This window comes from Phocoena phocoena, chromosome 6 (genome assembly GCF_963924675.1).
Source record: "Phocoena phocoena chromosome 6, mPhoPho1.1, whole genome shotgun sequence".
Lineage (NCBI taxonomy): Eukaryota > Metazoa > Chordata > Mammalia > Artiodactyla > Phocoenidae > Phocoena > Phocoena phocoena.
In genome coordinates, this window is record NC_089224.1 from 110,420,007 (window position 1) to 110,479,057 (window position 59,051).

A 59,051-nucleotide genomic window follows, 5' to 3' on the forward strand; every position below is an offset into this window, starting at 1 on the left:
GTGCTCTGGCCACACGACCCCTTTCAGCAGCTACAGGCAAGGGCAGGTGCAGGGCCACGGCCTAGGTTGACCTTGACTTAGCAGCCGCGTCTCCACGTGAAGACAGGTTTGCAAGTCTGTGGGTAAGGACCCAGTCTAAACACTAACCCCTCTTGTCACACAGGTTTCTACTGTTTGCCAAAAAGCCAAGCTGCCCCCAAGTCCCAGCTGTACATCCAAGTCTCCTGCCCCTCCTCCACACAGGGCCCCAACCAGGGGGCACTTTGGGTGGGGACTGAGGTCCAGAGCTGTGGAGAACAGAGGATGCCATCTGTGAAGTGGCCCACCTCCTCCTGGGTTCCTCCAAGGCCCTTAGCACCAGAACCCCCAGGCTCCAGCCATATACCACCCCCCCCAGATACATTCACTCCCCAGGCCAGAGATCCAGAGCCGTCAGCCCCCAAATGAACCGCCACTTCGGAAGCATCCAGCTCCTAGCCAGGCCTACTTGAAAATTACATTTTATTTCTCTTTGTGAATATTTGTTGTTGTTTTAAAAAGGTTCATTTTACATTTTCTTCAAGGGTCTTGTGCCTCCTAGTAAGTGCATTGGTCTGTTTTCACAGTACTCTCCACGACCACAGACGGTCCTTATTGCTGGAGGAGTGTGTCCACGCCGGGGAGGGGGACACCAGAGGGATCGGGGACCCAGGTGAGAAGCCTGCGCTCTGCGTTCCTGACATGAGAAGCCGAGGGACCAGACCCAAGCTAAGCCGAGCTTCCTTAGCGGGACCTGGAGCCTCCCCAGGGCCCTCCCAGCTCTGTCTTCCGAAAGGCTAGGAGGGGCAGAGAGCAAGGGGCCGGGCAGTGAGGGGCGGGGTGGGGCGGGGCAGCAGGGCTCCTCCCAACGGGCCCAGCCGTGGGCCCCTGCCCAGGGCCTGCTCACACGCAGGAAGCGCGGGCTTGGGGGACTCTGCCCCCAGACAGCTCAGGACCACCACTTACTGTTGGTTCCTACGCCCACCCCTACCCTAGTAAGAACTCCTTAGCGATGACCCAGCCCAGAACCAGCACTCCGGTCCCTGACCCCTCGCCCAGGGCCCTTTCTCCTTTGTAGTGCAAGAAAGACCTGAGTGCAGAGAAGGGCCGTGCCATCAGGAGGCCAGGTCCCGTCCGCGGCAGCCAGCCACTGCCACCCTGACCCCTCCGCAGTCTGTGCCCGGGGGGGGGGGGGCAGCTGGGACCCATCATGCCCCTCACTTGAGGCTGTGGCCTCTCTGGGTGGCAGGCCTCCCTCCAAACACACCAGGGGGAACTGGCACTTTCCAGGGGGAAGGTCCCGTCCCGGTCCTGACAGGGGTTCCCGAAGCACCAGGCCGGCAGCCGGCCGCACGAAGCTGTTTCCCGTCCAGAGTTTCCAGGAGAGCCGCACGCGTCCCGTCAGGACGATGGCTGGACGTTAAGCACCCCTCGAATAACTACAGTAGCCCGTGGGTAAAGGAGCAGAGCAGGGACTCCGTGCACCACGCCCGCCCACGCTGTCCCTGGGGCTCCTACATACGGCTCAGCTGCAGTAAAGATGGATTATTTCTCTCATCTGACGGTCTTCTGGGCTTGATCGTTATCGGTCTGAATGAGGAACCCAGGCGATGTAGCTGTGGGTTTGTCAAGCTTGGAGGAAGGGGGCCTCCCTCAGCAGGGTGTCCCCCCTCAGCTCCTGCAAGCAGCCTTCAAGGCAGACATTGCTAGAAAAGCTTGGCGACACTCAGGACCAGGTCCTGGGGCTCCAGAGGGCCCAGGACCCGAAGGAGGGTGACCTCAAGGACCAGCCTCAACCCCAGGCCCACTTCATCACCCTGGCCGTGGGTGCTGGCTCGCTTCTGTGAGGGCCGGCAGCAGGGGGTCTACCCCTTGCCTCCCACCTCCCCAGCCTTACCAGGTCCAGGCATGCCCATCTGTGGGTGCCCTCACCTGCAGCACCGCGGTGCTTGGAGCCCATCCGCAGGCACCCCCCAGAGAGCCCGGGAATTCCCTGGGCTCCACCTATAACTCACGGGACCCTCCCTCTCTGCTCCTAGGCCCACCCAAGGCAAGTTCCGGCCGCAGAAGAGAGAGGAGAGAGGAGCCCCCCGCAGATCTACCCTGAGCCCGAGCTCACAGCTTGTCTCTGCAGGCACGGAGTAGGGTAAGGGTTCTACCTGGGGTGGAGAGAAGGGACTTTGGGGGCAGAATCTGCCTGTGGTTTCGGCTCGGCTAACGGAAGAACGAGCAGCCGTTTTAGATCTAAATCTGTAGCCCCGCCCCCTCCTCCCTCACCTCTGGCGGAAGATGCGAAGTCCAGCAGAAAAGACAAACTGCTCTCTTTGTTTCCGGTTTTTTCCTTTAAAATCGGCTTAAGGCAAAAGTTTGGCAAAGCAAGTCTACATAAGGCCGCGTGACAGAGGATGAGGGGAGCTGCCCGGGCGGGGCGGGGCGGGGCGGGGCCGCCGCGGATCAGCCCCGGTGGCATCAGGCCCGGTGGCATCAGTCCCGGTGGGATCAGCCCCGGTGCGGTGCGACCAGGCTCATCACCAGCTCCTCCTCGTCCCACCCCTGAACCTCTTAAAGAGGCGTTAAAAAAAAAAAAGGAACAGAAAAAGCAGTTGTTTCAGGGAGTCTGTTGCAAGTGAATGACGGAAATTGCGAGGAGAGGAAAGGAGACCCAAGGTGACACTGAGGGCGCACGTGGAGTGGTCGGTCCCGCCCGGGTCTCCCCCCCTCCGCCAGGGAAGCAGGTCCCAGGAGGGCGGGGGGCCATCCCCGCGCGTTCGCACAGTGAGATCCGCCCGCTGGAGAAGGTAGAAAGGTTGTATTTTGCTGACCGACCGCAGAGTCCGTGCGGGTTGTTTGCGTGGTGTTATTACTTGGGTGTCACCTCGCGGGTGCCCGGGCTGTTACCGGTGCTTGGGCGGGATCACCACCAGCGCCGGCCCGTACTTGGGCCGCCACATGAGGACCTGAGCGTCGTTGGCATTGGGCTTGACCAGGGCGCTGGGCGGGATGGGCTCATTCTTGCTCAGGATTTGGGGCTGGTCCTGGGCGATGGGCTCCCGCAGCCGGGCGCGCTGGCCCAGGGGCCGGCTGGGGTTCACCTCGATGCTGAGCTGCATGCGCCAGCGCAGTGTCTGCAGAATGACCGTGTCGTTGGTCGAGGTGTTGGTGGCCACCAGCCACGTGACGAAGCTCTGGTCCCGGTAGACGCTGGTCAGCTTGGCCACGTTGCTCTCGCTGACGGGCACGGCCCACGTGACGCTGGGGTAAAAGTTGTCATTCATGCTGATGATGAACTTGGAGTCTCTCTTGGTGGGGCCCACGATGGTGCAGGTCTCCGTGGTGTTGCCGTACCAGGGGTAGTTCACCCCGTCCGAATCGCTGATGGCCTCAATCTTGCCCTCCTGGAGGTCTGGGAGCTCCCAGCTAGACCTGAGGATGGGAAGGCCAGTTTACTCAGCCAGCCACGCACAGGCTCGTCTGCAGCCCCTTGTCCCTGGGGCTTACCTCCCCAGGGGGCCAGACAGTAAACAGACACCCAGCATCAGGTCAGGGAACCGGGGCTCCCCTAGACATGGCCCCCCTCAAAAGCCACGGCCTGTTGTCTTGCATCATCTCAAATTGGTCTCCCCCGGAAACCACTGTAGACAGGGCTGGATTCTGGCTGGGCTTCGGGAAGCCCTAACTGCCCCTGCCCTCAAGGGAGGGGCCTGGGGGCAGCACACAGTAATGGGGGGCCCTAACCTGCGCTGTGCCCCCCCCGTCCCATGTCCCAGCGGCTGGTGGGACGGCCACATGCAACCCTGTGACCTTGGTTAGGGCGGAGGCCACTGGCCCCGAGAGGCTGGGGAGGGGCTACTCTCCTGGCCACACAGCGCGTCAGGGCGGCCTGGGTAGGAGTGCACGTGGCAGGGAGTTTCTTTCTCTTGCTTTAGGGGCCCCCAGTGGCCGTGGGGCTGGCACATCTGGGAGTGATTTCAGCCCCTCATTGACCAGCGTGTGACCGGGGTCAAACGCCCGCCTGCCCCCGAGCTTTGGTGTCCAGCACCGGGGCCAGGGGCATGGGAACCAGCGCTCAGGGCCCTCGCCAAGGCTCTGGCCCCTCCCCTCCACATCTCCTCCACCACACGTGGGCCTGGGCTCCCTGGCCCTCCGCCCAGCAAGGCCAACACCGTGGGCGGTGCCCTCTTCTCCCCACCGCCCACCCTGCCCCCGCCTTGTTTCTGCTCGTGCCTGCCTAGAATAGGAAGCACAGCTCAGCCAGAATGGCTCCCACCTGGCTGGCCCCTGTCTTCGGAGCAGTAGAACCAAGAAAACCTAATCAGCCAGTCTCAAAACTCTGCTCTCAGTCCCAGCCTCGGGGCCAGCTTTACAATCAGTGCCTCCTGGACTTGCCGCAGCTGCCGGGGAACCTGCAGTTGCAGCTTTGGGCCGGGCTGAGAACCAGCAGCGCTTGGTCAGCCCGACCTGCCTGCAGGGGGCTCAGCCTCCTGGCAGCCGGGCTGTCCAGAGCTCGGACTCAGGAAACCTAGTGACCTTGCTGAAAGTCTCAGCCACCCTCTCACTGGTGTGAGACCCTGGGCAAAATCCCAGCCCTCCCTGGACCCCAGACTCATCACCCACTTCCCACCTGAGGTCATGGAAGGACACAGGCAGGAACATGCCAGTCCAGGGCAGGGCACAAGACAAATGCCAGTGATTGGTGCCTGCTAGCACCATTGCTGTCACTATTGTTACTATAATAATAACTCTGACAGAAGAGGACTGTCCTGAGTTGCTCTGAGGACACGTGGCTGGGGGCACAGCAGCGTCTGGGGAGCCCACCCCTTAGAAACTCATCAACAATCACATCCACCCCACCAGACAGATAAAGTAACGACAGCTGCGGGGGTGGGGGGGTCTTTTTCCCAAGTTGATTTAGCTAAGCAATCAGGCCTGGGCACCTGCCATTCCAAAGATCAGGACACTTTGCCCCCAGAATTCCACACACCTGTGTACACCAGCGGTGCTCTCCAGAATATACTCCTTTACAAAATGCATTCCTGTTCATAGCAGCCTTATTCACAATAGCCAAAAGGTGGAAACAACTGAAGTGTCTGTCAACGGACGATGGATAAAGTGGTCTATCCATGCAATGGAATATTATTATTCATCCTTAAAAAGGAAATTCTGACACATGCTACAACATGGATGAACCTTGAAGACATTATGCAAAGTGAAATAAGTCAGACACAAAAGGACAAATACTGTATGATTCCACATATATGAGGTCCCTAGAAGAGTCAAATTCATAGAAACAGAAAGTAGAATGGCGGTTGCCAGGGGCTGGGAGAGGGAAACGGGGGAGTCAGCGTTTCATGAGTGCGGAGTTTCAGTTGGGGCAGATGAAAATGTTCTGGAAATAGACACACAACAATGTGGATGTACTTAATGCTGCCAAACTTAAAAATGGTTAAGATGGTAAATTTTATGTGTATCTAATCACAATGTAAAAAATGCATCGTTTAATGTTAGCAGTTAGCAAATTTGGGGCCACTACAGGAGGGATGATCAGGGATGTGATTTTGCTAATTTTTCTGTTTATTTCATTAAAAAGGTCACAAAATTAGGGTAACACCTGCCTAGTAGGCCATCTCCTGCCCGGGGCCCTGAGCTCATCAAACGCCAAGGAGGAGATCACAGTCGTGAGCCGGCAGATTCGGCTGCCCCCGGGGGTGGCCGCTATGGACCAGAGAAGGGGGTCAGGGTCCCTGTCCCGAATTTCTCAGGAGCCTGTGCCCCACCCGTGCCCAGCCTCCTGTGGTGGAAGGCACCCCCTCTGTCTTCTCACAGTGGTTACACTTGCTTATAAAAGTGGTTTTTGTTTTGTTTTGTTTTTAAGGCAGAAAGCCATCTTGCCAAAAGACCTTTTCTCTTGCCTTTGCCCTCTTTCACTTCCTAAGAGCTGGCTTGCTGTGGGACGCGGGGTTGCCACCAGAATGGCCTCTCTCTCTCAGCCTCTGACCCCCAGCTTCAGGTTTCCTTTTCCGCCTCCCAGCCCCCAAGTGCCCAGGCGCTGGCTCAGTCACACATGGGTGACAGTCCCCATGAGCTGGCAGACAGCCGTGTCTCATGTGGGGTATTACTCAGAACCAGGGCCAAGGGCGTCTGTTTTCAAATCATCACAAACCAGCTGGGCTGGCTCTGGGCCCCGTGGTCCAGTCTCCCTGTCAAGGTGGTGGAGGGAGCATGGTTAAGGGCACAGCTTCTGAGGGATGTGGACCAGCCCGGGTCCAGTCTCCCCCCCCACCGGCTACTAGTCACAAATCTCTGAGCCCCACATTGGTTCACTGTGGATAACCGCACCCACCTTCAAGGTTTTTGAGATGATTAAATGCGTCAATATATATATTACCTGGTACATAGAAAACAGCAATACGTGGAAACTTCCGGAGACCATTGGAGTGACGCTTGCCTCTAACACTAATGGATTTGCCAGCCCTGATGTGACCTGAAGGCTTTTGACCTCATTTATGTTTTCAGATTATCCATGCTCTGAAAGGAATGATTCCATACAGCTCCTGCCTCTAAGACTTCCTGTTTGTTCTGGAATGACCTTGGGCTTCAAGGCAGACCCTCAGCTTTCCACCTTCTGGGCGGAGGGGTGAGTTTAGACCCTGGTCCTGCACACCCTGAGCCTTCTTGTTTGTACAGCAAGGACAATACAGGTGCACATGCCAACGAAAGGTGTAGGCAAGGCTCCCAGCTCCGTGCCCGGCACACGGATGCCCAACCGGCAGATTTAGGTGGAGGAGGGGCATTTTGTGAACACGAGCAAACGCCCATTTCTGCCCCAGCACCTTCTCTCCAGACCTCAGGGCAGGTCGTGTCAGGCCTCCTACAGGCCAGCAGGAGGCCCTGGTCTCCCCCGTGTCCTCCCCCTTTGCTCACTGGCCTGTGCTGGTCTTTAGGGCAACACTGGCTACAGAATTTGTGGGACCAGGGGGTGAAGCGAAAATAGGAAGCCCCTTGTTCAAAAATAAAGAATTGCCACACGGTGACAGCAGAGCATGGAACCACGCAAGGGGCCCTTCTGAGCACGGGGCCCAGTGGGACGGTGCAGTCCCCATGCCCGGGAAACTGGCCTGCTTCCGTGGGCCCTGTCACACTCCCACCCTCATCCCAGAGGTGTGGGAACCCAGAGGACAGCAGGCAAGTCCAGGCTTGAAGCTGGACCTCAGAACGCTTTCTGGGGCCCCCTTGCCGCACATCTGAGACAGACTCCTCAGCGTCCCTCAATGCCCATTCCTTCTGCAGCCCCATCCACCATGCACTCAACAGATGTTTGCAGGGACCTGCCATTGACGCTGGTCACGATGCTGTGAAAGGGAAACAGAGCTGCTGACCTGGTCATCGGTGATGCCAGGGGGGCCTGCACCCTCTGGGCACCCAGTACCATCCCTGACTCCCTCTCGCCTCCAGACTGCCCCCCTTCTGCTCTGCCTGCGCCCTGGCCACGACCCCTCACCTCTCCCAGCCTCCTCTTGCCACCTGCCATGCTCTCTTCCCTGAAGCCTGAGTGATCTTTAAAAACAGAGATCTGATGGAACTGTTCTCCCTCCAACCCTGTTAAGCCTGCCATGACTCCCCAAGGCCCTGAAAGCCAGATGCAGGTGAGGCCAAGGGTCTTGCACGCAAACACACACACACACACACACACACACACACCCTCCCTCCCTCCCTCTCTCCCTCCCTCCCTCCCTCTCTCCCTCCCCAGGCTCCAGACCCACCAGCCATCCCTCTAATGGGCTGTGCCCTCCGGACTCAGCGTCTTTGGCCACGAGCAGCGTCCCCCGCCCCCTTCCTGTCCTAGCCAGTGGTACCCACGGCTCATCTCTGGAGCCCCCAGGGAAGCTCACCTGGACCCTTCACACGAGGCCTGGTGCCCCCATATTCAACCTTTGTCCTGCTGCTTCCTGGGACACGCACGGGGGTGATTTAATAATCATGCCACCCTTTGTTGACGACCTCACTCCCAGACAGACCACAGGGGCCGAGAAGCAGGGGCCAGGCCTCCAGAATCTATCCTGGTGTCCGGCCTAGAGTCAGACACAATAGAGGCAGGTGGCCTGGATCAGTGGCGGTGGGCAGCCTGCCCCGTTTCTCCTTCAGGGCCTGAGCCCCACAAAGGGGTCCCAGTGATGAGTTTAGGGTGCCCAAAGCTGCCTCTGCTTGTGTACTTTCTCACCTGCAGCAGCTGCGGCTGGGACAGCCATGCCCAGCACAGGTCGTCCCCACTGCAACACTGGTGACAGTGGTCACGTTCCCTGAGCGCATCAGACGTGCTGGGCGCCCTGCGTACATACATCCACACAGGCTTCTCCTCAGTTACCCCAGGGCTGCAACTGAGGGTGTTTATAGAGGAGACTTGGGGACATCAGAGGCCTGACCCAGGGAAGCCACCAGGCAGGACCCACAGCCCGAGCGAGCTCTTACCCATGGCCTCCAACGGCCCCTCACCCAGCACGCACACATATGCACACACACACGTGCACGCACATACACGTAGACACACACATACGGGTTCTTACCCATCTGGCTTCCAACAGACCCTCACCTGAAATACACACACACGCACGCACACACACGGCTCTGAGCAACATGACCTAGAGTGTGAGTCTGAGGGCCCTGGGAGCACACCTTTCCCAGCTACTTTGTGCCAGGCAGGGTGGCAAGCCTGGGCCTGAGCTCTCTCCTAGGCACGGGTGGACCCTTGTGCCCCCATGGGCCCTCGTCTCTCCCAGCTCTCTGACTGCATTTTGAATTCTGGACAACAGAGCACCTGGTCTCAGAGCAGAGTTCCCAAACTTCACATCTCTTTCCTCATTTTGGTCCTGTTTACATATCTCCTGTGCTATTATTCACTTAATTTTTTTCCTTGAAATTAATCACTTTTTTAAAAAACTCAACTTAATTTAGCTTTTCCTATGGAACACCTTTGAAATAACAGGCCGAATATATTGGGTATATATATATATTTTTTTCTAATACACATTAGAATAAATAGGTGGCTTGAAATTACAGTCATACTTAAGCTGAAACGAGTTCTCCTAAATATTATTTCACTTCCCACAAGTGGCACCGTTGGGCACTCTAAGAAACACATTTACAGATGGCGACTTGGGGCTCGAGGGCAAGAGGGCTGCCCAGGGCACAAGGTTCTTCTGCCCAGTGCTGGTTTTAGTGCCCTCCTGGGGGCCAGATGGGCGCTTAGGGATTTTCTCACCTGGTCCCCAATTTGACAGAGCTTACTGTTTTTTTGCAATTTGCAAAAAGTTCCAATTTTGTAGAATGTTTGCAATTTTACGAGAAATGAGGCCCAAGAGCCCCCTTCCGAACCAGACTGGGACCCTGGTTTCCCGACTCCTGCCCTGGGCAGCCGCCCACTGTGCTGGCCCCTGCCCACCAGACAGGTCACCAGGAGCCCCTTCCCTGGGGGAGGAGCTGGAGGTGTCCCCTCCCCGCCTGCCCCTAGGGTCCCCCCAAACAACAAACACCACTTTTTCTTCCCACCTTACCCTTCTTCGCCCAGGCCACACTCCCAGGGCCTAACACGAGGGGGAAAGGGCCAACAGCGCTTTGCTTTTGTTTAAAAAAAAAAAAAGCAAGCCATCGAGAAGTACAAAATGTGAGAAACGATGGGGCTTCCCTGGTGGGGCAGTGGTTGAGAGTCCGCCTGCCAATGCAGGGGACACGGGTTCATGCCCCGGTCTGGGAAGATCCCACATGCCACAGAGTGGCTGGGCCCGTGAGCCATGGCCGCTGAGCCTGCGCGTCCGGAGCCTGTGCTCCAGCAGGCTCCAGCAGTTAGAGGCCCGCGTACCGCAAAAAAAAAAAAAAAAAAAAGTGAGAAACGAAAGTCCTGTCTTCCGTGCTTCCGCCTCCCTCGCTGAGGTTACTCACCACGCTACACTCTGATAAACATCCTTCTAGAGCATCCTCCCTGCACATACACACAGTAAATGTTCCCGTTTCTAGCGCTTTTAACAAAAATGGATTCCTACCCTACATCTTTTACAACTTCTTTTAATGCAACAATGATAATAGGATAGGGGATCTCTAGCTTCTCTTCCTCATGTGGAAGAGCCTCAGCCTATTCTGCCCTGGAGACAGACCATAGTTTCACCCCCCACTGATGGACACTTGGGGTGCTCGTGGCTCTTCAGTGATGGACAGGGCCGGAGTCTCTGTCCCCACACATACGTCCTTCTGCCCTGCTTCCTGCATTCACGTATTCGTTAATTCACTTGCTCGGGAGATTTCTGTGTGTGCCTGCCATACTCCAGGCACCAGGCCAGGGGCTCAGTTTCTCTAAGACAGACTCTAAAAGTAGGACAAGAGAGTTGAAGGGCACGTGTGCTTGAAATTGTCGTGGACAAAGCCAAGCTCACCTTCCGGAAGCTGCGTAAATTGTACCCCCAGGAGCAGCACCGCTCCTGTCTACTCCCCCCGCCCCCCAGCAGGCATTACTGATCTTTTGTATTTTCACCCAGATCCGATCAGCAGAAACGAAAAGCATCTCCGTATGTCATTGCCGGTTCCCTGATCGCTGTGCTGTCAGAGCCTCCTCACATGTCTCTGGAAGCTGCCAGCTTTTGTCTTCAGCCCTCAGAAGGTGAGGGTGGGTGCGATCGCTTGGCCGGGGCCGGTCCAGGGGGAGTTCTATTGGGGCCAGGCCGTCCCCCCAAACTTCCTCCCACCCCAAAGCCTGGAAACGAGAACTTCCCTCTCCTGCCTCCGCCAGGGCCCCGCAGATGGGGGAGGCTGTCTTCCGCTCGCAGAGAGGAAGCATCGTCCTCAATTGTTCTGCACGGGCCCAGGCTGCAGGAAGAGGCCACATGGTCACAAGGGCCATTCCTCCTGACCCGGCCCCTGACCACTGGAGCAGAGCAAGCCTCCTGGGGCAAGTGGCCTCAGGTCTCAGCGGCCCTGGCCTCACCATAAAATCGGGGCCTCGTGGGGTCCTTGGGAGACCAGAGAGTGAACGGGGAGCTGGGGCAGCCACACAGCATCACCCCAGCTCCAGCATCCCCTGGCCAGAGGCCTCAGGCCCCCCCGCCCCTGCCCAGCCCTTTCCCACCAGCCTCATAACCCTGTGACAGCAGATGTCACCACAGGTTCTGGCTGGAGAGACCCTCAGAGGTCTCGTCGCCCGAGATTCTCATACTGTAGGCGGGTATGTGAAACCCAACCCAGGAGAAGAAAGAACAGTAATGACTCCAACACGGCAATCTCTGTGCTGACTCTCTGCCAGGCACTGTGTAATTGATGATGAATTATTACTAGTTACGGTATGGAGAGCGACCACATATACTATCTCATTTAATCCCTCAAACAACCCTGCGATGAGGGACTGTTCTCCCCATTTCATAGAAGGAAACAGCGAGGCTCAGAAAGGTTGAGAGCCTGGCGCAAGCTCGCCACACCCGTGGACGGTGGAGCTGGAGCCATGCCTGGCTGGACAAGGGCACAGGCGGGTGGCACTGTCAACCCAGAGAGACCCCGTCTCCTGAGCTGCTCTCCTCCCCTCACCCCAAGCCTGACCTGTGGCAGAACCCTGAGCCAGAACCAACCCTGACCTTGGCCGTGGGCCAGATTCTCTGGGGGCTCCAGAAGAGGGCAAACTAGGGATAACGTGAAGCATCTCCCACACAGGGGAGAAACTGTGACTCGTCACCCGGAAGACTGCGTCAGCTGACAGGTGGCAGCTAAGGATTGTGGAGGGTGGGGTGGTGGATGCAGGCGGATTCCACAGTGTTCTGGGGGGGGGGGTGGCTTTGAAAGCTCTGTGGGTTGGACCCCAAACCATATAGAATCCTCTCAAGCTGGCACAAGACACTCGCCGTCTTCTAGCTCTCGTCTGTAAGTCGGGGTATTACTGGGGTGGCATGTGGCATTGTTCCACTGCAAATATTTCCAACCCACGACGTTCAAAAGGGTTCTCCTCCTGGATTAGAGATTAATTTCAAGCAGGGATAATGTTTGGGGGTATTATGGGTTTTGCTTAAGTATTTGGAATTAATATTTTTAATACAAGCCCATTTGGCAAGAACAGAAGCCCTAACCTAACTTTTGCCAAATTGCCGTTCCCTCCCCAGGCCATTAAAGCCCGGTGCCCATGTGGGTTTCGTTTTAAGCCTTCAAATTGTCTGGGTCTAGCCCAGTCGTTCTCAACCAGGGGTGACTTCACACCCCTCCCGGGGACATGGGGCAGTGTCTGGAGACATGTTTGGTGGTCAGAACAGGGGGAGGGAGGCTGCTGGCATTGAGTGGCTAGAGACCAGGGACACTGCCCAACATCCTGCAGTGCACGGGACAGCCTGGTCCCGGCAAAGTTAGGGGACGGTTCCGGGCAGCCTGAGGCCGCTGGTCATCCCAGCGCTCACCATCCCTCACTTTCTTTCACATCACGGGTCTTAAAAATATGAAGAAGCTTAGTTACCACAGGAGGTTTGGGGTAGGGGAGATGGGAAGGGTATTTTCATCACATCAAAATGCTTCCGTTTACATTCGAGCAGGTGCAGCTGTCCAGGCTTATTCCGGAGGGCGCCAGTTGAATACAGAGCCTCCCCATGGGCCGGAGGAACCGTGCTATTTGGTAATTCAGTTTCTTAATATAATTTTGTTGATTAATAATCAATCGAGCAGTTTCCAACTCAGCATTTCAGCCACGGGTGACCTACACCTGTCCTCTCCCCGAATCCTCCCAGCAGCCTAAGGGGGATTCTTACCCTGTTCACAGATGGCAAAAGCAAACCTCCAAGAGGTGACCTGCCGAGGCCCCAGAGCCAGTACTGGGCCGCAATTCTGACCCCGGGGCCTGAGCCCATTAACGACCAGTCCATCCTGCCCCTCCAGGGAGCCTCGAACTCTGCCCTTTCTCCAGGGCTGGTCCTATCCCAACCAGGAGTCCAGTGGACCCAGGAGAACGAGGTATGCGGGACACAGGGGTCCCTGCGCTGAAGGCGTGTCCCGAGAAGGGGAGGGAACAAAAGGAAACACATGGAACTCAAGGAAAACAGCCTTCAACCACTTGAAAACTCAAATCGTCCATGACTTACACTATTATTAAATTCTTAAAAGTCAGGGAGTGGGCCCTCTGTGAAAGAGGAAGACCTGGGCTGGGGAGAAAATTCCACACAAAGGGTAATTTACATCTGTCCAAATTCTGTCCTTTCGGCCCTGATTCTCAACTCGTTACATATCCCATCACCCACTTCCCATCCGACAGAAGAATCAGAACAGTAATAGCACTGTTAAGGACGACAGTCACTTGCAGTAACTGTTGACCGTGGGCTTGGCGGAGTGCCGGCTGCGTGACCAATGTCATCTCCCGTAATTCAATAAGCCGTGGCGCAAGGACTGTGACTGGGCCCAGTTTGCAGACGAGGAAACCGAGGGTCAGAGTGGCTCAGGTCACACCCTGGAAAGTGGCAGAACCTGGACTCAAGCCCAGGTCTGCTTGACTGCAGTCTAGATGTGCACTGGGTTCCTCTAACCGGGAACCAAGGACTGGCACAGACAGAGAAAGGTCACCTCAGGTTCTCCTGATGCACGCCTGTCTCCAGCCATGGCGCTCGGATGGACTCAGAGCCAACAAAGGGAGCACAGGGCCTTGAAGACTCTGTAAACATCCCCCACCCACCCACCCCTGTGCACAGATGGGGAAGCTGAGGCTCCAAGCCAGGCCCACTCCCTCCCCACCACACACCACGTCCGTCTCTGCAGAACTCAGTCCCTTTAGCTTTCCCCAACGTTCTTCCTCTTGGAGCTTGCATCTTTCCAAGTTCAGAAGGACCCTCTGGCTTCCTTACCCTTTCTAGGGAAGAAAACAAGCAGAGCCTAAAAGCCCTAGGAAAACCTATGTGTCTTGCCAGTTGCCCCAGAAGCCTTGCAAAGCCTGAGGAGGTTTTGGGCTTAAGGCTTCTTAGGGAAGGTCCACAGCAAATAACTAAGAATCACGTTTCCCTTCTTGGGATGGAGAGTCAGCCCCCAGCCTGGTTTAAGAGCCACTTGGAGAATTAGACTTGGATGTAGACGTCGGGTGGACCGAGGGGACCTGATGAGTGTCCAGATATGCGCCATGTGCACCTCTGGGGCGGTCATGGTTACACCTAGCTTTAAGTTTTTCCATGATCCTCCTGTTGGCCCCTGCAACTTCAGTCATCAAGTGGAGAAGCCACAAGATTTGGTGTCCCTTCCCCACCCTCTCTAATTTCAGCTGGCCCAGAATATTCTTTTTTTTTTTTTTTTTTTTTTTGCGGTACGCGGGCCTCTCACTGTTGTGGCCTCTCCCATTGAGGAGCACAGGCTCCGGACGCGCAGGCTCAGCGGCCATGGTTCACGGGCCCAGCCGCTCCGCGGCACGTGGGATCTTCCCGGACCGGGGCACGAACCCGTGTCCCCTGCATCGGCAGGCGGACTCTCAACCTCTGTGCCACCAGGGAAGCCCAGGATATTCTTAAATCAGTGAAGAGTTCCAAGTCCTGCGGAAAGTCTACTCCATTCCTCACCTGCGGGACCGGGGAGGGATGCTGCACAGGGTAGAGACCCCGAGAGACAGGCTGTGGGCGAGTGTCCATGGCCAGCCATGGGAGTCACAGGGGTCAAGTCGGGGGGCTGCCCTTGGGGCCTGCCTGGTGCTCTCAGAAGTGTCCTCGTGCTCAGAAACAGCTATTGTCACCACGCTGTTTTAGGCGGCCCTTCAAGTTAAGTCACCTCCCCGTCTGTCTGCAGCTGCTCTTGCCACACGCAGGATGACCATCTCTAGGGTCAGAGAACATGCCAGGGGCTCAGGGTGCCGCACCGAGAGGTACACCCTCCTGGGGACATTCTGGGGACTGGGCTGGACAGAAGAGGTCTGTGGGCTCCTCTCAGCTCTTAGGGGCCCACTGGAGCCTTCTGGACACAGACACTGGCTGTCCACATAAAGTGGCCTTCTGCTGCGGAGAGAGAAAACACTGCACTGAAAAGCACACCGGGTTTCTAAAACCCTCTCAAACAAAACGCCGTCCGGAACAGAGCAGGGTGTTCCCCCAGGTCCTGATGTGCCTCAGAAAACACCAGGGGACGAGTTCAGGTCCAACACAGGGCCCTGCACACTAAATCTGGAGGCTGCAGAGGCCCAGCTCTCCTTCCCTGAGTACCTGCCGCGTGTGCAGGTCTGAGCCGGGCCAAGCCGCCGCCTCTCTAGTGACCCGGGACAGCATGCGTGCTTTGCCAAAGAGGAACCTGGTGGAACGTCCTTCTGCTTTCTGGGCGTCTTGCAGGGAGGGTACGGGAACCGCAGGGGGCCAGGGACAGTGGAAGGGACGGTCCTAGAGCCGTGACCCCAATCTGAATCTGATTAACAGGCAAGCCCTCTAGGTCACCTGGCCAAGGAGGAATCAGAGGCCACTTCCATGTCTGCCTAACACTTCCCTCTGGCCCTGATGGGACCCCTCTCTAACCCCGCCGAGCTCACCCCCAGACCCCCAAGCTCCCCCATCCCAGGGGCCCCCCGAAGCTTGCTCCTGAGCAGTACTCACATGCCCTGCTCCCCATACTGGTTGTAGAACTCCATGTGGCTGCACGCCTGAATCCAGCCAACTATCCAGGTCTCCTTCTTGGGGATGGGCGGCATGACCACCTGGGCCGAGGCACGGAAGTGGGGTGTCCGGTAGCGGAGCACCACGCTGGAGGACTCATCGATGCTGGTGGGGACGGGATCGATAGAGGCCTTGACATCGATCACCGTGATGCCTTCCCGGAAGACTCTGGCTTTGCCCCCGATGCTCTGAATACAGCCCATGGCACACAGTATGAGTCTGATCTCCAGGGAAGGCCAGCAGTCCCAGAGAAAATCGGGCATTGAAAGGATGGAGGCTGCCGGACCCAGTGCAGACGGTACAGCTCTCCAATCTCAAATCTCAAGACTGATATCCATAGGATAGAAAATTCACTGAGTAGAGGGGGTTTGCATATCACTACCTCGGGCCTGATTATAAATAAGGATTTTGCTGCATTTCAAGGGCCCTGGGTTCTCTCTTCTGCTGCTAGCAGTGGACAAAAATCACCGATATTCTTTGGGTTAAAAAAAGAAAAGTTTGGAGGTTAATGTCTAATCATGTTGTTCAGACATCCAGCCCTTCCTTCTGTGCCTCACACGCGGGGAACGCAGCTCAGAGACGCTCCCTGAAGTCTTGAGGCGAAGAAGGCAAATGCCGGCAGGCACATAAATAAGGAAGGCTCCGTCGCCTGCGCGGTGCCGCCACCCTCGCTGCAGAAGACCGACTTCCTGCCCTTCTGCCTTCCGCACGCGCTCGGGGCACACGCACCCGGCCGCTCGCCCAGCGCGGCCGAATCAATGGAAGAGCAGTTTCTGTTCAATCCGCCGAGGTCTGGGCGCCCTCGGTGGCTTCCAGGAGGCGAGCGCCCGGCTCCCGCGGGGTCCCCGAGGAGCGCGGCGCGGATCCCCGTCGGCGACCACTCGCGGGCACGCCGCGTCCCCTCGCCGCTGTCACAGTCGCCGTGCGGGGCCCCAGGGCTGCGCTCGGGCCGCCGCCTGGTTCGCCGCGACCGCCGAGGACCTGGTGGGAGGTGGAAGGGACAGGGCGTCAAGGCCCGCCTCAAAGTTGAGCCGAACTTTGCTGCGGGGGGCGCGCGGGGCGGCGACGCGTCTGCGCGGGGCGCGGGCTGCGGAGCTGACGGCGCAGCTCTGTGAGGTCTGCCCGGAGGCGGCGGCCCGCCCCCGCCCCCCCGCGCCCAACCCGTCAGTGGCGGCCGCACGACCGCGCGCACCAGCGAATAATCGCCGCCGGTGACATCTCCGCTGACCCCTCCCGGCCCGTAGGCGGGGTGGGGCGGGGGGCGACTGGCTGGCACTGCAGTGGGCCTCGTGGAATTTCGGGTCCTGGCACTGCCCCCACCGCCTCGCCGCCGGCGCCCCTTCCCCGAACGGGTCCCTTCGGCCCCCGGGGGGCGCAGTGCCACCCCGCAGGCCGGTCTGATCGGGCGCACGCCCCTTCCCGGGCCGGGGTCCCCCGACTCCCGGAGGGCGCAATGCTCCAGCCCCGCCGCGTCCGGGGCCTCTGTGCCCCCCTCGCCAGCCCCAAGCGGCCCCCGATACCCGCGCGTCCGGCGCGCTCGCCGCTGCCGGGAACTTTGGCGCGCACACCCCCACCCGGGCGCCGCCGACTCACCTGCCCCTCGGGCCGCTCCGCGTGCCCGGGCTGCCGCCCTCCGGACGCCCTGAACCCGCCGCGGGCACGTCCTCGGGTCGCCCCCCCCACTTCCCCAAGCAGTGTCCTTTAGCTCTACTGGGGTCTGGCGCCGGAGTGGGCGCCCCCGGCCCCCACGTCCTCCTAGCTCGGGGCTGCTAGGGGGTGGCCGGGGGCGGAGGGGTGAGGCTCGGGGCTCTCTCGCCCCCACCCCGCGCGCCTGCTTTATTTTATGATCATTGTGAGCGTGCTGTAGCCGCTCAGCCCCGCCGCCGCGCCGCAGCCGCCTGGCGCGCCCCGCGTTGCCTCGCTCTGCTGCAGCATCGGAAAGGCAACCAGGTCAAACTTTGCAGAAACTCAGCCCCTGCGCCGGCCTGGCCCCGTGTCCGCCCGTAGCCGCCGGCCGGAGCGCAGCGCACGCTAAGACCGCCGCCCGCTCGCCGGCCCCGCGGGGATGCAGGTCCGCAGGCGGCGGCGGCGGCGGCGGCGGCGGCGGCGGCGGCGGCGGCGGCGGCGGCGGCGGCGGCGGCGGCGGCGGCGGCGGCGGCGGCGGCGGCGGCGGCGGCGGCGGCGGCGGCGGCGGCGGCGGCGGGCGGGCGCCGCCTCCTCCTCGCCGCCCGCCCTGCTCTCCACCCTCGCTCCCCGAACACAGCCCGCCTCCCCCTGGTAATCCTCTCTCCCTCTTCCCCCCCTCCCTCTCTCTCTCTGTCTCTGTCTCTCTGTCTCTCTGTCTCTCTGTCTCTCTCTCTGTCTCTCTCTCTTTTTGCAGCTGCGGGGGGGGGGGGGCGGGAGCTGAGCCTCTCCTCGCAGAAACGACATTTCCTTTTCGGCTAGCCGCGGGAATTCTGGGTAGTGTAGTTCGATTTCTGTCTCGGGTCCAGGTGGGCTGCTCCTCGTGCCCTTTGAACTCAGCTGGCTTTCCGGGGCTCAGGGTAGGCGGGAAAGGGTTGCTGTTCCCCTGGCATTCCTGGCCTGGCTGGGTGGAAACAATGCAGGGCTCTGGAGGCTCCAAGGCTGGGAAGTTTGGGGGTGGGGAGAGAAGTTCTAGGAAAAAGGTCCCCGTGTTTCTTGCTCTGTGCTGGGCTTCTGGGCGCCCTGACAGGTGGTCAGGCCAGTCGGGCCCCAACTGTGATAAGCACTGTGCAAGCTCGAGCACTTCATCCACCATCAACCACCCCTGGGTAGGAAGCCGATGGTGTGTATTTCACAGAGCAGGACTCCAGAGCTGGGAGATTCCCAAGACCTGCCCAAGGCCTCCCCCAGGCGGGTATCCCAGCTGAGACCCGGGAGATCTGTGTACAGAGGTTCAAAGGGGTTTGACCCTGGATGGGGGAGGAGAGGGGGAATCGCTGTTCACCTCTCTAAGCATCTTCAAACCAGTAGCCCCACCCACACCTGGTAACTACCCACCTCCACTCGCAAGCCAGAGCATCTTGAGTGCCAGTGAGGGCAGAGATTGGAGGAGCAGAAGGTTATGGCCACTTTGAGGTGTTTTCTTTGAGGGGTGATCAGCCAGCCAAATGATCCATCTATACCAGCACCAGTTCAGGCCACAGGCAGGAAGTGGCCTGTTGAGGTGGCCACTGCCTCTTGGCCAGCTGCACCCCTGCCCTCGCCCTGCTTACTGCCATGGGCCCTCAGCCTAATGAGGGGTCATCCCTTTCCAGGTCAGCTAGTAAGTAGTTTATTCCTAGCCCTGCTGACTGAGACCAAGGTGGGGTGGCCTCATGGTCTGCTTACAGCCAGAAGATGGGAAGAGCACGGGTCTCCGAAGGACCCCATGTAAATTTCCATTTCCAGGAAGAAGCTTTCCCTGGCCTCTAACCCACAGCGTCCTCTCCCTGCTGTGAACTCACGGCCTCCACAAAGCATTCTGCCCCTCTTTGACGCACTTCAGCCTTCACATAATTATTATGCTAATAACCTTGGGGGTGTCCATCTCATCGGCCCACACCATCACCCCCGGTTCCTGGAACTGAGAAGACCCCCCTGGCTGGGGTGCCCCCTGAGGGCAGGGACACTGTCCTGGCCACAAGGACGTGAGCGCCCCGTGCACATGTGCTGAGCCGCACTTGCTCATCTGACGTGACAAGAGCAGAGGCCAGAGCCCTACCTGCTCACTAAGCGGCCAGACCGGAGATGATTTCCTGGAGTCCTTGATGCCTGTTGGAAGTGAGGTGACACCCTGCAGCCCTGGGCTTGATTGGCCTGGGTTTGTGATGATGATGATAAAGCACTCACTATGTGGTCTGCACTGCTGCGTGAGTATTGTCTCCGCTATCCTCCTTGACCCCAGGAGGAGGGCCGGACAGACAGAGAGACCCAGGGGTCACGTGACAGTGGCTTTCCGGAGTCTTGGATGCACACTCAGATCTGGCCAAGTTCAAAGCCCACTTATTTCCTCCTCCAGGCACGCCGCCCTTGCCTGGGGGCCAGCCCCTCCGAGCCCGGATGGAAGTGACGTTAGAAAGCCCTGTGTCCGGTAAGTCCCACCAGAAGACTGCTTGGGTGCCCACGGGGTGAGCAAAATAGAAAACCCCTGTCCCTCGGCCCCAGAGCTGTCTCCTCTGCTACGTCACCTCCGATGCAGTACTTCGTCTTGGGCTGGTTCGAGGGCCAGTTCTGCAGAGGGAGGGCCCAGGCAGCGTCTTTTTGCCAGGCTCTGAGCTGAGGACGGGACCCCCCGGGGCCAGCCCTGACGGACGGAGGGTCTGAAAGGGCTTGGCCCACGCCAGCATCCCCTGTCCTGGCTCCCCACTGGCCCTCCAAGGTTCCAGCTGCTCCCCCAGCTCTCAGCCCCTCCAGCCCTCCTGCAGCCCTGCTTCCTGCTCAGCGTTTTCTGGAGTCTGTGGGTGTTGGGCACAGACCCACGGCTGTCTCAGCATATGTGAAGGCCCGTGATACAGCCACACGAGAGGGAAGCGCTGGCGTCTGCAGAACCAAGGAAGGGGACATCTGTTTGTGACGTGCCCAACACCACGGGGACACCCGCACGGCCCCCCAAACCTCTCCCCCTCCCTCAGACCTCAGTCTCCCCAGCCTCCTCTGCCTTGATGTCACCAGTGAATGGGAAGGAGCAGGGCTCTGGAGGCTCAGCCGCCACCCCTCCTCGGGGATGGTGAACCCCCTAGTGTGGCAACTTGGGAGCGCCAAGTGCTGTCGGTGGGAAGACAGGGTCACTCAGTTCCCAGCATGTAGGCCCGGAAAGGCCGTGAAAACCCGAAGTCACACAGCAAACCAGAGGAAGAAACAACCTGACCTCACCCAGCTGGGTTTTAACACGCAGCCCCAGTGAGTCCAGAGTCCTCCCAGGTCAGCAGAAAGAGCCGGATGCAGGGTCTCCTCACTGAGCATCGCTGCAGCCAGGGCCTTTGCATGCATCACCTTCGTGGCTCTCCACGATGACCCCGTGAGCCAGTCCCGTTACCATCCCATTCCACAGGTGAGGATACTGAGGCCTGGTGAAGAGGGAGGTGTGGATGGAACCCGCCCCCTGGCTCTGAGACCTGGAGGCCGGAGGATTTGATATAGCAGGCGCTCTCACCGGCATTCCCTGCAGTTGTAGGGACCAAGATCTCAGGGCCACAGCTGATCCTCCAAGAGCTCTCAGCCTCCAAGGGTGCAGTCATCATGAGACCGGAAAGGCATTTCTCAGGTGGGAAAATCCCTTTGTTCTGCAGATGGAAATGCTACGTGCTGGGATTCTGTTGCCCTGGGAGACAGGGTTATCTCCTTAACTGTTTAGGACCAGGCCGGAAGCCAATGGTGAGGCTTGAAATGTCCGCCTGGGAGACGTGGGGGCAGGGTTGGAGGGCCAGGTAGGTGGCTGGAGGGGATGATTCATCAAGAGGCAAGGAGGGGCTTCCCTGGTGGCGCAGTGGTTGAGAGTCCGCCTGCCGATGCAGGGGACGCGGGTTCGTTCCCCGGTCCGGGAAGATCCCACATGCCGCAGAGCGGCTAGGCCCGTGAGCCATGGCCGCTGAGCCTGCGCGTCCGGAGCCTGTGCTCCGCAACGGGAGAGGCCATGGCAGATGAGAGGCCCGCGTATGGCAAAAAAAAAAAAAAAAAAAAATGAGGCAAGGAGGCTGCAGGGCCCACCTGGCACCACTGAGGCACCTCACCTGTGCAGAGAGTGGGCTCAGCCTGGCCGAGCTAGCACATCCAGGATCTCCGAGAGGGCTGGTCCCACAGCCTCCCTACAGATGGGGAACACGGGCCGGCAAGGTCATACAGGGAGGGCTCCAGAACTAGATTCCAGGTCTCCTGGCCCCCAGGTCCGTGATAACCTCACTCTCCACAGAGGGGCAGAGGTGTGGTATGGGGCCCTGCGTAAAACCAGTGCCTGGGGTGGCCGCAAATCTTTCCAGCCAAAGGCTCAGGAGCACATTCTTGTAGGTCGTGTTAGGTTTGGGACTGACCAGCTGGCCTCCCCACCACCTCACGCCCGTGCATTCCTTCCCCAGTATTGACTGGGCACCTGGGCTGGCCGCTCAGAAGACACGAGGGAACACAGCCAGGGCCTGGACACATAGGCGGCATGGTCTCCTCAGCACTCACATCCCCGTGGGCCAGAGAGACGCCAAGGGATAACTCCGAGAATGATGAACGGAGATGTTAATTAACGTGAATAATAAATGGGTACAAATTCATGCTCAGAACGATTGCTATAAATCGGGACGTAGATGGGTAAGTTGTTTTGATGTGTGTGTGTCCAGTACTGAGCTTGGGGAGGGGAGCGGGAAGGACATGTGTTCCAGGGGTGTGAGGGGTGTGACGTTGTGTGAGGCAGTTAGAGTGTGTTGGTGAATGTGTGTGTAGATGAGTGTGTGATGATGTGTGTGTGACAGTGTGAGTTTGTGCGTGTCTGTGTGTGAGGGTACATGCGGCAGTTGTGTGTAACTGCTTGGGGGGGGTGGTGTCTATGTGTCTGGGAAGGTGTATGTACGTGTGTCCATGTGTGTGTGTGTATGAGGTGTGTAATGGTGTGAGTGACCACAAGTGGTGTGGGTGTGGATGAGGGGGTGTGTGTATATTGTGTATGGAGGGTGTATGTGAGAGTGTGTGTGAGTACAGAAGGACACGTTTGTGTTCTGGTTGTGTGAGTGCATGTCTGTGTGTGCCCGATGGTGCGTGTTCACGTGTGTCTGTGAGGGTGGATGCGAGCGTGTGTGTCTGTGGGTGAGAGTGTGTGTCCGTGCAGATGTACGGATGTGTGTGTGATTGTGAGTGGAGGTGAGCACGTTTGTGGGTGTGAGTGGGTGGGATGTAGGAGCGTGTGTGAGTGTGCATGTCTGTGCACGCGGGTGTGTTGGATGTTATTTTGGGGTTGGAGGGGATCGTTAATGTGCCTGGGGGATGGAGATCCAGGGCCAAATCGGGGTCAGGACGGGCGGGGGAGGGGTTGCTTCTCCCAGCCTGGCTCACAAGGGCGGTCCCTCTGGCCCCGCTTCCCCGTCGGAGCCACAGTTCTGAGCGAGAAACGCCTGCTCCTACCGGGACGGCCTCTTGAACGCACCACCGTCCCCCCAGGCGAGGAGCGGAGGCTCAGCGGCGCCTCGGGTCCGGCGGCGGGGGCAGTGAGAGCAGGTGCCCGCCCTCCCGCCGCCCACCCCGGTCACCTGGCGCCGCCCCTCCGCGGCCCCGCGCCGCCCGCAGCATCCTCGGGCCCCCCGTCACTGTCCCGCGCGCCGCAGATGCGGGAGGACGCGGGCGCCGCGCCCCGGAGGCTGCTCCGGCGGGGCCCCCCGCGCGCCCCGCCGCCCGGGCAGAACGGGGACGGAGGCGGCGTCAGCAGGCTGGGTGCGGCCCGGGATCGGGTGCGGCGCTGGGAGTTCTCCAAGGTGCTAAAATAAACCCGGAGAAGGATCAGGTTTCCCGACCGAAATAACCCAGGAGCGGCCTTAGAAATGCGAACTGACAAAGCGATCCGGGGCGGGAGCCGGCGGGGTGGAGAGGCGGTGACGAAAAATGCTTTTCTCAGGGCTGCTTCGCCGTCCAGGCAGGGACCCCCCGCCGCTGCCCCTCCCTGCTCTCCCCTCCAGCTGTGCGTCTCCCCAGAGTGGAGCTTCACACCCCTTCCCCTCCTGTTTTGGGGTCATTACCCCAAATAACCCGACTCCTCTTGGCCATCGCCTTTGATGGCAAGGTTTGTAGTAGATCAGAGTCCAGGCTTCAGAATCAGACAGCCATTCATTCAATACATATTTATTGAATGCCTGCTAGGTGCCACGCACTCCTTGGGCACCTTGCCCCACAAAGGAACAAATAGACAACAGACCCTGCCTCGTGGGCTGACACTCTGCTAGGAGGACTCAGACCCTGAGCACACACAGAATAAATAAGTGTATGGCATGTTAGAAAAGAAACCGGCCAAGGAAAAAGGAAAAGAGAGGGAGAGGGTAAGGGGAGTTGGGGTGATGTCTGAATCCCGGGGTACCTCGCTGGCTGACTCCATGGTCCAGAGAGAATCCCTTAACCTCTGAGCTTTGGTGTTCTCATGTGTACCACAGGGACTAAAAGCCTGTTTATGAAGTTGCAGTGACTGTTGAGACACACACGTATCTCTGAGTCTGGCAAGGAGCAGTGTTAAGTACGAGTTAACGATAAATGCGCTCAGTAGTGGTCGTCAGCCTATCTTAGACATTTAAAGACCACAAATAACAAGTGACTACAGTGTCCAAATGGCTCTAGGTCCCAGGATGCTGCCAGAAAACCTCTCCTGCTTTCAAGTGATAGGCAGTGTATCCAAATGCTTGGGGCAAGGCTTTAGACTGAGGCCTGAGTCACTTCACTGCATACCACACCCCTCTCTCAGCAATGGACAGTGCTACAGTAGGGAGGTGATGTGGACCTAGGGCCAGGTGGGGCAGTGATTCAGGGCAGGCCAGGTGGTCTGCACGCGTGGGGCCACCTCAGAGCCATCTTTGTACTTCCCACTGGTCCTTGCGTGCGGAGAGGGCCTGACACACAGCAGACCTCAAAAAGTATTCCAGGGACCTCCAGTGGTCCGGTGGTTAAGACTCAGTGCAGGGGGCGTGGGTTCGATCCCCGGTCGGGGAACTAAGACCCCACGTGCTGCGCGGCCAAAAATAAATAAATAGATAATGTTTTTAAAAAAGTGTTCCAGGAGTGAGTGAGCGAACGAGTGAGTGAAAGATGAGGTCAAGCAGACAGGAAACGGAGAAGCTGAGGGATACCTGGCCAGGAAGACAGCCCACAGGCTCAGAGTTACAGGGACCAGCCAGCCCACATCCTAACTCTGGCCTTGCCTGACCAGCTCTGGGGCCTCACAGGCGATGTCACCACTCTAGCCTTCTCTTCCTCGACTCTAACGAACCCAGGAAAAGTGTGGTTAGACTTGCCATGTTGGCTGGAAGTGTCTCCGACCCCGTGCTGCCCTTTCAGGTCTGGGCGCTGCTGTAGGTGGCTCAGGACGACCCACTGGACTTCATGGGGTTGCATCTGAACTCACTTTTATTTGGTACTTGCCACTTTAACCACTTATTTATATCCTGCTTTAGTGCACAGGGGTGTATATAGAAGGATAGCTAGGCCATAATAGTTTCAAATAGTCACAAAATGCAAACAACCTACATGTCTAATAATAGGGAATTGCTTACATAAAGGATGGCCCATCCACATGACAGCATGCCAAGCAGCCATCAAAAAATGATGGGTTGTCATGGAGACATTGCCAGGTTTATACATATTTTTTTTGTTTATTTATTTTTGGCGGCATTGGGTCTTTTTTTTTCTTTTTCATAAATTTATTTATTTTATTTATTTATTTTTGGCCGCGTTGCGTCTTCGTTGCTGCACGCAGGCTTTCTCTAGTTGCGGCAAGCGGGGGCTGCTCTTCGTCGCGGTGCGTGGGCTTCTCATTGTGGTGGCTTCTCTTGTTGCAGAGCATGGGCTCTAGGCACGTGGGCTTCAGTAGTTGTGACTCACGGGCTCAGGAGTCGTGGCTCACAGGCTCTAGAGAGCGGGCTCAGGAGTCGTGGCTCACAGGCTCTAGAGAGCAGGCTCAGTAGTTGTGGCGCACGGGCTTAGTTGCTCCACAGCACGTGGGATCTTCCAGGACCAGGAATCGGACCCATGTCCCCTGCATTGGCAGGCAGATTCTTAACCACTGCGCCACCAGGGAAGTCCCAGCAGGTTTATATTCTTAAGTGAAAAGGGGAGGTTATTTTTTAAAGGATATATAATACAATCATATTTTAAAAGCATATATCTTTATATATATAATATACATAGGTATAGTTTGTTTAATGGATATTCTTTCTGATTATTAAAGTAATACTTGGTTGTCATAAAACATTTCAATAATTGGAAATGAGACAAGTGAGAATCCCTTTATAACCTGACCACCCTCATGTTAACAGTGGTGGTCTCCAGACAGTAGGATTATATCAAGATCATCCATATTTATTGAATTTATTGCAGTAAGACCATAACATTTTGACAGTAAGAAAAAAATAAGGCTATCGGTAAAAGTATATTGTTTTATAAACTGGCTAGCTATTTCATGGGTGTTTATCCTATCTCCCCAACTAAACTGCAGGAAGAGATCAATGAAAGCATCAATTCAATGAATGAATGAATTCTAAGACTCTTGAGAAGTGGGACTGTGTGGGCTATGGTAGGTGCTCATAAAGGGATGGTGCCTGCTTCTCAGCTGTCTGAGGGTGTGAACAAGGTCACCCTAACTTACAGATGGAGGAGAAGGTCTCAGTCTGAGTGAGTGGCTCTCACCAGCCCCCTGAGGGGGAAACAGAGGCCAGGAGTGCTAGCAGGACTTGCCTGCGGTCACTAAGGTAGAGGTTGCTGAGGGGTTTGAACCCAGGGTTGTCCCAGCCCAGAGCCCACTTTTCACCACTCCTAGGCCAAAGTCCAGTCGGACTCCATGGCCCTCCCCAGCATGGAGCCCATTGTAGCCCTCAGGACCTGCCAGCAGCTCTTGCCAGGCCAAAGTGCTGACACAGGCCTCTGTGTATTAATAGCCCTTTTCTGGGCTGGGCTCCTCCTCCCCTCCTGAGGTCGGCCCAGGTCATGGGCCCCACCCAGGGAGAGTGGGGTGAGTGCCCTGGTGGACAGCTAAGTGGGCACATCCAGGTCCCTGTGGTCTGAGGCATCTGAGTCTGGAGGCCCTTATATCCCACCCCAGGGACTTCTTGGGAGTTGGGCCTCACCTCTTTTGGGTTTCACCCCTCTGAGCCTCAGCTTCCTTGTCTGTAAAGTGGGGATGATGTCTTGACTTCACAGGAAGGTTGGTTATATGGTGTCAATAAACTAAAGCAAATAGAGAGCACAGGACACTGCCCACTACCCATGCATTCTGTGCACATCTTCATGTGCATCTGTCCAGGGTCCAGGATGAGACAGCACAGGTCATTTCGGCCACACCCAAGAGGGAGGGATGTGACACAGTCTGGGACGTCCTTCTCTGTGGGTGCGTGTTCTGAGGGGAACACTCTGGAAGAGAAGTGCCAGGGAGTCCACAAGGAACCCCAGACTGAGGGTTCTTGGTGTCCGGCTTCACACCAGCCAGGTACGGAGTAGGGGCCAGACCTTGGGGGTGAGCCCTTCTGAAGGAGGCACTCAGAGGGAGAGAGGACTTTGCCTTGTTTGTTAAATAGGATCAATTCCTAACCCATAGGCTTGAAGGCTCATTATGTGGCAGGGACCCTTCTCAGCATTTTACAAACATCATCTCATTGACTTCACAACAGCTCTTGGAAGGTGGGCACTAGTGTTCCCATGTTACAAGAGGAGAAAACTAGGCCCAGAGAGGCCAAGTGACTTGCTTGAGTTCCCACAGCTGGTTGGTGGCAGAGGCCCAGGTTATTCCTCATCTGTCTGACTCTGGAGCCCCCAGGCTGGTGCCCTGTGACCACAGAGCACTCACTCCCACCCCAGGCAGCTTCCTGTCCTTGGGAGGCTCTGGCCCTGGTCCCTGGGAGGCTGTGGGGTGGGCCTGGGGCTTCACGGGGGTCTCCACGCTTGGAAGGACTCCCGCCTTCATCCCTGCTGGGCAGACAGGCCTTGGGTGCCGCAAATCATGAGACCAGGGCGTTCACCCCTGACTCTGCTGCTTGCCCTAAACCAGTGGCTTCCCTTTGAGCCCGGGCCCAGTCAGCCCTAAAAGGGCTGTGGAGACTTTGGGTTTCTGCAGTCAGGGAGGCCAGACTCATACCCCAAATCCTCGGCTGGGCCCTCGTGGTCTGCCCCTCTCTGGGTCTGCAGCCTCTCTTGCCCCCTCAGTCCATGTACTGCCACACGGGCCCCCAGACCTCGCAGGAGGGCAGGAGGTAGGCTCTCCCTCGCCCAGGGCCTCTCACCTGCCTTTCCTTCCGGGGGAAAGCCCTCCACGACTCCCAGGCCAGGCCCGGAGCCCTGTTCTATGATCCTGCAACACATCTGCACGCTCGCAATTATTCACACGTGCCATTCGTTTAATCCCCGCTGAACTGTGAGCTTCCCGGGGACGGGGACGCATGCGATGTGTTCCACTCGCTGCAGTGTTCCGGGCACCTAGCACAGGTCCGGGAGCTCGGGAACTAGTTACGGGTTGCCTGAAGCTGCTTTAAGTGATCCTGTCCTTCGCAAAGCTTCCGGGCGGTGGAGGCCACCTCCGAGGGGCAGATCCATTACCAACCAATTAATTACCCCTCCCTCGAATGGAAATCGAATCTTACAGATTGCCATTTGATTGAACGGTCATGCACTGAAGCCCCATTCAAGACTGATTGAAAATAAAAACGCCCAGCCTGCCAGCTTAATGAAATGCTGTCACAGAGGGGAGGGGCTGGGCCCAGCCCCAGTGGACCCAGGGTGATGCTTTCAGTGACGTCATTCACTCCATCTGGTGTCCGGAGAGGCCTTTGGCCTGGACTCCACCGTCTAGTCCATGGGACCAGGTCCAAGCTGTCCAGGCCAGTGGGTCAGGCGGGCCTGGCTCGCAGGGGTCTGGCCTGCTCAGAGGGAAGCTGGTCAAAGCAGGGCTGAGTCGGGGGCCCCCATCTAGGCCTCTGGCCTGGGGCACAGCCGAGGCCAGAGCAGCAGGAGGACTACATTTCCCAGAGTCCCCCAAGCCCCGGGAGCGAGCCATTGGAAGATTTAAATAGCCCAGGCCCGAGGCAGCCAGGCTGCAGCTGTGGACGCGTCCACCTCCTGGGTGGCTCCATTGGCGCTGGCCCGCACTGGGGGGCTCGATTGGCTGCCCAGCTGGCACTGACATTCCCTGGGAGCCTGGTGGCAGCCGGAGGTAAGCAGCCATGTGCAGTCCCGCACTCTATATTTAAACAGCTGCCGCAGAGCAGGAGGGGAGGCCGGGAGCGACGGAGGCTCCAGGCTTCCGTCTTTGGAGAGAAGGGCCTCACAGCCAGGCTGGCACCGGCCCTCGCTGGGTGACTGTCGCCATGCCTGCCTCCCAGAGCCGGGCCCGGGCCCGGGACCGCAACAACGTCCTCAACCGGGCCGAGTTCCTGTCCCTGAACCAGCCCCCGAAGGGGCCGGAGCCCCGCAGCTCGGGCAGGAAGGCCTCGGGCCCCTCGGCACAGCCCTCATGCCCTGGCGATGGGGCCCGCGAGCGGCGCCAGTCTCAGCAGCTGCCCGAGGAGGACTGCATGCAGCTGAACCCCTCCTTCAAGGGCATCGCCTTCAACTCCCTGCTGGCCATTGACATCTGCATGTCCAAGCGCCTGGGGGTGTGCGCCGGCCGGGCCGCGTCCTGGGCCAGCGCCCGCTCCATGGTCAAGCTCATTGGCATCACAGGCCACGGCATCCCCTGGATCGGGGGTACCATCCTCTGCCTGGTGAAAAGCAGCACGCTGGCCGGCCAGGAGGTGCTCATGAACCTGCTTCTGGGTGAGTGTGCCCGCCGCCCACCACCCACCCCGCCAGGCCCGGGGAGGGAGCCCACCCCAGCAGGACCAGCGGGGCCCTCAGAAACCGACTGGAACAATTTAATGAGGTTAGGCAGGGAGGGTGCCCCAGAAACAGGCAAGCCTCCGGCTTGGGGAAGAGAGAGCTGAGGATGCCCGGATGACAGCCCCCTGCAAAGTGAGGGCCTTGAGAATGCGGGGCCCCAGCGGGAACTTCTGAGGAAGGGCCCTGCTCTGGGGAAGGAGCAGCTTGAACCGCCGCCCCAGAAGCAGCTTAAACCGGGGTGCTGGAGGCCGTGACCTCGAGGGAAGTGGCCAGGAGTCCGGCGGGTGCTCTGCAGTGAGGTGTCTAACCCTGTAACACCCCATCCCATAGGCTGGGGTCCTTGAGTTCCTAGGCTGCTTGCAGGCAGCACTTGTGAGCTGCTCCCATCAACCCCCTGCTTGGCTCAGGGACCCTGCAAGCCACCCAGGATCCTCCCACAGGGCCTGGGGGTGCAGGGGTCCAGTCTGGGGCTCCCACCCACTCGTGGCCTCCTGGAGTCCTTACGTACCGCTTCCCTGGGTGAGTCGCTGGAGGAGAGGAGGGCCTGGTGAGCTTTGGTTTGTTTTTGCAGAGTCTTTGTCACCAGCGTCTTTCAGTTGAGCTCTGCCCTGTGCCAGGTGCCACGTGGGCGCCATGTGGAAAGCAGGCCTTCCCCTCTCTCCAGGAGGTGATACCCAGCCCCCATGCGGCCCACCCTCCAGCCACCTCCAGACCCCCCAGGTGCTCGGGGACCCAATGCTGCCACCCTCCACGGTGGGCCATGTTGATCTCCTGGCCCTTCCCAGCACAGCCACGATCTGGGGCACAAGTGGGGGGCGGGGGGAATGGCTCAGGCTAAGCAAGCACTGACAAGGGGTCCCACTTCCGAAGGGGTGTGTGTTGGGCCACTGAGAGCTGCCATCCCAGGGGAACTTGCAATACAAGACCCACTCAGGTCTCAGAGCATCTGGGGTGGACACTCTGTGGGTGGGACGTAGGGAGGGGAGAACAGCAGTTCCTCGTGCAGGAGATGGCTGGGTCTGGTACCATCAACGTTTCCTTGTTCTTATTCCTAAATGATTTACGTTACTTGTTACTATGCCAAATAGTCCCACGTGACTGGTGCTATTACCATTCCCACTTTACAGATTAGGAAACTGAGGCTCCTGTAAATAAAGCAACCTGGCCAAAGCTTCAGAGCGGGAGATTTGCACCAGGTCTGAAGATTTGCACCTGACATCCAGGCCTGTGCTCTTTTCAAGCAACGTGCCCTGGGCTTGGGACAGAGGGACAGAGCAAGGTGGCCCAGGTGCTGGGCCGGGTGTTTGCCGGGGGGGCAGAACCCTGGTCTCATTACCCACAGTTTCCCCGGTGCCCGCTGCAGCCTGACACAGAGCAGTAGCTCAAGAAAACTGTGTTGGGGGTCAGGTGTCCAAGGATGGGGGTGGGAAAGCATCCTTGAGCCTCCCCTCAAACCTGCTCCCTAGACCTTGTCTGCGCATTCCTTCCGCGTAATATGATGGAGGTGGTGAAGCTGTGTTCGTAACTTGCTCAGCGCTTACTACGTGCCCGTTTTTGCATAAACCACATCATCACTTCTACAGGGAGATGATTTGCCCACAGCCACGTAGCTAGTCATTGATGGGGCCAGGACTAGAGCTGGGAACAACTCTTAACATCTTAACATTTGTTAAGATGAGGCTTCTGGCTCTTTCCAGCAACCAGATTCTGGGGACACAAAGGAGTTTGCTTCATAGGGTGAAGAGCAAAGTTCGAGGTGCCTCCCTTCTTGAATAAGAAGGACAGTCATTTCTAAGTTTCTAAATCATCATTTATTGAGCTTCACTATGTACCAAGTACTATGCCATGAATGTCCTGTATTTCATGATTTTAAAATCTTTTTAATGACCATGTAATGTAAATATTAATATACCCACTTTACAGAGTTAACTGAGGCTCAGAGGGGTCAAGGGACTTGCCCACCCCCACATGCCCGTAAGTGGTAGATCTGGGAAGCAAATCCAAGTCCTCCAGGCTGCAAACCCCTTGCCCCCCCACCACTGTCCGTCTGCAGGTCGGGCTTACCACCCAATCCACGCTGAAGCTTGTGAGTAGCGAGGAGGCACCTGGGAAGAGTTTTCTCTTTTACCAGCACCTTTGCTGGCACATCCACGTACCGACATGACAGAGAGATAAGAGCCTGGCACAGAGCAGCTGCTCAGAACAGACAGGGTGGTCTGTGGGCCTGGGGCATTTCGTGGGGATGTGGACCCTGTAAACTGCAGCAAATAGCCAAGGCGGGTTAATCCCACAGCTCTGACCTGACCTGCCAAGAAGAGCTGCCCACACCACTCTCTGCCCGGGGAGGAAAGACCATCCGTGAAGCACAAACTGTGCACAGATCTGTCTTTTCTTTCGTCTTTGGGGGCCCGAGCGGCCTTTCAATCCTGGAGCTCTGAGGTTGGAATGGACTTTGTCTGGGTCCTCACTCTGACCCTTACTCGGTCTGGTCAAGTCAGTTCCCATCCCTGAGCTTCAGTTTCCTCATCTGTACATGGGGCTTCAGGACTGTGGTGGGGATTCAAGGGGAGCTGGTAAAGCACTTAGCACAGTGAGCCCTGAGGGATGAGGGGGCCCTGCCTGGTCCCACCCGCCCTGCTCTGAGCACCAGGGCACCCAGCAGAGTCCTGAAGGCAGAGCCCTTCCCCTATACAATTGGCACTTGGGCTCTCCTTGGCCCCAAAGCGGAAAACTCAGGAGCCTCGGGAGATGGAGCTGCAAACACTGGACCCGGGAAGAGTCCCAGCTGGGCCGGGAGGAAGTTCTCTGCTCTGGTCCCTGCGTTCCTCCCCAAGGGTGTGCTGTGCTGCCTAGACTCTGGAAACGTCAAAGCCAGAAGGGATCTTGGCAGCTGGCACAAGCTTGGCTCCAGAGTTGGCCGGACCGGGGTGCAAATCCTGGCCCAGCTGTGGGAACCGGGGCAAATGACTTTGCCTCTCTGAGCCTCATTTTCCTCATCTGTCTAGTGGGCTGCTGGGACACTTCCCTGAAGCATTACACGAAAGTGCATGGCTCATACGAATGCCAGTTGACGCTTGGGCATCAATGATCACCATCCTCATCGCCATTGCCAGCATCAAAAGAAGTCCGAGGTCCAGGGTCCCTCCAGATCCCCTCCAAGCTCTAGGCACCTGTGAGATGACCTGATCCCCTCCTTTGTCCTTCCCCTGCAACACCCGACTTGATGATCCCAAGGGGGGCCAGGTGACAGGGGACCCAGGCCATCCCCGTTCACCAAGCCCATCCTGGTTCCCCCATGGGCCTGTCCTTGGTGGAAAATGGCTTCCATGATCTATAAAAGAATCTTTATCGAAATGTCCCTGATTATAAAAACTATACATTCTTTTTTTTTCTGTCATTTTTAAAATTTTGGTTAAATAGACATAACATAAAACTTACCATTTTTAAGTGTATACTAGCATTAAGTACATTCACATTGCCAGAACTTTTCCATCCTCCCAAACTGAAACTCGGCTCCCATTAAACACTAAATCCCCATCCCTCTCCCCACGGCCCCCAGCACCCACCATTCTGCTTTCTGTTTCTATGAATCTGACGAGTCTAGGGACCTCATATCAATAGCATTATACAGTATTTGTCTTTTAATGTCTGACTTATTTCACTGAGCAGCCTGTCCTCAAGGTTCATCCATGTCGTAGCAGGCGTCAGCGTCTCCTTTTTTAAGGCTGCATAATACTCCATGGTATGGACAGACCACATTTTGTTTATCCATCATCTACCTTCTGGCTATTGTGAATGATGCTGCTATGAACATGGGTGTACAAATATCTGTTCAAGTCCCTGCTCTCACTTCTTTTGGGTATAGAAGCAGGATGGAATTGCTGGATCCTATGTTTAATTTTTTGAGGAACCCCCAGACTACAGCAGCTACACCATTTTACATTCCCACCAGCAGTGCAAAAGGGCTCCAATTTCTCCACAAGTGTTCTTTGCCAGCACTTTTCTTTTTATATAACAGCCATCCTGATGGGTGTGAAAAGTGGTATCTCATTGTGGTTTTGATCTGTGCTTCCTTAATGATGAGTGATGCTGAGTACCTTTTCGCTGTACATCCTCACGGTAAGGAAAATTCAGACGACGACAGGTGATGAAAAAAGTGAGTGTTTCCCTTAAGCCCTTTCCCCAGGAATAACCTCCGTTGCAGTTTGGGTCATGGGCCTCTGGATTTTTCTCTGCGCCCAAACTAGCATATCATATGCTTCTAAAATGACCTCCTGTGGCATTTTGCCCAGCTTGGCCTCATTCTCATGGCCCTACTGGGCCTTCTGGGCTATGAACCTCCCATCTCGGCCCCACCCCCCCCTTCACACCAAGCACGAGGGGTTCAGAAACCAGAACCTGCACCATTAGCCTGGCAGCGCCGCCCCCACCCGCCCCAAGCATCTCACAGCATCCCCTCCCCGCCCAGCCCCTGCTCACCCACCCTCCATATAATCTGTTGTGTCAGCTCTCCCATCCCAGCCCACCGGCCCCTGCTCTTGGGCACAGCTTAGGTGACAAGCCCTCCAGGAGGTCTGCATAGCCTGTCCCTAATTGAATGGATCTTTAGACTCTGATCCCAAACCTTCACGGTCAGGAGCCCTCCTGCTGGAGACACCAGCGCAGCTCCGCAGAGGTAGGACGTTCTCCACCCTTCCCCCAGCTTCACTTCTCATCATCTCAGCGGGGCTCAGTGAAATGGTCCCTCCAGGCTAAAATACACATGACATAAAATTCACCACTTTCACCATTTTTAAGTGTCCAGTTCAGTGGCATTAAGTACATTCACATCGTTGTGCAATTGTCCCCACCATCTATCTCCAGAATTTCTTTCATCTTCCCCAACTGAAACTCTGCACCCATTAAACACTAACTCCCCAGCCCCCCTGGCAACCTCTAATCTACTTTCTGTCTATGAATCTGCCTACTTTAGGGACCTCATAAAAGCAGAATCATGCAATACTTGTCTTTTTGTAAAAATAACTCTTTTTTTTTCTTTTAACTTTTTATTTATTTTTGGCTGTGTTGGGTCTTCGTTGCTGCGCCCGGGCTTTCTCTAGTTGCAGCGAGTGGGGACTACTCTTCGTTGCAGTGTGCGGGCTTCTCATTGAGGTGGCTTCTCTTGTGGCGGAGCACGGGCTCTAGGTGCGCGGGCTTCAGTAGCTGTGGCACGCGGGCTCAGTAGTTGTGGCTTGCGGGCTCTAGAGTGCAGGCTCCATAGTTGTGACGCACGGGCTTAGTTGCTCCGTGGCATGTGGGATCTTCCTGGACCAGGGCTCAAACCCGTGTCCCCTGCACTGGCAGGCGGATTCTTAACCACTGCACCACCAAGGAAGCCCAAAGTAGCTCTTTTTAAATGTGCACAAGTCATGCACTTTCATGGTAAGAAGAATTTTAATGCAGAATTACAGAAAGACACCAAAAATCGCCCTCATCAACCCACCCAGCTAGAAGCACTGTTAACATTTAGCGTGGTACCTTCCAGATGTTTTTCTCTGTATAAACACATTACATCTTATTTTACAAAAGCAGCATCCTACTGTAAATCCAGTTTGGTCGTTGGCCTTTTCCACTTAAACCCTGTAGCTATCCTTCGGTGGCTATAAATATACGTCAGCTTCATCATGCGCCCCAGAGTGGCCCCAGAGAGCTCCACCGCGGTTTCTCCCATCTGTCTCCGACTCAAGGGCATTGGGTTGGTTTGGGGTTTTCAGTGTTACAAAAAACGCTGCAGTGGACATCCTTGATGTGGGGCACATCCGTAATTACTTCCCAAGGAGATGGTCTTACAGATGGAAGGCCTGAGTCAAGGGAGGCCTGTTGGAAAGACTTCTGAGTCTGAAGCCAGATGCCCTTCAGAAAGTTTAGACCGATTTACAGCACCCCCACAGCACTACCGGGCTGGTTCCCCAGCTCCCGGAGAGGCCAGAATGAGGGATCAGAGGCCAGAAGAGCTGGGACACCCTCCTCCCAGCCCCAGCCAGTAAGAGGTATTGGATCTGTCTTTGCTCTTTGCAGGGCCCATAGCTACCCCTCCCCCATCCCTAGCCCATACTTATTGCTGCCGAGCTGGTCCCCTGGAGCACATCTCAGGGGAAGCAGCTGAGCGTGAGGGGCCATGAGGGGTCGTCCTGGCAGCCCCCCAGCCAGGCTGAGAGAGAATAGTGGGCACCAAGGCAGCACAGCAGGGTCTTGAGAATCGGTGTGTTTCCTGCAAGGAGGGTTCAGGCATCTCAGCCCCCCGCTCCGTGAGAGGGGTAGAGAGTGGAGATTATTGGGAGGGAAGGCGTGAGAGGTGATGGGGCCCAGCCCTGCAGCCCAGGCGGCCCTCAGAGTAGCTTCTGGAATGATCCCCATTTTATCAACCAAGGGAGAAAGCTCAGCGGGAGGGACGTGCCAAGGTCATGAAATTCACAAGCAGTCGACCTTGAGGCCGGTCTCTGATCCTGGAGCCCAGGTGTGCAGTCTCTGCCCTGAGGCGCAGGGAGGGTAGGTGAGCAGCCTGGGTCACACAGCAAGTCGGGGCAGGTGGCGTGGCTTCGGCTCCTCCTGACTCTGGCCCCTGAGCTTGCTGTCAAGAGGACCTTTCCCCACAGGGGCCCCCGGCCCCCCTCCCATTCCAGGAGGGAATGTAGGTCAGGGAGCTCAACAGGCCGTGTGAGTGGAATTCACGGAGCCTTGAGTGACGGGGCCATTTGCTTCTATTTCTGGGCCCCAGATTATGCGCTGACAGTGTCAGAATCAGAGTCACACGAGGGCCGGCCGTGGTGCTGGAGGGGGTGCGAGCCTGCGGGAGTGGGGGGAGGGTCTGTGAGTGGAGCGGCGAGGCCCCCGGGGCCACCAGCTCTGCTGGAGAGCCGTCCCCCCACGGCCTCTTCTACACCCAACTCTCAGAACCAGAGAGCGGCAGTGTGATGTGGGGAGAGGCTGTGGGCGCGCCGCACCTTGAAAGGAGCCCCTGTGTTAACGACTGCACATCTTCCCCACCCTCACCGCCCAAGCCACCTGGCACCCTGCCAGCCTGGTTCACCAGCCCCAGGCCTGGCCCTCGCCTGCCATGCTCAGGAACCAGCGAGGCCCAAGACCTGCAGCTCAAGTGAATGAATGAACCAAGCACAGGCTGGGCCAGGCCAGCCGGACAGCCAGGCTGACCCGATGGTCCCGAGAGGCCCAGGGCAGTGGGGCGGTCCCCACCTCATTATGGCCGCGAGGGACAGAGCCGGCCAGAAGTAGCAGATTCCCAAAGGCCCAGATGTGGGGTTCTCAAGTCACGGCACACAGCCAGCCCCAGAGACCTCTCGAGGAGGCAGGGGAGGGTCCCCCAACCCCCCAACTTCAGCCACGCGGCGGCCTCTTTCATTTGCTCATATACTGAGTCTCTGTGTACACTGACGTTGGGGAAACATGTTTTGCTGCTAAAACAGTTTGAAAGGTGTGGGTCTTGCTCATTCTTGGCCTGTGGGTCTTGACAGCCCACGAGGAGCAGTGGGACACCTGGGGAGGCCAAGGTACAAGCCCGCCTTGCCTCCAGCCACCACGCGGGAGCGAGGCCCTTGACCTGGGGAGGCCAAGGTACAAGCCCGCCTTGCCTCCAGCCACCACGCGGGAGCGAGGCCCTGAGCATGTCTTCCCCCCGGGCAGCCCATGGACACATCCCGCCTTCCTCCCGAACCCAGCAGCTTTCTCCGGGCACCTCTGCTGTGGTTTACTCTCGTCTGGGAAGGCGGATTTAAATCGGCAAGAACTTGCCAACTTGCTGAGCCCTGCTTTTCGGCTGAGAAACTTGGTCACCGATTAGATAGATGACCCACACCTCCCAGTGGCTAGTGTCATGGCTTGATGTGCCTTAGGGCCTGATTCTGGCCCCCATTAGCCCGCTCCAGACCCTGGCCCAGGATGCTCTGACTTTCCTCCAGGTGGTGAGGGTCTCGGAATTTGGGCCACATCTTTTTTTTTTTTTTAAATTTTATTTATTTACTTATGGCTGTGTTGGGTCTTCGTTTCTGTGCGAGGGCTTTCTCTAGTTGCGGCGAGCGGGGGCCACTCTTCATCGCGGTGCGCGGGCCTCTCACTGTCACGGCCTCTCTTGTTGCGGAGCACAAGTTCCAGACGCGCAGGCTCAGTACTTGTGGCTCACGGGCCTAGTTGCTCCGCGGCATGTGGGATCTTCCCAGACCAGGGCTCGAACCCGTGTCCCCTGCATCGGCAGGCGGATTCTCAACCACTGCGCCACCAGGGGAGCCCTGGGCCACGTCATTTTGATACTGATGAGACCTCAGAGAAGGAAACCCTCTCACCAATGCCCCTGCTTGATGACACCCAGCCTCCAGGGTCTGAAAGCCTTAAGTTGCTTACCTGGGTCAGGCCAGGCTGGGGCTTAGGAGTAATAACAGCAGCTGTGGCATCAACCTCCACATACCAGGCTGTTGGAAATACTTCGCAGACGCTGAGGAGCTCATTTCATCCTGTGATAACCCCTGTTACAGGTGGGTAGATGGAGGCTCTGACAGGTGAACGGACTTGGTCTTAATGAGCAGAGGAACTTGAACCCCACCCGTGACTCTGAAACCTGCAAGTTTAACCCCCCCACCTGTGAACTGCCTCCTCCCCAGGTGGAGAGAGCCTGTCACAAGGTGAGGGAGGGGCAACTTTCAAAAGCCTGGCCTCCTGCCTGGGCTGCTCCGTCAGCCTCGGGGTCCCTGGGGTCAGGTGCAGCCGCCTTCCTCCAGCTCCCACCTGCCCTGTTGGTCCCTCCCTCCTGCTGGGACTGTGACCGCCCCCCGCCCCCCCACGGGCTCCAGATGGCTCCCAGCCTGGGCCTGGCCTCCACCTGGGTCAGCAGCATGCAGGCTGGGAGGCCTGGCTCCTGGGAACCAGTTGCCGTGGAAATACGGGGCGGGGTGTGGAACAAGGTTCCCTCCCTCCCTTAGGCTCCTCCCCTCATGGCCTGGCAGCCTCTCCATCAACCATTTCCTGCTTCTGCCCCTTCTCTGGCCGCTCAGGCACATCCCAGGGTGGGCAAACATCAGCTGGCCCTATGGCTAGTGAGAGGAGCAGGCCCTGGGGAGGCCAGGGCTTCAAATCCCAAACCAAGAGCCCAGACTGCAAGCAGCAACCCTGCAGAGGGCAGGAAGAGAGTTCTGCACTGACCAGGGAGCGCAGTGTTACCCGGGAGCAGTGTGGACACCCAACGCTGGGACTGTCAGGTAAATAAGCCAGGGCACCTCGGACGCTGCAGCCATGGGTGTCCCGGGGGGTGTGACCCGGCAGCTTTCAAAAGCAGGTTACAGAACGTTGTGTGTAGAGCACGTTACAGCTCTTATTAAATCTATGCTCTATAGATGGAGAGAAGGTTCTGGAAAGGTGGCTACCTCTGGGTGGCAGGATTACAGGTGATTTAAAAATCTTATTTTTGTCTTCTATTTTGTAAATTTTCTACAGTGAACATCTATTGTGTCATTTTTTTCCCAAAAGGTTTTTTTTTTGTTTTTTGGGTTTTTTTTTTCATTTCTGAGCAACAGGGGTTGCAGGCCAACAGTTTCGGTATCTCCTGTAAAGTTTCCAGGAAAGTTCCCAGAGCCAGGCTGCACTGAACTGGAATTTGGTCATAATCCTCCCCCCTTCTCTGGCCCTCCTGGTGCGCCAGGCACCTGGGGGGACCACCTCGTCTGGTTTGCTGGGACTTCCCTGTTTTAGCCCTGAACTTCTTATGTCCTAGAAACCCCCTGTGTCCCAGGCAAACCCAGGACAGTCAGTCACCCTGTAGGCACTGTGTCAGACCCCGTCTGGCAGGTGTTTGGGATACCTTGTTACAGGTGAGGGAAGTTAGACGACTTGTCCAAGGTCACAGTCAGGAGGCTCCGAGGCTGGGACTCAAACCCAGGTCTCTGTGGCACTCGCAAGCCCCCACTTTGGCCGACCGGGTGCCACTGTGATCAGCTGGATGAAAGTGGGGCCTTGGCGTGGGCCTTCGTCTAACGGCACAGAGAGGCAGAGCAGCCTCTCCAAGGCCACACAGCGGGGTGGTGGTGAACAGGACGGACAGAGATCCAGTTCTCCCCCAAGCTCCCCAAATGGGAAAGGAGCCCGCCCCTCTGGCTCCGCACCCCAGGCCAGCGACTCAGCTAACATTTGGAGACTGCCGTCCTGTGTCTGGCCCTGGGCATACGCCTACGAACAGAATAGATTTGGCTTGACCCCCCTTCTGTGAAGTGATGGTGGTGGGGAGGAAGTGAGGGGTTAACCCCAAACCTCTCACCACCCAGCGGCTTCCTTAGTTGCGGCTGGGTAAGTGCCATGAGGAGAGCGTGGGTTGTCTAGAGGGCAGGGAAGGCCTCGCTGGGGGTGTGACATTTAGGCTGAGGCCTGGCAATGACGGAGAAGTCAGAGGGAGGGAAAGGGAAACATCCAGAAAGAAGGAGGAGCAGGCAGGGGTGCTCCAACCTCCAGGGCTTCGTCTTGTCTTCTGTAAAATGAGGATGATATAGTACAGCTGCCATGGAAAACGGTTTGGTGGCTCCTCAAAAAACTTTACATAGGGAATTCCCTGGTGGTCCAGTGGTTAAGACATGGAGCTTTCATGGCTGAGGGCCCGGATTCAATTAATTCCTGGTCGGGGAACTGAGATCCTGCAAGCCACGAGGCGCAGCCAAAAGAAAAAACAAATTATACATAGTTAACACATGATGGAGCAATTCCACCCGTAGGGATGTGCCCAAAAGAACGGAAAACGGGTTCTCCACAAATACTCGTACACAGATGTTCATACCAGCATTATTCACAGCAGCCAATATACAGACAACCCAGATTCCATCAGCAGCGAATGGATAAACAAATTGTGGCAGGTCCAGACCATGGAATAATAGTCAGCCATAAAAAAAGGAATGAAGTTTTGATACCTGCTACAACATAGATGGGCCTCAAAAACCTTACGGTACGTGAAAGAAGCCTGACGCAGAAGGTCACGTATTGTCTGATTCCACTTACATGAAACGTCTAGAATAGGCGGATCCATAGAAACAGGAAGCAGACTGGTGGTTGCCAGGGGCTGGGTGAAGGGGGGACAGGGACCGCCTGCTTGATGGGAGCTGGGTTTCTTTTTGGAGCTCGATAGAGGTGACGGTCGTGCAACACTGTGAATATACTAAATGCCGCTGAACCGCGCCCTTAAAAATAGTTAATTGTGGGGCTTCCCTGGTGGCGCAGCGGTCGGGAGTCCGCCTGCCGATGCAGGGGACGCGGGTTCGTGGCCCGGTCCGGGAAGATCCCACATGCCGCGGAGCGGCTGGGCCCGTGAGCCATGGCCGCTGAGCCTGCGCGTCCGGAGCCTGTGCTCCGCAACGGGAGAGGCCACAGCAGTGAGAGGCCCGCGTACCGCAAAAAAAAAAAAAAAAAAAGTTAATTGTGTGTTACGTGAATTTCAGTTCAACTTAAAAAAGATGGCGATGGTAACACCCTGTTCTGGGGACTGGCGGGGGCTTCAGTGAAGTCCTTTGAGAAAAACCACCAGCCCAGGGCCCCATTTGTCAGGATGAGATCCTCCGACGGGCCCACAGTGGCCCACAAAACCCCTGATCGCCACTCTCTCATTCAGCACTTTTATCTATCCGGATATCCCAGGGAAGGGCCTTCCAGGTAGAGGGAACAGCACAAGCAAAGGCCCCGAGGTGGGAACCTGCTCGGAGGCCCGCGTGGTTCAAGTGAAGGAAGCCCGGGCGCAGTGGGGGGAAAGCACGCGGAGGCGGTGCTGACGGCCTTCGGGGCCTCTCTCTCCTGCCCACAGCCCTGCTCCTGGACATCATGACGGTGGCTGGTGTGCAGAAGCTCATCAAGCGACGCGGCCCGTTTGAGACGAGCCCCAGCCTCCTGGACTACCTCACCATGGACATCTACGCCTTCCCCGCCGGACACGCCAGCCGCGCAGCCATGGTGTCCAAGTTCTTCCTCAGCCACCTGGTGCTGGCGGTGCCCCTGCGCGTCTTGTTGGTGCTCTGGGCCCTCTGCGTGGGCCTGTCTCGGGTCATGATCGGCCGCCACCACATCACCGACGTCCTCTCCGGCTTCGTCATCGGCTACTTCCAGTTCCGCCTGGTCGAGCTGGTCTGGATGTCCTCCAACACCTGTCAGATGCTCATCTCCGCCTGGTGAGCCGTTCATCTGCGGCTCCGGGGCCGGGGGTGGCCCGAGGAGCAGCAGGAGGACATAGGGCTGGCAGGGGAGGGGGGACCAGGCAGCCCCAGCCCATCTCCCCGTGGGCCGGTGGAGGCTGGTGACCTCAGGTGGGCCCACCAGTGACTGGCACGTCCCTCCCATCACGCTGGGTGCCCCCCGCTCCTTCAATCAGACCCTGAGTCCCTCTGTGGACGGGCTGGGGCCCAGCCGTGCGGATAGCCCTGCTCCGCTTCTGCTCTGGAGGTACCAGGTGAGAACCGGGATGGCGGGAGAGGGGCCGAGTCTCATCTTGTCCTTTCACCATCATGACTGTTGAGTTCCTGGCTGTGCCCACCTGACCACAGCACACCACCCAGCAAAATGCCCACAACCCACCACCCAACACAGGTGCCATTAATGGTCATCGATAGCTTAGGGCAACGCTTTCCAAAGGGCGCCCCACCAGACACCAGCCTACAAGACACGCTGGGAAGAGAAATGGTCTTGTGGTCAAATAACTTTGGGAAATGCTACACACTCTTGGACATTCACAAGGGCTGGGATTGTCGTAAAGGCAAAAGTCCTGTAGAAGAGCTTCCGTGGAATCTTGTTTAATCCATGTTTCCTAAGTTTATCTGACTACAGAACCCTTTTCTCAAGGAACAGCTATTAACCGCGCCCCCCCCCCCCCCCCCCCCCCCCCCCGCCCAGGGAACCGCATTTCCCCAGACGCATTTTGGGAGATGCAGCCCAGGAGCGGAAGGGCCTGAGGCGTGAGCTGGCCTCTCCCAGCGCTGGGCCCCAGAGCCCGGGGAGACCAGGTGTCTGTGCCACCGCCTGTGGAAAGCCCAGGGCCCACGGGCATCGGTGCCGCTTTGGCCCCCAGGGGCCGGACTCCGTGTGACCTAATAGGTCGTTTCCAAGTCAGCCGTTCTGGACGTGCACTTCATGTGACAATACAGATGATGTGCAAACAGGCCCTCTCCTGTGTGTTTTTTTTCCTCATTTGATGCAAGATTCCAGGTGGGAGAGTCCCTGTTAACATGGGGGTGGGGAGTGATTTCTTTACCCCCAGTCAGGCCACGGTGTCAGGTGGTCAGGGGGCAATGGGCTCCTAGGCGTTTCCAGGCTGCCTGGTCCCTTCTCCCTGAGAAGCCCCATTGGGGCTCCCTCCATCCCCGGGCCCTGCACTGGCCACCCTGCCCAGGGCCTGGGTCGTGATTCGTTTGGAAAAAGCCCTCACTGTGGTGCTGAGGGGCTCTCCCCTGGGGGCCAAGACCCTCTCACTCCCCGCTGACCCAGACCCTGCCCCCAAGGAAGTGGTCGCTACCAGGACAAGTGGGCTCAGGGTGAGGTAGACATTAGCACCGACAGAGGGTGGGTTCGTTTCCTGTCTACCATAAGGAGTAACCATAGCCAACCGCGTGGCTTAAAACAACAGGAGTGTGTTCTCTCTCAGTTCTGGAGGTTAGAAGTCCAAATTCAAGGTGTCTGCAGGGCCACGCTGCCTCTGAGACTCTGGGTAGAATCCTTCCCTGCCTCGTCCAGCTTCCGGTGGTGGCCGGCAATCCTGGCTGTGGCCACGTCACTCCAACCTCTGCCTCTGTCGTCACAGGGCATGCTGCCTGCGTCTGTGTCTTCCTCCTCTTTTTTTTTTTGGCTACACGGTGCGGCATGTGAGATCTTAGTTCCCCGACCAGGGATCGAACCCATGCCCCCTGCACTGGGAGCATGGAGTCTTAACCACTCGGCTAACAGGGAAGTCCCCGTCTTCTCTTCTTATAATGACAGCAGTCCTATTGGATTAGGGCCCACCCTACTCAGAATGACCTCATCTTAACATCTTAATCACATCTGCAAAGGACCTTTCCAAACAAGGTCATGTCCGTAGATACTGGGAGTGAGGACCCCAACATCATTTGCGGGGACACAATTCAACCCATAACACGCAGGATCCTTTGGGGGGAAAGACAACTTCCTCTCCCAGCCGCCCCACTGGGACAGGACAGGGGTATATAGCACAGTCCCATCCGAGGGTCCAGCTGCTGCTGACAATGAAGGGCATCGGATCTCCTGGGCCCAGAGCCCTCTGCAGGCCCAGCCCTCAGGCCTGAATACCTTCCCCTCCCGCTGCAGATCCCACACCCTCAGGGGTCATGGTCCCCCAAGACCGATGCCCCTGCAGGTAGGACCCAAGCCGCCCCTGCTCGCCCTTCCAAGGCTCCTCTCTGGAGCCTCCTTTGCGTCCAGCCCTGCTGGGGGTGCAGGAGGTCTGCACCTTGTCTTTTCCCTAAAGGAGCTCGGGGATGCCGGACCCGGCTGGGCCACCACAATGAAGACCCCCGAACCTCCAACCTTGAACACTGGCTGGTTGCAGAGTCTTCAAAATACATTCTGCCCGCTCCCGTAGATGCTCCTGGGCAGTGCGTCCATGAGACGCTGAGCAGGAGGGGTGACCCTCGGGAATCCGGGAACCCATCATCCAGGGTGAATCCGGCTCCAGCTTTGGGCTGGGGACGGGCTGCTGCCCTCCAAGGCCCACATCCCCAGCGGGTCCCCAGGGCCTCTGTCTCTGCAGGGGTGGATGGTGGTCTCTGGAGCCTTTAAGATGAGGAGGGGGTTTCTGAAGAATGGAGGGCTCTCAGCAGACCCCCTAAGCTCAGGGTGGGCACTGGAATCCAAGTGCCTAACAACTGATTAGGAGAAAAGTCTCCCTGGAGAGGCGGGCGGCATCCTGTCCTGTGAGGTGCCAGCAACACCAGGTGCTGGAGCCCTGGGCTCAGCGCCAGCACTGACACAGCAGTCACATGCCCTCTCCAAGCCTGGCGTCCTAATCTGTCAGACAGGGATGACAGTGGTCCCTGTCGGGTCATGTATGACTCAGGGATACTCCCTACCTGGGCACCTGGCACAGGGTCCACCCTGCCATCCTGGACGGACCCCCTGGGGGAGCCCTCAAGAGCAGAGCCGGGGAGGGAGGGAGGAACTCGCTGTCACGCCCGTTCCTGGAGAGACCCTGGGCGGAGGCGGGCAGGCGGCGGGAGGTGGGGTGACAGCCGAGAGGGCCCCAGTGATGGAACCGGAGACGCGGAGTGTGTGTCTCCCTCAGACATAGTTAATGCGCTTTGGTGATCAAAGCCAACAGCCACTCCCACTTTTTTACGGTGAATTATAATATTTGGTTCTCAATGGTAAACCTATTCTGCGTACCTGGGGTAAATCCCAAGTGGTCAAGACGCACTGCCTTTTCTAAATATCACTGCTTTGCGTTGGGTAAAGATTTTGTTATGGATCTTTGGCTCTCTATCCATGCGGGGGTGTTTGCGTTGTTTCCTCGATTTGCCTGTGTCCGCTTTGGTTGTCAGGGTGAAGCTGGCCTCTTCTATTTTTCTGAAGGGGTTTGTATAGAATCCGTATCATCTCATTTTTTACCCCTCGATTTCTGTCTATCATTCCTGACCTCTCAGAGACCAGCCTCTCCATGGAACTGACGTCCGACTCATGACTTGGGTTGGGGGCGGGGTGCGGGGGGTTACGACTTCCTAAGTCCTCCACCTGCCTCATCTCGCTGAATCCTTATGACGACCTTACCCCTATTTTACAGGTGAGGAGACTGAGGTTCAGAGAGCAAAAGTCATTTCTCCAAGGTCACTCAGGTAGGATGTGGCAGAGTCAGGATTGGAACCCAGGCTGCAGTGGCCTCAGAGCAGAGAACCCTCTGGAAAACAGAAACGCAGGGCACCCACCAACCTTGGAGGGAGGCTGGACTGGTGAAGTGGCAGGCCCAAGGGTGGGTCGGCTTTTTTCTTTTTTTTTTTGCGGTACGCGGGCCTCTCACTGTTGTGGCCTCTCCCGTTGCGGAGCACAGGCTCCGGACGCGTAGGCTCAGCGGCCATGGCTCACGGGCCCAGCCGCTCCACGGCATGTGGGATCTTCCCGGACCGGGGCACGAACCCGTGTCCCCTGCATCGGCAGGCGGACTCTCAACCACTGCGTCACCAGGGAAGCCCGGCTTTTTTCTTTTTTTAACAGAGTCAAATCCCACTGTGCTGGACGGCAGCCTGTGTTGTCTGAGGTCCACCTCGGCCGGACTCCGTGGGTCCCGCCTGACCCGGACGTTGGGTATGGTGGGAACAAGGCCCCCCCCCAGCCCCTGAGTAGCCCCCAAACCTCTCCCTCAACGTGAGGTGTCCTCCCCCACTTCCTTGCTCCAACCCACCTGCTCCTCCTGGAGCCTGGAGTTGGTCCTGAACTTGCCCAGTGGTCTCCTGCCTCCTGGCACCACCCCCAGCTGCCATGGCCAGTGCGATCACTTCCCAAAACACAGAAGCCTCCCTGCGTTTCCTGTGTCGAGGTCACGTGGTTGGAGGGTTGAGGGGGCTCAGGGACAGGCTGGGGTGGCGGTTTGAGCAGGGTGGTCTCGAGGGAGGAGCACACACATGGGAGTCAGATCCCCGGGTTCAAATTCCGGCACTGACAAGTCGCTGAACCCTTCTGAGCCTCAGTTTCCCCCTCTATAAAATGGGGATGATGCTTACCTTGCACAGGTGTGAGGATTAAAGCTAGAGCACCCAGCCCTGGGCCCGGCTCACAGAAGGGTTGAGAAAGGAAGGCAGAGCTGCTCGGGCCACACATACCCCCAAAGGACCATGAGTCCCCGCTTGGCACTTGGGACAGGACAGGATGCTTCGGGGCTTGGATGGGCAGGGGTCAGTGGGGACTGGAACCTGGAGATGGGCACCTACCCAGGTCATGGTGGGCCCAGCGGCCTCTTTTCACACATGGAGACCCTGAGGCCCAGGAAGGGTGTCAGGGCCATACCAAGTGCCCCAGGCACTATGGAGCCTGCCCTGAACCGCCCCCCAAACCCGGGCTCCCTGGCTTCAGGCTATGGGTGGGCAAAGGGGGTGTGAACCGACCCCTCCCACCCTGAGCTGTCACTTTTCCCCTCCATGCTGTCCAACCGTCCTTCCCACAGAGCTGGGGCTCAGGGCTGAGGAGGTCACCTCTGACCTGGCTCTGCATCTTTGTAGTGTCTCTATTTGGCCCCCAGTAAAGTTGTCAGTTGTCAAAATAAAAAGCAGGAAATTGGGGTTCTGAAGACCCCCAACAGCCATTGCCTGGCGCTGGTGCAGCTGGGAGAATCCCTCTCCCGAGAACACACTCCCGTGGGTGCTGACTGGCTACATTGTGCCCTCACCCCCACCAAAACATTCGTATATCGAAATCTCAACCCCCAGGACCTCAGAATGTGACTGTATTTGAAGATAGGGCCTTTAAAGAGGCAATGAAGTTAAACTGAGGTCGTTAGGGTGGGCCCTAATCCAATAGCACAGGTGTCCTTGTAAGAAGCAAAGCTGGACACAGACACACCGAGGGAAGACCGTGTGAAGACACAGGGAGAGGACAGCCCTCTGCGAGCCAAGGAGAGAGGCCTCAATCTTGGACTTCCAGCTTCCAGAACAGTGAGGAAAGATGTTTCTGTTGTTAAAGCCACCCAGTCTGTGGTCCCTCGTGGTGACAGCCCTGGGAAACTAGTACGTGGGTTTATTAGGTCAGCTAGCTATCGCCTGTCACCTGGAAGAGAGAAAAGCTCGGGGGAGAATGGGACACAGGCCAGGTGAGTTGGGGGCAGGTCTGCTCTGGGGTGACGTAGGGAGACCACTGAGCTAAGAGCTGCCCTGGGGGCGTGGGCATCTACCAAGACACCATCACCGAGCCCCTGCCTGGGGGAAGCCACTTCCCAGATGAGGCAATTGGTCCAGTTCAAGGTCCCTGTGTCCCCAGCCCCTGCCCTGCCTGGGGAAAAGTCCAGAAAGGGCAGGAGAAGGGGACAGCAGGAGCTAGAAAAATGCAGAAACTCCCAGATCAGCCGCCATCTGGCTCCAGGAGGAGACAGAACATCTGGCTGCAGCTCCAGGCCCCAGCGTTTACGTAACCCACGTGCAGGCACACGTGTCTGCCAGACAGGGCGAGGCTGGGGCTCTGGCCACACTGCACCTGAACTTCCCCTTGGGAAATGGGCCTCAGAAGGCGGCGGCTGCTGTGGTGATTGTGGGCCGCAGTGCCTGGCACGAGGTGACAGTCAGAGAGCCTTCCCGTGCTTGCCACCACCCCCAGAGCTCGGGCACACTCGCGTGCGTGCACACACACAGGCGGTCTGGCTGGCCGGCCTCAGTGTTCTCACATTTACAATTACGTGCGCGAGATCTCCAAGCTTCCTTCCAGCTTTAATGTCCTGTAACGTGCATGTATGTGAACACTTCCACATCCGACACTTCATGTGCTTTGGTGTACACACACGTAGATGCAAACGTGGAAACACGTACACGATCATCTTTGTACACAGTTACTTTTATACAGTCACTTAACATACCAAAGGTTTCACAGCCATGCACCGCTCACACACAGTGAAATCTCTACACCTGCGTCCTGGTGTGCACGCACCTTGGTGTCTACGTACACACCTGGCCTTGCCTACGTTTATACACACACGTGTGTGTTCTTGCACAATGTACACACTTAGACACTTGCTAGTTCTCTGCAAGCCCATGTTTACAGGTATCAGGCTTGCCAGATTCAGAAAATAAAAAGAATACAGGATAAAAAAAATAATAATAAAAATAATACAGGATGCAATCTTTGCTTATGCTAAAAAACTGTTCATTTATCTGACATTCACGTTTAACCAGATGTCTGTATTTTATCTGGCAACCATAACATGTATACATTCGTACACACACACATACACACAGAGACACAAATCCATGAAGTCATCGTGAGGCCCAACCCAGGACATGCTGTTTCCCTGGGAGAATTTCTAAGACCTTCTCTTGATCTGGTAATTAGAGCCACAGCTGCTCCTCTGGCCACAGCGCAGCTCCAGGCCCCCAGTTACGGTTTTCAATAGTCTGGCCCAGGACTCAGCTTGCTGGTGGGAAAAGGAAGGGCTTCCGGCAGGAGTGGGGGGCTTGCTGGGACCCTGGGAAAGCTCCCCTCACCAACAGCCCAGCCGGTGAGATGTGGCAGCAGCGGCCAAGCCCTGGGAAACCCCACCCGGACCCGAAGCCTGGGGCTGGGCCTCAAGGAGGGACATCCAGCTGGGGTCAGAGATGCAATCTGAGCCCCCGAGGCCAGCTCGGCCTCACCCCCATCCGGTGCTGCTTCTATTGCTGGGGGACAAGTCAGGGCAAGTGTGTCTTGAAATCCTGATTCCTCAGCTTAAATCCTTCAAGAAAGTTTTGTAGAGGGACAGGGACCAGCAAGGTCCTAGGAGGGGCTTAGCTCAGGGTGAGGGGGTCCTGGGGGAAGACGCAGACCTGCCCTTCCACACGTGACCTGGGCAGCCTCCCCGCCTCCTCTCTCGCAAGAGAGGAATTCTAGTCCTGAGCTCGGGGCCAACAGATGTGTGATGAGTCCCCTGAGAGTCTCGCAGAGAACAGGACGAGTTTCTTTAAGGAAGTATCTGGTTATCATGCTTTCTGGTTACATAAGAAGACATTTTCTTTATTTCATGACAAATACAGGAAAACCAAAAGCAAACATGTTTTGCTTATTCCTTGCAGACGTGTTTCTTTGCGTTCATAAAAACAGAGACGTATTTTGACAAAAAAGCCATTATACGCCATAGTTTCGTGACCTGCTTTTATCATTTATTAACATATTGTGAACATCTTCCTGCACCGATAATTCAACACCTCCATCTTGACTGATAGCAGCCTCAAGTGATTCCTTGTGTGGAAGAGACTCTTATTTGATATTTAGATTGCTACCAGTTTGTTTGTTTGTCTTTAATTGCAGTGCAATTCACATAACATAAAATTAACCGATTTAAAGTGTACAGGGGACTTCCCCGGTGGTCCAGTGGTAGAGAATCCGCCTTGCAATGCAGGGGATTGGGGTTCGATCCCTGGCCGGGGAACTAAGATCCCACATGCCGCTGGGCAACTAAGCCCACGTGCCACAACTACTGAGCTCGCGCCCCTCAACTAGAGTTCGTGTGCTGCAAACTCCAGAGCCCACGCGCTCTGGAACCCGCACGCCACAACTAGAGAAGAAAAGAGAAAACCCGTGTGCCACAATTAGAAGCCCGCACACCACAACGAGAGATCCCGCACGCCTCAACGAAGATCCTGCGTGCTGCAACTGAGACCCAGTGCAGCCAAAAGTATAAAGTGTACAATTCAGTGGCATTTAGCACACTTGCAAGGTCGTGCAACCACTACCTCTGTCTAATTCCAAAATATTGTCATCATCCACAAGGAAATCCAGGACCCATCAAGCAACTGGTCCCCGTCCTCCCTCCCCCCAACTCCTAGAAGACGTCAGTCTGCTCTCTGTCTCTATGGAGTCGCTTATTCTGGACATTTCATGTGAATGGAATCATAGACTATGTGACTTCCTGTGTCTGGCTTCTTTCAATTAGTGTAATGTCTTCAAGGTTCATTCATGTTGTAGCAGGTATCCGTACTTTGTTCCTTTTTATGACTGAATAATGTCCCATCGTGTGGATGGACCACAGTTCGGCTCTCCATTCCTCCCTTGATGGACATCTGTGTCATCTGCCTGTCTTGGCTGTTGTGAACAATGCTGCAATGAACATTTGTGTACAGGTTATTTGCTGAGAACCTGTCTTCAGTTCTTTTTGGCACATGTCTCAGAGTGGAACTGCTGGGTCATTGGTAATTCCATGTGTGATTTTTTGGAGGAACTACAAAAGTGTTTTCCACAGTAGCTGTGCCATTTTACATTCCCACCAGCAGGGTATGAGGGTTCTTGTTTCTCTCCATCCTCGCCCACACTTGGTATCTGTTTTTTCATCGTAACTATTCCTAGTGGGTATTGAAGTGGACCCCAGATTTTCTGCAAATATGGGTAATGCAGGTATAACCCTTCTCTGTACCTCTCTGAACAGGACAGCTGCCTTATTTTGTGTTGAATTTCTGGCAGTGGAATTGCTAGACCCAGCAGTGTGTGCGTGTGCGTGTGCGTGTGTGTGTGTGTGTGTGTGTGTGTGTGTGTGTGTGTGTGTATATAACTCTTTAAAGGTTTTTGATATTACCAAACAGATCACCAGAAAAGTTTCACCAACTTACTCTCTCTCTAGTAGGGTAAGAAAGTGATCACACAAAGAGTTCTCTACCTTTATAACCATGTCAGTCTGATTGTAAAAGTTTATATTCCCTTGTTTTCTTTTTGCCTCTCACAAACACTGTGCTAAGGAAACTGCTATAGGCTGAATTGTGTCCCGTACCCCAAATTCATGTGTTGAAACCCTAACTCCCGGGACCTCAGAATGTGACTGTATTTGGAAATGAGACCTTTTAACATGTGATTAAGTTAAAACGAGGTATTTAGGGTGGGCCTTAGTCCAAGGTGACTGGTGTCCTTATAAGCGAGGCACACACACGCACAAAGGCCACGTGCAAGCCGAGGAGCGAGGCCTCAGGAGAAACCAAACCTGCTGACACATTGATCTTACACTTCCAACCTCCAGAATGGTGAGAAAGCAAAAATTCTGTTCTTTAAGGCACCAGGTCTGTGGCATCTTGTGATGGCAGCCCTGGCAAACTCATACAAAGACTAAACCTTTTCTCTTAAGCTTGTTAACCGTTTGTATTTGTTCCTTGTGAATTGCGCACCCCGTCTCGTGCCCTTCCCTTGTTAAGGAGTCTAAAGTGTGTTGAAGGGCCCTCACCTGGGCAGGTCAGCAGCCTGCCATGCTGAGAGCGAGGTCACACTGGTGAACAAAATTAGATGTCCCTGGAGGGAGGTGGCTTCTCCTGGAACGTGAAGAACAGGGCAGAGCACGGGCTTTCCAATTATTAGAAAAATAAGGAAGCCCAGGTCCCACCTGCAGAGGGTTGGATGTAATTGGTCTGGGGTGTGGTCTCCAGACGGCAAATTTTTTTTTCAAGCTCCCCAGGTGATTCCACTACAGGCAAAGTTGAGAACCATGAACCCTGACCTCCAGGACCCTCAGCTGGAAAAGCCAATGGCGTCCATTTCGGGCATGGCCTGAGCCTCTGAGACTTTAGTCCAGGCAGGTTTCGGAAGATCTGGGCACCTAACTCCCCCCCCCCCGTCCCCACTGTGCATGAGAAAGAGGGAAGGATCCCCCCCGGAAACTGGTTTGTGTGTATCCTGCTTGTGCAAGACGTGCTCCTGCCAGAGGCGCTGGGCTATTAGTTCAGTCGTGTTTGCTCCTGCGGATGAACCTAAACACCGGCTTTGGGTCAGCAGGTCTGGGCTGCAGCACTGACTTCCCACCAGTGTCTGCGCGACTTTCGGCAAGTCTCTTGACGGCTCAGATCCTCAGTTTTGGCATCTCTAAAATGGGGGGAACGGGGTTGCTTTGAGAATCGGCTGCCCCAGAGTCTCCATCCTTGGACATAACTCTTGAACATCTCAGGTGGGTAAGCAGATCAAGTCTCTTCAATTTCCTTTATTAATGATCTGTAGTCCTCAGCATATGTCTTTAACCTCCTTGGTTAGGTTTATTCCTAAGTATTTAATTTTTTGGCTGTGACTTTAAAAGAGATTGTTTTTTTTTTACATTCCCTTTCTGATATTTCATCGTTAGTGTAAAGAAACTCAACCGGTTTCTGTATGTTAATTTTGTATCCTGCTACCTTGCTGAATTCGTTTATCAGTTCTAGTAGTTTTTGTGTAGAGTCTTTAGGGTTTTCTATATATAGTATCATGTCATCTGCACATAATGACAACGTTACCTCTTCCTTTCCAGTTTAGAAAATGTTTATTTCTTTTTCTAGTCCGATTTGCTGTAGCCAGGACTTCCAATACTATGCTGAACAGAAGTGGTGAGAGTGGGCATCCTTGTCTTGTTCCAGATTTTAGCAAGAAGGCGTTCAGCTTTTCACCATTGAGTATTACATTGGCTGTAGGTTTGTCATAAATAGCTTTTATTATGTTGAGATATGTTCCCTCTATACCCACTTTGGTAAGAGTTTTTTGTCATGAATGGATGTTGAGTTTTATCAAATGCTTTTTCTGCATCTATTGAGATGATCACGTGATTTTTATCTTTTGTTGATGTGGTGTATCACATTGATCGATTAGCGTATGTTGAACCATCCTTGTGAACTTGGGATGACTCCCACTTGGTCGTGGTGTGTATGATCTTTTTAATGTGTTGTTGGATTCGGTTTGCTAGTATTTGTTGAGAATTTTTCCATCTATATTCATTAAAGTTATTGGTCTGTAATTTTCTTTTTGGTGGTGTCTTTGTCTGGTTTTAGTATCAGGGTGCTGATGGCTTCAAGAATGTCTCTGGGAGTGTTCCCTCCTCTTTAATCTTTTGGAAGAGTTTGAGAAGGATTGGTATAAGTTCTTCTTTGTATGTTTGGCAAATTCGCCTGTGAAGCCATCTGGTCCTGGACTTTTGTTTGTAGGGAGTTTTGGGTTTTTTTGTTTGTTTGCTTGTTTTGCGACACGCAGGCCTCTCACTGTCGTGGCCTCTCCCGTTGCGGAGCACAGGCTCCGGACGCGCAGGCTCAGTGGCCATGGCTCACGGGCCCAGCAGCTCCGCGGCATGTGGGATCTTCCCGGACCGGGGCACGAACCCGTGTCCCGTGCATCGGCAGGTGGACTCTCAACCACTGCGCCACCAGGGAAGCCCGAGAACTGTCATTTTTATGCTATCTGACCCTCCTGTCCGTAAGCATGGGTTATCTGTCCTTTTGTTTTAGTCTTCTTTAACTTCTTTCCATGAACTAGTATAATTTTCTGCCTAATTCTTACCACTAATGAAATTTTAGACTTATTCTTAGATACTTAAAATTTTCACACTCTTCAGACTGGCCCCACCCCCTTTTTTAAAGTACATTTTCCGTTTGCTTGGTCCTGGTATCTAGAAATGTAGTTAACTTTCGTGTATTGTTCTTATATCTAGGTATCTTGCTAAACTCTCCTTTTTGGTTTTCTATGTCGTTGAGCATATCTGAAATAACGTGTTTTGTTTTCTCTTTCCCAATCCTTGTGTTTTTTAATTTATTTCTTATAGTCTTATAGTTAGGGGAGGATTTCCAGTACTCAGTGTTAAACAAGAGCAATAATGGGAAACATAACATTTCTTAGTTCTAATTTCAGAGGGAATGCTGCTAATATTCCCCCATTTATCAGGCCAAGGAAGTTCCCTTCTATTTCTGAATTACTGAGAAGTGTCTATCGCAAATTTATGTTGAACTTTTTAAAATACTTCTTCAGCATCTATTAAGATAATCCTGTAGTTTTTCCTCCTTTAATCAGTTAATGTGTTAAATGACATTGATTTTTCTAATATTAAACCATCTCTTGCAATTGTGGGATAGAGCTAATTCCATCATGTATATTACACTTTTTTTTTTTTTTGCGGTACACGGGCCTCTCACTGTTGTGGCCTCTCCCGCTGTGGAGCACAGGCTCCGGACACGCAGGCTCAGCGGCCATGGCTTACGGGCCCAGCCGCTCCACGGCATGTGGGATCTTCCCGGACCGGGGCACGAACCCGTGTCCCCTGCATCGGCAGGCGAACTCTCAACCACTGTGCCACCAGGGAAGCCCTACACTTTTTTATATACTATTCTATTCAGCTTGCTAATGTGTCAGTTAGTAGTTTTACCCTTATGTTCATGAGTGAAATGTGTCCATAATTTTCCTTTCTTGTACTGTTCTTGTCTGGTTCAGTGTTCCAGGTTATATCATCCACGTAGTGTGAATCTCCATCATCTCTTCCCTTGGAAACTGTGTGTGATATTAGAAGGATCTGTTCCTCAGATGTTCGATAGAACTCACCTGTAGATCACTGACTCCTGGTGTTTTCTTTCACTCTTTTATTCTTTCACATGATACTTAAAAGAATATTTAATTCTCTTTAATAGTTATATTCAAGTGTTCTACTCCTTGGGTCCATTTTGGTAGGTTATATTTTTTCCAAGTTTTGGACCATTCCATCTACATTTTCAAATTTATTGACATAAAGTTATTGATCGTATTCTTGTACTCTTTTTATTCTCTGTTCTTTGTAGTTATACCCCTCTTTACAGCCATAATGTTGTACCTGTGTCTCTCTTGCCTCCCGGTTAATCTTCTCTATAATATTATTTTCTTTTAATCTCCACTCTATCATTAATATCTTCTTCCTTCTACTTTGGTTAGGAGTAGTCTATTTCTCTTTGCTTAGCTCTTAAGTTGGGCACTTTTTTACTTTTCAGCCTTTCTTTGTCATACATTTAAACTTTAAAGTTTCCTTGAGGGATCATTTTCGTGCATCCCACACATTTTGATAGGCATTATTTTTCGCTTTTTTTCAGTTCTATGTATTTTTATATTTTCATTACGACTGGTTCTTTTATCCATGAGTTACTTGGAAGTCTTTTAGTCAATTTCCCAATATAGGCAGATTTTATAAGACATCTTTTTGTTATTAACACATATGAATTGTGGTGAGAGAATTATTTATTTATTTAGGCTGCGCTAGGTCTTCACTGAGGCATGTGGGATCTTCATTGCAGCTTGTGGACTTCTGAGTTGCAGCATGTGGACTCTTAGTTGTGGTATGCCTGTGAGATCTAGTTCCCCAACCAGGGATCGAACCCAGGCCCCCTCCATTGGGGATGTGGAGTCTTACCCACTGGACCACCAGGGAAGCCCCCCGTGGCGAGAGAATTTTTTAGAAGAATAGTATCTTAAATTTTTTTGAAATGTTTAGGGTCTAATTTCGATTGGTTGTTGTAAACGTTCCACCTGTAAAGAAAGTAATTTCTCTAGTAATTAGATATAGAATTCTATATATGTCAACTACATCCATCTTGTTGTCTGAGCTGATCAGATCATCTATGTATTTGCTGAGTTACTTTATTTTTATTTTACTTTTTTGGTAAAGTGATTGAGAGGGATGTGTTGAATCCCTGTGAAAGTGAACTTGTCTGTTTTTCCTTGGTGGTCTGTTAGGTTTTGCCTTAGGTATTTTGAGGTTATTTCAATATATATATTTCGATGAACATATCTATATATAAATATATATATTTAGGGATTGACATATACACACTACTATATGTAAAATAGATAAATAATAAGAACCTGCTGTAGAGACTTCCCTGGTGGTGCAGTAGTTAAGAATCTGCCTGCCAATGCATGGGACACGGGTTCGATCCCTGGTCCGGGAAGATCCCACATGCCGTAGAGCAACTAAGCCCGTGCACCACAACTACTGAGCCTGTGCTCTAGAGCCCGCGAGCCACAACTACTGAAGCCCGCAACCTAGAGCCCACGCTCCGCAACAAGAGAAGCCTACACATCACAACGAAGAGTAGCCCCCACTCGCCACAAGTAGAGAAAGCCCATGCACAGCTACAAAGACCCAACACAGCCAAAAATGAAAATAAATAAATAAATAAATTTATTTTTTAAAAAAACAAAAAAGAACCTGCTGTATAGCACAGGGAATTTTACTGACTACTCTGTGATGGCCTATATGGGAAAAGAATCTTTAAAAAAAAGAGTGGATATATGTATATGTATAACTAATTCACTTTGCTGTACACCTGAAACTAACACAGCATTGTAAATCAACTATACTCCAATAAAAATTTAAAACACAGGGCTTCCCTGGTGGCGCAGTGGTTGAGAGTTCGCCTGCCGATGCAGGGGACACGGGTTCGTGCCCCGGTCCGGGAAGCTCCCATATGCCGTGGAGCGGCTGGGCCCGTGAGCCATGGCCGCTGAGCCTGCGCGTCCGGAGCCTGTGCTCCCCAACGGGAGAGGCCACAACAGTGAGAGGCCCGCGTACCGCAAAAAAAAAAAAAAATTTTAAACACGAAAACAGAAACAAAAAAAACCAGACAGATCAAAATAAAAATTTAAAAATAAACAAATAAATAAAGGTATTTAGATTTATTACAACTTGTGGATAACTTGAACCTTTTTCATTATGTACTGACCCTCTCTATTCTTGATGATGCTTTTAAAGTATAAGGCAAATTTGCCTGATATCAAAATACACGTTTTCATATGTATGTATATATGTGTGTGTACGTGTGTGTGTGTGTGTTTACGTTTAACCATCCTTTTATGTTTAAACTTTCTGGATCTTTATGTTTTCAGCACGTCTCTTCTAAACTTCATCAGTCTGGATTTTCTTTTTCCTGCTCAGCCTGACAGTCTCTTAACTGGTGAGTTGAGTCTATTTACGGCTATTCATATTACGGATATATTTGCACTTGTTTCTACCATCTTTTTTTTCCCATTTTCTATGTGTCCTACCTTCCCTGTTTCTCTCTTCTCCTTTTCTTGCCTTTTCCGGAACTGAGTTTTTAATTTGGCTTTTTCTTCTCACTTTTCTCTCTACTGATTTCTATTGCTTTGTCACTGTCAGAAGGTTGGTAAATTTAGCTTCAAGTCTAAAGGTTACAGGTCTTACCCTCCTTCCCAAACAACACAGGGCTTTAGCTTCAAACCACCTCCGTCTGGTTCGTATAGATCTCCAAGTAAGCCAAGTGTGTCCTTTTGCTGCCCACCCCTGAGGAAACCCCGTTACTCCACGCAGTATTGGTTTTGTGTGACCTCCACAGTCAGCCCTTTACTATTTACGCTTCCTTCTCAGGCCCTCAGTCACCCCATCATTACCCTTCTTCCTGGAAGTGTACTCCAAGCACCTCCTCTAGAGCAGGAGGCAGCAAACCTTGCAACTGTGTTTATGTATAAATGCAAATGTCTTCATTCTCATTCTGGCCTTCGTGTCTCGGCTCTCTTTCGTGTTTTCCCATTCTTCTCTATTTTTTAATGCATTCTGAGAAGGAATTCAAAAATATTTTCTACTCCACGTGTTTTTGTTCCAGTTGTGTCTCTTTAGTCAATTTACAGTTATTGTGTTCTAAATCTACTCTTCACTCCTAGAAGTACCATCTCTGTTTGCTTCTTAAATCTGCCCACCCATGGGAATTCCCTGGCGGTCCAGTCGTTAGGACTGCGCACTTCCATTACAGGGGGCACGGGTTCGATCCCCAGTCGGGGAACTAAGATCCCTCAAGCCGCTTAGTGCGGCCAAATCTGCCCGTCCATCCCTGATGGTTCCTTTGTGTCTGCTTTATCACTTGCATCCTTGGTCTCTTTACCTTGGTAACACATCTGCTGCTCTACATTCTGGATCTGACCATCCCAACAGCCACTGTCCTTGAACACTCTTGTTTCTACTGACTTGCTTCATGTGTCATTACTCTTTAAGATCAAGCCATGAGTTTATGAATAATCTGTGAGCATCCCGGAGGCCTCATTGGGCCATGGCATTTTCCTTCAGAGAAGATTGGCTTTGCTTCTGCTCGTAGCCTGGATGTCCACTCTGGGCTCAGAGCTGGAGCCCCAACTTAGCCCACCACTACCTGCATCCCTTGCCGTCGTACTGGCTTAGGTACCCCACAGCTGTGTTGCCATAGGAATATGGCCTCCGGGCACCCCTGCCTGCCTGGGTGCTCACTAGGCTGGACCATTTTGGGACTCTTTCCAGCTCCCACCCTTATGACCCCAGTACCTGGCTACCAGTCACTCTTCAGTCACTGAGGACCCAACTCACATTTGCTTACATGTCTTTTTCTGGGGGTTGGAGTTCCATGGAATTTTCTCCTTTGTATGAGACCTGCAATGCTTCCAAAAATATTCTCCATCTAGGGCCGGTATGGGGAAGGTATGTTCCTTAGCGCTCCGAGAGTCATAATTCAAAAGCTGAGGACCTCAGACTTCCCTGGTGGGCCAGGGGTAAAGAATCTGCCTTCCAATGCAGGGGACGTGGGTTCAATGCCTGATCGGGGAACTAAGATCCCACATGCCACGGGGCAACTAAGCCCATGCGCCACAACTACTGAGCCCACGCGCCACAACTAGAGAGCCCGCGTGCCGCAACTAAGACTCGACACAGCCAAAACTAAAAAATAAAATTAAAATAAATTAAATAAATAAATCTTTATTTTAAAAGCTGAGGCTCTCAAGAGCTGAAATTTGAGCCTACTTACTTGCAGCTGGAAACCGCCACCCTCTGCTGTGTCTCAGGCTTCTCATGGTCGGTGACTCTGCCGTGACCCCCTGGAGGGCTGACGACTTGTCACGGGCTACCTGCCCCACGCTGAACGGCCAGCCTCCTTTGCTTTTAGAGTTCTCACGCCTCCCTTCGAAAGCTTTCCTGCACCTGCCTTGCTGCCAGGCCCTCTGGGGGCACTCGGTGCTGTGGCCGAGTCTGCCTCACCTTTGGGACCAGGCTCGCTGCGGTTTGTGCAAAGCGCGACCCAGGGTCAAAGCGCCGACCCTTCTGTGCTGACTTTGTGCAGGCCTTTTTCTGCATATTTTCTTGGCCGTGGTTGGGGTGAGACCGCTGGAGTGTGAAACTGCTGTGTGGACAAGGTGATAAGTGAATTCATTTGAAGGCATGGGACTGTGGCCATGGAGAGCCAGCAGGTTGAGGTCTGATGGACTGGGACCCAACCCTGGCTCTTCCACTTAGAGCTGGGTGACCCTGGGCTAGTAACCTCATCCGTCTAAGCCTCAGTTTCTTTTTTCTTTTCTTTTCTTTTTTTTTTCTGACTGTGCCACGTGGCATGTGAGATCTTAGTTCCTTGACCAGGGATCAAACCCACGCCCCCTGCATTGGAAGCACAGAGTCTTAACCACTGGACCACCAGGGCAATCTGTAAGCTGCAGTTT

General features: G+C 55.0%; 2 protein-coding genes across 2 annotated transcripts; one reads left to right on the top strand and one right to left on the bottom strand.

Annotated features, from left to right (window-relative positions):
• Nucleotides 1-2,912: 2,912 nt before the first annotated feature.
• Nucleotides 2,913-15,898, bottom strand: FAM78A (family with sequence similarity 78 member A). Its single transcript, XM_065879425.1, has 2 exons — nucleotides 15,576-15,898; nucleotides 2,913-3,441 (listed from the first exon to the last, which is right to left on the bottom strand). The coding sequence occupies exons 1-2, from the start codon at nucleotides 15,896-15,898 to the stop codon at nucleotides 2,913-2,915; spliced, it is 852 nt and encodes a 283-aa protein (XP_065735497.1).
• A 12,765-nt stretch (nucleotides 15,899-28,663) lies between these two features.
• Nucleotides 28,664-41,360, top strand: PLPP7 (phospholipid phosphatase 7 (inactive)). The gene is made up of 2 exons (XM_065879598.1): nucleotides 28,664-29,111; nucleotides 40,996-41,360. The coding sequence occupies exons 1-2, from the start codon at nucleotides 28,664-28,666 to the stop codon at nucleotides 41,358-41,360; spliced, it is 813 nt and encodes a 270-aa protein (XP_065735670.1).
• Nucleotides 41,361-59,051: the final 17,691 nt, after the last annotated feature.

Coding starts and splice junctions, on each gene's coding strand:
- FAM78A (XM_065879425.1), bottom strand. CDS start 15,898: ATGCCCGATTTTCTCTGGGACTGCTGGCCTTCCCTGGAGATCAGACTC. Junction 3,442..15,575: donor CAGTATGGGGAGCAGGGCAT/GTGAGTACTGCT, acceptor TCCCATCCTCAG/GTCTAGCTGGGAGCTCCCAG.
- PLPP7 (XM_065879598.1), top strand. CDS start 28,664: ATGCCTGCCTCCCAGAGCCGGGCCCGGGCCCGGGACCGCAACAACGTC. Junction 29,112..40,995: donor GCTCATGAACCTGCTTCTGG/GTGAGTGTGCCC, acceptor TCCTGCCCACAG/CCCTGCTCCTGGACATCATG.